The 71853-nt window shown below is 45.3% G+C and overlaps 1 long non-coding RNA gene across 1 annotated transcript; it reads right to left on the bottom strand.

The window, feature by feature from the left end:
• Positions 1–30436: 30436 nt before the first annotated feature.
• LOC116518568 lies at positions 30437–33145 on the bottom strand. The gene is made up of 3 exons (XR_004256567.1): positions 32868–33145; positions 31094–31250; positions 30437–30532 (listed from the first exon to the last, which is right to left on the bottom strand). It is a non-coding gene; the product is annotated as an uncharacterized LOC116518568 (long non-coding RNA).
• Between the last annotated feature and the right edge of the window lie 38708 nt (positions 33146–71853).

Below are 71853 nucleotides of genomic sequence, written 5' to 3' on the forward strand. Positions count from 1 at the left end.
AGGTCTCTAGTTGTTCGGGTTTTCTCCCGCGTAGAATTGGAGATGTCTTGGCGACGTTTCGACGAAGTCTCATTCGTCATCTTCAGCCGGCTTCAGACTACTTCAGGTTTGGTGTTTCCAGGAGTAGTGTGAGATCTCGGCTGTGAGATCTCACACTACTCCTGGAAACACCAAACCTGAAGTAGTCTGAAGCCGCCTGAAGATGACGAATGAGACTTCGTTGAAACGTCGCCAAGACATCTCCAATTCTACGCGGGAGAAAACCCGAACAACTAGAGACCTACATACTAACACCCGCGAAAACCTCAGAAAATATATATATATATATGTATGTATGTATATGTATATATATATATATATATACACACACACACACACACACACACACACACACACACACACACACATATATACACACACACACATCCATCTATCTATCTATCTATCTATCTATCTATCTATCTATCTATCTATCTATCTATCTATCTATCTATCTATCTATCTATCTATACACACACATATATAGACACTATTCTGTTGTGGGGGTTATTTCTTTATTTGCTTCATACAACATGAATAAATGTGACGATAACTCCCGCCTACCAGACATCTGGAAACCAGCCCTAATCAACAAACGAGCCTAACCCACCACCCAGGCCGTTACAACATGAAACAACAACGGACCCACAGCCAGCACCAATCAGCACCCATCTACCAATCATGATACAGCCACACATCCAATCAATCATACTTATTGAAACAAAGCTAGCACTCCATACACTCTATTTCAAACTATTTAGCTCTCATCAGCTAGCCATACCCTTACTGGGATTCGAACCTGGGATGTTTTTACATATTCGGCAGTTATATCAACCTCTAAGCCACAAGCTCTCCTCTCTTATCAGTTGAGCCGTGTGTGTGTGTGTATTCAGCTAGGTCTCACTCACCATCTTTCTTTCTATCAATCAATCATATGTAATCAGAGCTGGAAGGGACCTTGGAGGTCATCTATCCCAACCCCCTGCTCAAGTGAGAAGCCTTATACAATTTGAGACCAATTGCTGCCCAGCCTCTTCTTAATCTTCTCTGCAAAACTTTCCTCTACATTTTTCATCCTGAAGACTTTGTCTATTTCCATCTTAATTTCCACCCCAGTTCCATCCTGAAGACCTTGTCTACTTTCATCCAACCACAACTTCTCAATCTTCTCCTCTCCACTCCTTCCCTCTTAAATCCTCCCCCCCAATTCCATCCTTGTCTACTTCCATCGAACTATAACCTTCTCAATCTCCTTCTGTCCACCACTTCGCTCTCAATTTTCCCCTCCGTTCCATCCTGAAGACCTTGTCTACTTCCATCCAACCATAACCTTCTCAATCATCTTCTCTCCATCCTTTCCCACTTCATTTCCCCCATTCTGAGATCTTGTCTACTTCCATACAACTACAGCCTTCTCAATCTTCTCTCCAACCTTTCCCTCTTCATTTCCCCCCCAGTTCCATCCTGAAGACCTTGTCTACTTCCAACTCAACCTTCTCAATCTTCTCTCCATATTTTTCCTCTTATTTTCACCCACCCTGAGATCTTGTCTACTTCCACCCAGCCACAACTTCTCAATCTCCATTTTTCCTCTCCATTTTTCATCCTGAAGACTTTGTCTATTTCCCTCTTAATTTCCACCCCAGTTCCATCCTGAAGACCTTGTCTACTTCCATCCAACCACAACTTCTCAATCTTCTCCTCTCCTCTCCTTCCCTCTTAAATCCCCCTAGTTCCATCCTTGTCTACTTCCATCCAACCATAATCTTCTCAATCATCTTCTCTCCGTGCTTTCCCACTTCATTTTTCCCCATTCTGAGATCTTGTCTACTTCCATCCAACCACAGCCTTCTCAATCTTCTCTCCAACCCTTCTCTCTTCATTTTTCATCCTGAAGACCTTGTCTACTTCCATCCAACTCAACCTTCTCAATCTTCTTCTCTCCACTCCTTCCCTCTTAATTCCCTCCCCCGGTTCCACCCTGAGATCTTGTCTACTTCCATCCAACCACAACCTTTTCAATCTTCTCCTTCTGCCCACCCTTGTCATGTTAAATTTCCCTCTCAGTTCCATCCTCATGCCTTCTTTCTGTGGGACAATAGCATCCTTCTTCACACCCACCTGCCTCAAATCCTGTTTAAGGCCAACACTGTGCATCAGTGGTGGGTTTCAAAAAATTTTCGAACCTACTCTGTGGGTGTGGCCTCCTTTGTGGGAGTGGCTTGCCAGCCATGTGACCTGGTGGGAGTGGCTTGCCAGCCACGTGTTTTCTCTCTCTCTCTCTCTCCTTCCTTTTGTCTCTCTGTCCCTTTTTCCATGTTTTCTTTCATCTCTCTCTCACTTTTTCTTTCTTTTTTTCTTTAATTCTTTCTTCCTTTCTTTCTCTTTCTCTTTCTCTCTCTGTGTGAGTCTGTCTGTCTGTGTCTGTGTGTCTGTGTGTGTGTGTGTGTGTGTGTGTGTGTGTATGTGTGTGTGTGTGTGTGTCAGTGGTGGGTTTCAAAAATTTTTGGAACCTCTTCTGTAGATGTGGCCTGCTTTCCCGGTCCACTGGTGGAACCTCTTCTAACCGGTTCGGTAGATTTGACGAACCGGTTCTACCGAACTGGTGCAAACTGGTAGGAACCCACCTCTGCTGTGCATGCTCTTGAATGCAAGCCAGGATATCATGAATCTGGAGATGGCTAATATGCCTCAGAGACCCCCTGAAGTACAATGCAAATCCAGGATGTTATTCAATATTCTTTTTCCTCCAAATCCTTCCTATCAAAAGATCCCCCTCCCCCTTGCCTACTGATCTTTCTAACACCACCTTCCTTGGACTGAGAGTAAGACAGTGAGTAATTTAACAACTCAACATCAAGGAAAGCAAGAATAAGCGGGAGGTATAATATGGATTTCGGCTGGTCCACGAAGCAACACATTACGTTGCCCGAGTTTATTATTTTTTTGCATTTTTTTTTTCCAGCTGGGACTCAAATTTAGTGGTTAAGGAGCATGTTTAATTCTCACGGTGTCGTTTTTTCTGCAGCCTGCAGGCCAAAACATCTTGAAATAAGAGGTTTTCGGTTTCTGCAACCTGCGAGTCCCTGAGCTTTCCCCTCCCTGCTCCATTATCCAATTTCTCTTCATTGAAGGCAGCCCTTGCCGACGGAATTGGTGATCTTTCCATCGGTTAGTGAGGCCTTTCCGTTAGCCGAGTTGATCCCCCGTTTAACACCGTTGCCCGCTTTTCTCATAACATTATCAGGAGATTTGAGGTTGGTGGCATCTTCGGTTGATATGGATTTCATTCCAATTGGGAAGGAGAGGGAGGAGGAGGAGAAGGAAGGAAGGAAGGAAGGAAGGAAGGAAGGAAGGAAGGAAGGAAGGAAGGAAGGAAGGAAGGAAGGAGAGAGAGACAGAAGGAAAAAGACAGAGAGAGGGAGGAGAGAAAGAAGATAAGGAGAAGGAGGAGAAGGAGCATGGATAACAGAAGGGATGGGATCTTGGAGGTCTTCTAGTCCAACCCCTCTACTTGAACAGGAGACGATGCCATTTCAGACAAATGGTTATCCAACATCCTCTTAAAAACGTCCAGTGTTGGAGCACTCAGAGAGCCGAGGTGGCGCAGTGGTTAGAGTGCAGTACTGCAGGCCACTTCAGCTGACTGCTATCTGCAGTTCAGCGGTTCAAATCTCACCTGCTCAAGGTTGACTCAGCCTTCCATCCTTCCAAGGTGGGTGAAATGAGGACCCAGACTGTGGGGGCGATATGCTGACTCTGTATACCGCTTAGAGTGGGCTGAAAGCCCTATGAAGCGGTATATAAGTCTAACTGCTATTGCTATTGCTATCACAACTTCTGGAGGCAGGTAGTTCCACTGGTTGGTTAATTCAGTGTTTTTCAACCTTTTTTGTGCAAAGGCACACTTTTTTCATGAAAAAAATCACGAGGCACACCACCATTAGAAAATGTTAAATTTTTTTAACTCTGTGCCTATATTGACTATAGGTGGGTGTTTTTCCCACGGCACACCTTATACTATGTCACGGCACACTAGTGTGCCGCGGCACAGTGGTTGAAAAACACTGGGTTAATTGTTCTCATGGTCAGAAAATTTCTCCTTAGTTCTAAGTTGCTTCTCTCCTTGATTAATTTCCACCCATTGCTTCTTGTTCTACCCTCAAGTGCCTTGGAGAATAGTTTGACTCCCTCTTCTTTGTGGCAACCCCTGAGATATCGGAAGGCTGCTATCATGTCTCCCCTGGTCCTTCTTCTCATTAAACTAGTCATACCCAGTTCCTGCAACAGTTCCTCATATGTTTCAGCCTCCAATTGCCCTAATCATCTCTGCTGCTCTTCTCTGCACTCTTTCCAGAGTCTCCACATCTTTTCTACATCGTGGTGACCAAAACTGAATGCAAGTATTCCAAGTGTGGCCTTACCAAGGCCTTATAAAGTGGTATTAACCCTTCACGTGATCTTGATTCTCTCCTTCTGTTGATGCAGCCTAGAACTGTGTTGGCTTTTTTGGCAGCTGCTGCCCACGGCTGGCTCCTATTTAAATGGTTGTCCACTAGGACTCCAAGATCCCCTCTCACGGTTACTACTGTTGAGCAAGGTACCACGGGAGGACCGGGAGGAGGAAAAGAAGAAGAAGAAGGAGAATGAGGGAGAGGAGAAAGAGAAGAAAGGAAGGGGGGAGGAGGAGGAGAAGGAGCTTACATTCTTGAACAATGTAAGTCAGCCACCAATTACTGAGGGTTTTTTTGTGTGTGTGTGTGATTCTCCACTCGGCCTTTGTGAAGTTTCCTGTCATGTCAGCGTACCAAGTGGTGGGTTTTGATTGCACAGTTGTGGCTGCCGACACCGAACAGCCAGATCACATTCGGAAGCAGCTCAGACAACACCGCCCTGATTCACCGGAGTATAAGGCGGGAGGGCAGGTAAAGCTTCATTTCGTTATGAAGCAAATCACAATCGAAGGAGTTTTAGCTTCCCTGGAGAGCTAATTTTGTCCTATTTTATGGGGCTGAGACCTATGCAATAGGACCCCCATTCCTATTTATAAAGCCTTTCCCCCTCTCTTCCTCTTCCTCTCCCTTTCTCTCCCTCTCTGTCTCTTTATCTCTGTCTCTCTCTCTTTCCCCCTCTCTCTCTTTCTCTCTTTCTCTCTCCCTCCCTCTCCCCATCTCTCTCCCATTTTCTCCCCCCACCTCTCAGTCGCTGTCTCTCTCACTATTTCTCACTCTGGCTCTGTCTGTCTTTCTTCTCTCTCTGTCTTTCCCTCTCTGTCTCTTTACCTCTGTCTCTCTCTCTTTCTGTCTGCCTCCCTCTTTCTTTTTCTCTGTCTCTTTCTCTCTCCCTCCCCCTCCCTCTCTGTCTCTCTCTTTTTATTTTCTCTCTTTCTCCCTCCCTTTCCCTTTTTCCCTTTTTCCCTTTCGCTCTTCCTCTGTCTCTCTCTTTCTCTCTCTTTCTTGTTCTCGGTCTGTCTTTCTCCCCCTTTCCCTCTCTCAGTCTCTTTCTCCCTTCCCCCTCTCTTAGTCTCTCTCTTTATTTTTCTCTCTTTTTCCCTCCCCCTCTCTTTTTCCCTTTCGCTCTTCCTCTGTCTCTCTCTTTCTCTCTCTTTCTTGTTCTCTGTCTGTCTTTCTCTCCCTTTCCCTCTCTCAGTCTCTTTCTCTCTCCACCCTCCTCTCTTAGTCTCTCTCTTTATTTTTCTCTCTTTTTCCCTCCCCCTCTCTTTTTCCCTTTCGCTCTTCCTCTGTCTCTCTCTCTCTTTCTTGTTCTCTGTCTGTCTTTCTCTCCCTTTCCCTCTCTCAGTCTCTTTCTCTCTCCACCCTCCTCTCTTAGTCTCTCTCTTTATTTTTCTCTCTCTTTCCCTCCCCCTCTCTTTTTCCCTTTCGCTCTTCCTCTGTCTCTCTCTCTCTTTCTTGTTCTCTGTCTGTCTTTCTCTCCCTTTCCCTCTCTCAGTCTCTTTCTCTCTCCCTTCCCTCTCTCTTAGTCTCTCTCTTTATTTTTCTCTCTTTTTCCCTCCCCCTCTCTTTTTCCCTTTCGCTCTTCCTCTGTCTCTCTCTTTCTCTCTCTGTCTCTTTGTCTCTTTCTCTCTCCTTCCTCCCTCCCTCCCTCTCTCTCTGTCTCTCTTTACTTTTCTCTTTTTCTCCTCCCCTCATCCTTTTTCCCCTTCGCTCTTCCTCTTTCTCTCTCTTTCTCTCTCTGTCTCTCTCCTTCTTGTTTTCTGTCTGTCTCTCTCCCTTTCCCTCCCTCTGTCTCTTTCTCTCTGTCTCTCTCCATCTCTTTCTCTCTTCCTCTTTCTCTCTCTTTCTCTCTCTGTCTCTCTCTTTCTTGTTCTCTGTCTGTCTCTCTCCCTTTCTCTCTCTCTCTTTCTTTCTGTCTCTCTCCATCTCTTTCTCTCTTCCTCTTTCTCTCTCTCCTCTCTCTCTCTTTCTTTTTCTGTCTGTCTCTTTCTCTCTTCCTTTGTCTCTCTCTTTCTCTCTCTCTTTCTTGTTCTCTCTCTTTCTCTCTTTCTCTTTCTGTCTGTCTCTTTCTTTTTCTCTCTGTCTCTCTCCCTCTCTCACCAATTCCTCATTCATTTCTTGTAATCCCTTTAAGAGAGAGAGAGAGAGAAAAAAACCTCCACCAGATTTCCCCATTACTAATTTATAGCAAACACGAGAAGAAATAAACCAGGGCCATAAAACAATGAAATGAGATTGTGTGTTTAGAGGGCATGCAATAAGAATATCAAGCACATTTTTTATATTTGGCAATCATAAAAGTCTTGGCCCTAATGCGGAGCTTCCCAGGTCAATCGATCAGCGAGATGCAATTTAAATGACGCCCTCTCCTGTGGCTCTCTTCACACCACCCACTAGTGCGAAGCCACAGGTAGTCCTCGACTTACGACCACAATGGAGCTCAAAGTTTCTGTGGCTATGAGAGACAACTATTAAGTGAGTTTCACCCCCGCCCCATTTTACAGCCTTCCTTGCCACAGTTGTTAAGTGAATCCCTGCAGTTGTTAAGTGAGTGACACAGTCGTTAAGCGAATCCGGCTTCCCCGTTGACTTTGCTTGTCAGGTGGTCGCAAAACGGGATCACGTGACCCCCGCCGGGACACTGCGACCGTCATAAATATGATTCAGTTGCCAACTGTCTGAACTTCGGTCACTTAACCATGGGATGTTGCCACGGTCACCCGTGGGAAAAGGGGCCAGAATAAGCCACTTTTTTTCAGTGGCTTTGGACCGTCACTAAAGGAATGGTTGTAAATTGAGGACTAACCGTATTCCATTTTGTCCGCCTTTCGAGACCCCCAAACCTACCTCATGGCTGGTTTCCCTCTTCATCCTATGGTTTATACGGGCAAAGCTCAGCTTAATATCGTGTTCAAACGATTTGTGGGTTCTTTTCCTGACCTGGGTAAACGTGTCTTGTGAATGCGGCCCGACTTTCAAGATTTTCACAGACTTGAAATTGTTAATTATAATTAATATGGGGGGGGGGGTGATAGGTACCCACCATTTTTCTTCAAGCTCTTGTAGGAAGTCAGCACCCACCCCTCTCCTAAGGAAATGAGATGTTTTAGGAAATATTAAAAGGGCAGAATATTTCCCCCTAAAAGGGAGGCAGAAACTCAGCCTCCCATCCCGCTTTGTCAATGGGCCTTTAAGGCCTGAGCCAGTTACTCTACATAACAAAGATCTGCCTCCTTCAGGCAGAACCATAGGAGGAATTCCCTAAAGCCCCTTCATTGCATCATCACCCAGAAAGAGTCAACCAAGCCTGGGACCCAGGATAGCCTGCAGAGGTGCCCCTGCATGGCCCCCATGGGAGTCTAACAACCAATCAAAATACAAGCTCAAAGCCCAGAGAGGGCATAAAACCCAGGCACTCTCAGCATCTCTTCCAGTGGTGGGTTGCAGGGGTGGGTTCCTGCCAGTTCTAGCCTCTTCTATAGAAGAGGTTCCACAAAGCTATCATGCCGTTTAGAACCGGTTGCAGCTCCCTCCCCCCGCCCATCCGCACCATACTTGCCCCGCCCACCGCTCACTGATTGGCTGGCTCACCAATCGCCCTGCCCACCTGTAAGAGTCCTATCTAAACCTTAAAGTCTTAAAGCTGCCAAGTTTGAACACCCCTGGGTTTTTTTTTCTAAAGGGTTAGGGGTGCAAGGGTCTTGTAATTTGACAGCTTTAAGACTTGCACACTTCAATGCCAGAGTTCCTGAGCCAACATGACTGGAGGAGGAATTCTGGGAGCTGAAGTCCACAAGTCTTAAAGCTGTCAAGTTTGAACACCCCTGGGTTTTGTTTTTTCTAAAGGGTTAGGGGTGCAAGGGTCTTGTAACTTGACAGCTTTAAGATTTGCGTGCTTCAATGCCAGAGTTCCTGAGCCAACATTTTGGTTGCTAAGCAAGAGCCTTGTTAAGTGAGTTTCACAACATTTTACGTTGGCCACACCCACCCAATCACTTGACTGCCAAGCCACTCCCACTCAGTCACATGTCTGGCAAGCCACTCCCACTCGGTCACATGGCTGGCAAGCCACTCCCACTTGGTCATATGACTGCCAAGCCACTCCCACCCGGTCACATGGCCGGCAAGCCACTCCCACAAAGCAGGCCACACCTACAGAAGAGGTTCTAAAAAAATTTGAAACTCACCACTGGTGGGTTGACAATTTTTTCACTCCTGGTTCGAGTGCGCTCACGTGTAACGCATGTGCAGAAGCGTCCAGGCGGGTGGGTGGAGCCTCCCAACGCCCCTACTACTGGTTTGCCCGATCTGGGCCAAACCAGGAGCAACACACCTCTGATCAATTCCTTTTTTTGCCCAGGACTTCAAACCATGTGGTCCTGTCCATCATCAATAAAACCTTCTTTCCAAGCAACTTCCATGAATCCAGAGTCTTTTTCCCCACTTGGAACTGAACCCAGAGGGACATTTCTTCTAACACTCCAGCGGTGGGTTGCTCCCAGTTCGGCTGAACCGGTAGTGGTGATTTGGCCTGGGTTGCAGGACCCACAGGCTGGCCACGCCCCTGAACCGGTTACCCGGTCTCTTCTGCCATTGCTGGCATGTTTCTGCGCATGCTCAGAACAATTTACAGTCAACTGCGCATGAGCAAGGAATGTTCAGCCGCCGTGCATGCAGTGAACCGGTACCAACCGGTACAGGAACCCACTCCTGTAACACTCGGAGGGAAATTCATCAAGGAGAGAAGCAACCTGGAATTGAGAAACAATTGGGGACAATTTACCAGTGGAACAGCTTGCCACCAGAAGCTGTGGATGCTACAACACTGGAAGTCTTTAAGAAGAGAGTGGACAACCACATGTTTGAAATGGTATAGAGTCTCTGTTTGAGCAGGGGGTTGGACTAGAAGACCTCCAAGGTCCCTTCCAGCTCTATTCTGATTGTATTGTATGTATTGTATATAAAAGGTCTCTTATCTTGAGCAGGGGTTGGACTAGAAGACCTCTGAGGTGCCTTCCACCCCTATGATTCTATATTCTGTATTTTTGTATTATTATTATTATTATAGCTGGCGAGAAGATTGTTCGTGGGGGGTGGGGGGGAAGAGAGAAATGGCTGTTTATTTACATGTTTACACCTTCCTTTCTGAAAAGCACTCTGCCGGTTTATTTTTGCTCTGTTCTTTTTTATTCCATTTATATCCGCGGCTCCCCCAAGTGCCGCTGAGGCCGGCTCGCAGCAATTAAAAGCCCATGGAAAATACTATAAAAATTTCAAATGAATAAATTCAATGCTATAAAAATGGAAACAGGTGCAGCGGGAGAAGAGAGAGGCAGGAGATCAAAGCGAAGCCTTCCAATAAAATAAAAACCAGCTTAAATAGGAAGGTGGAGTTTTCTTTGTGATAGAGAGAGAGACAAAAAAAATTCTCCAAGGTTTCTTCCTTCAGGATGATAAACTGGGTCAGTTGCCACTCCGGGCCTAAGGAAAATTAGATCCTGGTTTGTTTCGTCGCAGCTCGGATGCTTTGATTGATCCTGGTTGTTGCTAACAACTGCTTTTAATGACCCCAGTGGGAAAACATGACATGTTCTGATGTCCTAAATTTTAAATCTATCGAATTGCTTCTCAAACTTGGTGGACTGGTTAAGATGGGCGGACCACAATTCCCATAATTCCTCAGCAAGCTTGCTTTAAGATGTGAGGACTTCAATTTCCAGAATTCTTCACATCACATAGCATCTTTTAAGGTGTGTGGACTCCAGTTCCCAAAATTTTCCAGCTAGCATGTTTGAAGATATGTAGACTTTAGTTCCCAGAATTTCCCAGTCAGCATGCTTTAAGATGGGTGGACTTCAACTCCCAGAATTCCCCAGCCAGCAGGCTTTAAGATGGGTGGACTTCAGTTCCCAGAATTCCCCAGCCAGCAGGCTTTAAACCATTTGGAGTTCAACTCCCAGAATTCCCCAGTCAGCATGCTTTAAGATGGGTGGACTTCAACTCCCAGAATTCCCCAGCCAGCATGCTTTAAGATGGGTGGACTTCAGTTCCCAGAATTCCCCAGCCAGCATGCTTTAAGATGGGTGGACTTCAGTTCCCAGAATTCCCCAGCCAGCATGCTTTAAGATGGGTGGACTTCAAATCCCAGAATTCCCCAGCCAGCATGCTTTAAGATGGGTGGACTTCAGTTCCCAGAATTCCCCAGCCAGCATGCTTTAAGATGGGTGGACTTCAGTTCCCAGAATTCCCCAGCCAGCATGCTTTAAGATGGGTGGACTTCAAATCCCAGAATTCCCCAGCCAGCATGCTTTAAGATGGGTGGACTTCAATTCCAAGAATTCCCCAGACAGCGGGCTTTAAACCATTTGGAGTTCAACTCCCAGAATTCCCCAATCAGCATGCTTTAAAATGGGTGGACTTCAACTCCCACAATTCCCCAGCCAGCATGTTTTAAGACCTGTTTACTTCAAATCCCAGAATTCCCCAGCCAGATGCTTAAAAACCCGTGGAGTTGATTGAGGGAATTCTGGGATTTGAAGTCCAAGCCCCTTAAAGCTGCCAATGTTGAGAAATACTGATCTATAATTGCTGTGATATTCATACAGCTTTTTTTATAGAGTCAATATCTTTCTTTTTCCATGTTCTAGGCCCAAGATTGATTTAATTTTTTTTGATATTTTTTGGCACCAACAACAGTCTTGTGAGGTGTGTTAGGAACGGCACACAATCCTACAAGGGGCTCCCATGGCTCAGGAGGATTTGAACCCAGGTCCCCCTCATCCAAAAGCAGCCAGTCCTTGAATTACGACCACCACGGAGGGCAAAATTTCCGTTTCCATTACGCAAGACTGCCGAATTTCGCCCCATTTTGCCACCTTTCTGGTAACTGTGGCGAAGAGAATCCCCGCGGTCGTTCAGTCAGTAACACGGTCGTTAAGTGAATCTGGCTTCCCCATTGACTTTGCACATCAGAAGGTCGCAAAAGGGGTTTGTGTCGGCCCCCCGGACACTGCGACCGTCGTAAACACGAGTCGGTTGCCAGGCACCTGAATTTTGATCATGTGACCACGAGAAGGCCGCAACGGTTGTTAAGTGTGAAAAACAACCATACGACACTTTTTTCAATGCCGTTCTAACTTTAAACGGTCACTAAATGAACTGTTATAAGTCGAGGACTACTTGTATTTTTGGAGCACTCCCTGAGATGGGGTGACGGTCCTTCCAGTACTGGATTGAAGCAGCAGAAATCTGCAGAAAATGCTTTTTTCTTCTCTCTCTTTTTTTTTTAAAGGAAAGTAGATATTTGGGCTGAAAGAGAGGTGGGGGAGAGAGAGAGAGAGAGAGAAAGTCAAAAGCTCAGACTTTTTCTCCATTTCCATATCCCCCCACCCTCCCTTCCTCAAGGCGAGCTGCAAATTTATGCCTTGATATTTTATTAAAACTTGAGTCATAACTCTTTCCGGGAGGAAATATCTCTGCGAATTGGAAAGTAAAACAGGTAAGATTTATTCCGACGCACACATCCCTAATAAATGGAAGAAAACGCCTTGTCTCAGTTCGTGTGTGTCTGTTCGTGTGTGTCTGTGTGTGTGTTTCTCTCTTTCTCCCCTTCCCAAAAATTAAGTCATGTCCCCACCACGGAAAATAAAATTTTAGAATGGAATGGAATAGAGAAGGAATAGAATAGAGAAGGAATGGAATGAAATGGAATGGAATAGAATAGAATAGAATAGAGAATAAAGAAGGAATAGAATGGAACAGAACAGAACAACAGAACAGAATAGAGAATAAAGAATGAATGGAACTGAACAAAACAGAACAGAACAACAGAACAGAACAGAGAATAAAGAAGGAATGGAATGGAACGGAATGGAACAGCACAGAATAGAGAATAAAGAAGGAATGGAATGGAATGGAACAGAACAAAACAGAATAGAGAATAAAGAAGGAATGAAATGGAACGGAATGGAAGGAACAGAACAGAACAGAGAATAAAGAAGAAATGGAATGGAACAGAACAGAACAGAACAGAGAATAAAGAAGGAATGGAACAGAACAGAATAGAGAATAAAGAAGAAATTGAATGGAACAGAGCAGAATAGAAAATAAAGAAGCAATGGAATGGAATGAAACGGAACAGAACAGAACAGAAAATAAGGAATAAGGAAGGAAGGAATATCCTCCTCCTCCTCCTCCTCCTCCTCCTCCTCCTCCTCCTCCTCCTCCTCTTACAAGACTGAAAGGACCGTTCTCCAACTCGACAGCCTTTTCCGTTCCTTATACATCTGAGGGCTAGGCGGCCTCTTATCTGACCATTCCACAGGCAGCATCTATTCGTCTGGTCTCCCAAGGTCACTGGAGGCTTTCAAGAACAGACTGGACAAACCTTTGACCAGCTTTGAGCAGGGGGTGAGGCTAGAAGACCTCCGAGGTCCCTTCCAGCCCTAGGATTCTATGTTGGATTCTATGCTCAGTTTTGGAGAGCAAATAAGAAGCAATCTGGACATTTCTTGGCTCCCTCCTGGTCTGCTGATTCTCTTCCTTCTGTGGCATGTTGATTCCAATTGCATATAACCAGAACACAGCTGGATGAAGAACAGATCCCACCTGCATAGATAGTCCTCAACGTACCACCAAAATGGAGCCCAACATTCCTGTTGTTAAGTGAAACATTAGCAAAGTGAGTTTCCCCCCATTTTTTTGACTTTTCTTGCCACCATCGTTAGTTGTTTAGTGAGTAACCCGGTTGTTAAACGAATCTGGCTCCCCCCCCCCCCGACTTTGCTCATCAGAAGGTCGCAAAAGGGGGTCCCGTGACCCCGGGACACTGCAACCATCGTAAATATGAGTCAGTTCCCTACTGTCTGAATTTTGATCACGGGACTGCAGCGATGTTGCAATGGTCATTAAGTGTGAAAAACAGTCACGTCTCTTTTTTCAAACCTGCTGTCACTTCAAACAGTCACTAAATGAACTGTTGTAAGTTGAAGACTACCTTTACTGTAATTTTAAAAAAATAAATAAAATAAAGTAAATTAAAGTGAGATGAGATGAAATAAAATAAAATGTAAAGTAAAGTAAAATAAAGTAAAATAAAATAAAAGTAAAATAAAGTAAAATAAAATATAAAATAAAGTAAAGTAAAATAAAATAAATAAAATAAAAGTAAAATAAAGTAAAATAAAGTAAAATAAAATATATAATGAAAAAAGTAAAGTAAAGTAAAATAAAGTAAAGTAAATTCAAATAAATAAAATAAAATAAAAGTAAAGTAAAATAAAATAAAATATAAAATAAAGTAAAGTAAAGTAAAATAAAATATATAATAAAGTAAAGTAAAATAAAGTAAAGTAAATTCAAATAAATAAAATAAAATAAAAGTAAAATAAAGTAAAATAAAATAAAAGTAAAATAAAGTAAAATAAAATATAAAATAAAGTAAAGTAAAATAAAATAAATAAAATAAAAGTAAAATAAAGTAAAATAAAGTAAAGTAAATTCAAATAAATAAAATAAAATAAAAGTAAAGTAAAATAAAATAAAATATAAAATAAAGTAAAGTAAAGTAAAATAAAATATATAATAAAGTAAAGTAAAGTAAATTCAAATAAATAAAATAAAATAAAAGTAAAATAAAGTAAAATAAAATAAAATATAAAATAAAGTAAAGTAAAGTAAAATAAAATATATAATAAAATAAAAGTAAAATAAAGTAAAGTAAATTCAAATAAATAAAATAAAAGTAAAATGAAGTAAAATAAAATAAAATATAAAATAAAGTAAAGTAAAATAAAATAAAATGTAAAGTAAATAAAGTAAAATATATAAAATAAAATAAAATCTCCAGATGTATTTCGGGATCCTTTGTAGGGGCATCTGATCCTTCCAGGAAACGCTACAGATTTAATGAGAGCCTCGACATTTTTCGGATGAATCCATACATATGAATGAAGTTTGGAGGCTGTTTAGACTTTGTGAAACAAACACGGCAAAATCACTTATTTAAATGCAAATGTGCAGCAAAAATACATTTACCCGTTTTTATTTTTAATAGGAGGATACGCTTTCAACAGGGATCGAAAGATTATTTAAAAGCCACGTTTGATCTGATTCGTAGCACAAAGGCAAAAGATCAAATGGATGCCAAGGGGAAAGAGAGCATCATTTATTTACGGATAGTGCAGCCTCCGAGAGCACCTGCTTACTAGCATTCTCTACGAAACTAAATATCGAACGGGCCTGGTCCTCGTTATACGGTATAGGAAGACTGCGTCCAGCTATGCCGACATCATCTGGGGTCTAAAAGCGGGAATCGCGAGCTTCCTAGAAATGCTTTGCAAACAGGAAACAGAGAGGAGGGAGTATTTGTAGCTCTGGGTTGAACCGTGATGTCCTTGGTGCCCTCTGAGCTTGGTGGTTTTCTTCCAGGCGTTTCATGACCCAACCAGGTAATGTCATCAGTGTTCAAAGGGGGTGGGGTGTGCAGGGAAGAGGCAGAAGAGGCAGAGGAGGAGGTGGAGGAGAAACCTTGGTGCTCTTTGAGTTTGGCTGTTTTCTTGCAGACATTTCATGATCTTATCATCTATTATCATCTATGTCTCTACCTACCTACTTATATAATCAATCAAAATATCTATCATCTATCTATCTATCTATCTGTCTGCCTGCCTGCCTGCCTGCCTGCCTACCTACCTACCTACCTACCTACCTACCTATCTCTATCTATCATCTATCATCTATCATCATTTGTCTCTACCTATCTACATATCAGTGACGTGCGGTGAGGTTTATGGTTGGTGAGGCAAGCGGGCAAAAGCCACCCTGCCGCCCCGGCGCTGTGTCTGCCATAGAGGCAGGGCGGCTTTTGCCTCTAGCGCCGGGGCAGCGGGGCAGCTTTTGCCTTCCGCCTCTATGGCAGACACAGCGCCGGGGTGTCCAAAAGCCTTGCCGCTGTGTCCGACATAGAGACGGGATGCTTTTGGATGCCCTGGCGCTGTGTCCGCCATAGAGGTGAGATGCCTCTATAGTGGACACAGCGGCAGGGCGTCCAAAAGCCCTTCCGCTATGTCCGACATAAAAAAAGTGCCAGCCCACACGCCAGCAGAGGCGGGTAAAACACACACACACACACACACACACACACACACACACACACACACACACTCTACTTACAATAATGCAATTACTTACAAATTGCATTAATTTTGAATCCCTCCCCCCCCTCCGACCCACATACCTTTTCCAGCTCTTTCACAGAAGATTTCAACTCTGCTCTCGCCTGCCATGATGAAAATGTAAAAATGTAAAAGGAAAAAGGCAAGAGCTGCTGAGGTCAGGCTGGGTTAGCTGCTGCCAGAGCCTCCAATGGATGACTCTGCTTAACTGTTTAAAAAAGCCTCTAAAAAAAGCGCCCTCTACAGGAGGAGGCAAGAGAACCAAGTGCCTCATCTACATAAGGAATTTTTCGGTTTTTAACCCTTGCTTAACTTTGCTCGAGTGATCATAAAGATAGACTAAATGAGGCAAGTGGTTCTCCCGCCTCCTCCTGTAGGGGGCACTTTTTTAGAGACTTTTTTAAACAGTTAAGCACTAAGCAGAGTCATCCATTGTGACTCTGGCAGCAACTACCTCAGTCTATCTATCTATCTATCTATCTATCTATCTATCTATCTATCTATCTATTATCTATCTATCTATCTATCTATCTATCTATCTATCTATCTATCTATCTATCTATCATCTATCAATCTACCATCTCTCTCATTATCTATCTATCTATCTATCTATCTATCTATCTATCTATCTATCTATCTATCTATCATCGATCTATCTATCTATCATCTATCTATCTATCTATCTATCTATCTATCATCTATCTATCTATCTATCTATCTATCTATCTATCTATCTATCTATCATCTATCAATCTACCATCTCTCTCATTATCTATCTATCTATCCATCCATCCATCCATCATCTATCTATCTATCTATCTATCTATCTATCTATCTATCTATCTATCTATCTATCTATCTATCATCTATATCCTAATTATCAAATTATATATTAAGACTGAATTACTATTATTATTCTCTTCCTTCCTAGTACCTATCTCTTTCCACTTATGACTATAACCATGTTGCTTGTATCTACTCTATGTCTCTGTCTGTCTATTTGCCTATCTCTATCAATCAATTTATCTCTCATCTATCTCTCATCTATTATCATTTATGTGTGTATCTATTTCTGTCTGTCTTTCTGTCTGTCTATCTTAGTCTGTCTGTCTGTCTGTCTGTCTGTCTGTCTATCTATCTATCTATCTATCTATCTATCTATCTATCTATCTATCATCTATCTATCATCTATCTATATCGATCATCTATCTATCTCTCATCCATCATCTACCTACTGTATCTTAGTCTCTCCATCTTAATCCATTCAAATATTCTAGCTCAAGGAATATGTTTGTGATAGGCATTCTTTGGATAAAATTCAAAATGGATGTTAGCAAATTAAAGCCAGAAAGGATACGAAATACAGAACCACTGGGAATTCTCCCTCTTCCCCCTCCCTCCCCAAATACACCTTTCCCCAAGAGATCTGCCAGAGTTTTATTTTATTCCATTTTGTAAGTATCAAGATTTGGTTCCCTTACAGGCTGCTTCCTTCTTGTCTGCTTTTCTAACAAGCCACATATGATGTTAACATTGTTACGGGCCCAGTTGTTGAGAATCAACGTTATCTCTTTTCCTGCCTTTGGAGTCTCGGAGATAAGGAAGAAGTCCCGATGCTGACTCATCCTTACGGCATCCACAGCTTCGATTCCTGGAGGGAGCCAGGAGCATCCCTGCAAAGGTTGGTGCTTACGGAATAGAGTCCTTGACCAGCGGCGGGATACACATAAGTTTACCACCGGTTCGCAAATGCCTTCCGCACATGCACTTTGCTCACACACATGGCATACACATCTGCCTACATGACTGTTTCCACAGCACTGGAAAAAAGTGATTTACGACCGGTTTCTACACATTTCTACATTTAAGCATCCTCAGGGTCATGCACTCAAAATTCAGGCGCTTTGGCAACTGGCTCGTATTTACGACCATCGTTTCAGTGTCCCAGGATCACGTCATCTCCTTTCCAGATCGGGCGAATCAGTAGTGGCGGTGGTGGGACACTCTGTCCACCCGCCAGGATGCTTCTGTGCATGTGCAGAAGCGTTATGCGCATGCACGAGTGTGCATGGCACATGAGCAAACTGGTTGTCAAAATAATGGTGACCCACCACTGCTCCTTTCACAACCTTCTAACCAGCAAAGTTGATGGGGAAGCCAGATTCGCTTAACAACTGGGTTACTAACTTCTGGGAGTTGAGGTCCACAAACTGCTGGCTGGGGAATTCTGGGAGTTGAAGTCCATAAACTGCTGGCTGAGGAATTATGGGAGTTGAAGTCCTCATCATGCTGGCTGGGGAATTATGGGAGTTGAAGTCCACAAACGGCTGGCTGAGGAATTATGGGAGTTGAAGTCCTCATCATGCTGGCTGGGGAATTATGGGAGTTGAAGTCCACAAACGGCTGGCTGAGGAATTCTGGGAGTTGAAGTCCTCAAACTGCTGGCTGGGGGATTCTGGGAGTTGAAATCCTCATCATGCTAGCTGAGGAGTTCTGGGAGTTGAAGTCAAAATCTGCTGGCTGCGAATTCTGGGAATTGAAGTCCACGAATCGTTGCCTGGCGAATTCTGGGAGTTGAAGTCCAAAATCTGCTGGTTGGGGAATTCTGGCAGTTAAAATTCTCAACATGCTAGCTGAGGAATTCTGGGAGTTGAAATCCTCATAATGCTGACTGAGGAATTCTGGGAGCTGAAATTCTCATCATGCTGGCTGGGGAATTCTGGGATTTGAAGTCCACAAACTGCTGGCTGAGGAATTATGGGATTTGAAGTCCACAAACTGCTGGCTGGGGAATTCTGGGAGTTTAAGTCCACAAACTGCTGGCTGAGGAATTATGGGAGTTGAAGTCCACAAACTGCTGGCTGAGGAATTATGGGATTTGAAGTCCACAAACTGCTGGCTGAGGAATTATGGGATTTGAAGTCCACAAACTGCTGGCTGAGGAATTATGGGAGTTGAAGTCCACAAACTGCTGGCTGGGGAATTCTGGGAGTAGAAATCCTCATCATGCTGGCTGAGGAATTCTGGGAGTTGAAGTCCAAAATCTGCTGGTTGGGGAATTCTGGCAGTTAAAATTCTCAACATGCTAGCTGAGGAATTCTGGGAGTTGAAATCCTCATAATGCTATCTGAGGAATTCTGGGAGTTGAAGTCCACAAACTGCTGGCTGAGGAATTCTGGGAGTTGAAATCCTCATAATGCTAGCTGAGGAATTCTGGGAGTTGAAGTCCAAAATCTGCTGGCTGGGGAATTCTGGGAGTTAAAATTCTCAACATGCTAGCTGAGGAATTCTGGGAGTTGAAGTCCACACACAACTTGCTAAGGTTGAGAAACATTGCTATCAGGAGCAAGTTTGGAACCGCAATTCCCAGGGTAGAGAAAATGGTGGTGAGTGTCACCAAGACCAGGTGCCTCCCGAGGCCCTGAAAGATCTGGCCCATCGAAAGGCAGAATATAGACTCAGCTCAATTTTTTTTTTCTGTCCTTGTCAAGGATTGATCTTTGGCAAGGAAAACGGCCTCTTTCTGGCTTCGATCAAGGCATTAATCTATCTGACTCACGTCCAAAAGACGCCTGCCAAATAAGCCAATTTGTAAAATAAAATTTTATTGTAAGCTGCCCAGAGACACTTAGGTGAGATGGATGGGGTGGAAATATGATGAACGGATGAACGGACGGATGAATTAAAGAATGAAAATGAGATATCCAGCTCGGGAGTCCTGTGTGAGTTGCCTTTTTCTAAGCTCCTCCTCCTTTTTCCCTGTCCCCGCCTCTACCCCATCCATCCATCACGCAAAACAAGGTTGGACTAGATCAGTGGTCTCCAACCTTGGCAACTTTAAGACATGTGGACTTCAACTCCCAGAGTTCCTCAGCCAGCTTTGCTGGCTGAGGAACTCTGGGAGTTGAAGTCCACAGGTCTTAAAGTTGCCAAGGTTGGAAACCATTGGACTAGATGATCTACAAGGTCCCTTCCAGAGGTGGTTGTTAGATCAGGGGAACAGATGAGACAGACTCTGGGTTCCGTGACAAACAACAGCTCTTCACATTACACGACTATTTGCAAATCCAGGGCTGGCGTGTCTGAAAGCTAGCCCTTTTATAGGGAGCTGTCAAATAGCTCGGCCAATCGGAGTATTTTCCCACTGGATCGGAGGACCTTGGGGGAGCCTATCCTTGGGCTGTCAGTATGTAGCAGTGGTATTCGGCTGGTTTGGATTGCTCTGCCCGAACCGATAGCAGAAATCGTGGGTGAGCCTGCCCATTCGCCCCGGCCCAATGCCGTCCAATTTAGGCACATTTTTGACGATGGGTGCATGCCAGTGGTGGGGATTCAAGTAATTTAACAACCAGTTCTCTGCCCTAATGACCAGCTGGGTAGGCGGGGGCTCGTTAGTCATGTGACTGGGTGGGTGTGGCCAACTCAACGTCATTCACGTCAATGGGCGCTTCGCCTTAGCTGTTACAATGGTAATAAGGGTTAACCAGAGAGGCAGTTTCTGTAAGCAGGGCAACAAAGATTAGGCTAGAAACAGCACCAATAGCAATAGCAATAGCAGTTAGACTTATATACCGCTTCATGGGGCTTTCAGCCCTCTCTAAGCGGTTTACAGAATCAGCATATGGCCCCCACACAGTCTGGGTCCTCATTTCACTCACCTCGGAAGGATGGAAGGCTGAGTCAACCTTGAGCCGGTGAGATTTGAACCGCTGAACTGCAGATAACACTCAGCTGAAGTGGCCTGCAGTACTGCACCCTAACCACTGCGCTACCTCAGCACAGGAATGTTTCCTTCCTGCCTTCCTTACAGGATTAGCCCTGCAAAGTGGAAAAAAACAAAAGGAGATTTCTTCTAACAGCCGGTTCTCCGAACTGCTTAGAAAGTTAACAACTGGTTCTCCCGAATAGGTGCGAACTGGCTGAATCCCACAACTGTTGCATGCGCGGAAGGCCGGGCACATACGCAGAAGGGGGCACATGTGTGGAACGAGCCCGAAGCGGGCGGGTGTGTGGGTGCCCAGGAAACTGATGGTTACAAAATATGAAACCCACCGCTGGTCCTTTCCAACTCTATTATTCTGTTATAAAATGGCCAGAGGTCCCTTTTCCTAAAACTATGAAAGATATACGTGGTAGCGCTCAACCTCCGACCATGATTGAGCCCAAAATTTCCATCGCAAAGCGAGACAGTTGTTAAGTGGAGTTTGCCCCATTTTGCCACCTTTCTTGCCATGGTTGTTAAGTGAATCAGTGCAGAGGTTAAATTAATTCCATGGTTGCTAAGTGAATCTGACTTCCCCATTGACTTTGCTGGCCAGATGGTTGCCAGAGAGGATCAGGTGACTCCGGGAAACTGGAATTGTCATGAATACGAGTCAGTGGCCAAGCGGATGACTTCTGATCGTGATCCTAAGTCTCTTTTTTCAGTGCTAATTTTGGTCACTAAATGAACCTTCGCAAGTCAACAGTTCTTCTCTTGCCTTCTCTTGTTCTTCTTCTTCCAAAATTCTTCCTTCCGCTAGGAATCCACCTTCTTCTCACCTTCAAAACATTTTGGATGAGATGAAAATTCATTAGCCCAAGAATGTTAAATTTTAGGAAACAATTTCTCTAGGCCTGGGGTCTCCAAAATGGCAATTTTGAGACATGGACTTCAACTCCCAGAATTCCCCAGCCAGCCACGTATCTGCGGCCTAGAGAAAGAGAATTGGCTAACTCGGCAACGTTGAGGCTTGCGGACTTCAACTCCCAGAATTCCCCAGCCAGCCACGTATCTGCGGCCTAGAGAAAGAGAATTGGCTAACTTGGCAACGTTGAGGCTTGCAGACTTCAACTCCCAGAATTCCCCAGCCAGCCACGTATCTGCGGCCTAGAGAAAGAGAATTGGCTAACTCGGCAACGTTGAGGCTTGCGGACTTCAACTCCCAGAATTCCCCAGCCAGCCACGTATCTGCGGCCTAGAGAAAGAGAATTGGCTAACTCGGCAACGTTGAGGCTTGTGGACTTCAACTCCCAGAATTCCCCAGCCAGCCATGTATCTGTGGTCTAGAGAAAGAGAATTGGCTAATTCGGCAACGTTGAGGCTTGTGGACTTCAACTCCCAGAATTCCCCAGCCAGCCACGTATCTGCGGCCTAGAGAAAGAGAATTGGCTAACTCGGCAACGTTGAGGCTTGTGGACTTCAACTCCCAGAATTCCCCAGCCAGCCACATATCTGTGGCCTAGAGAAAGAGAATTGGCTAACTCGGCAACTTTGAGGCTTGTGGACTTCAATTCCCAGAATTCCCCAGCCAGCCACGTATCTGCGGCCTAGAGAAAGAGAATTGGCTAACTCGGCAACGTTGAGGCTTGCGGACTTCAACTCCCAGAATTCCCCAGCCAGCCACGTATCTGCGGCCTAGAGAAAGAGAATTGGCTAACTCGGCAACGTTGAGGCTTGTGGACTTCAACTCCCAGAATTCCCCAGCCAGCCATGTATCTGTGGTCTAGAGAAAGAGAATTGGCTAATTCGGCAACGTTGAGGCTTGTGGACTTCAACTCCCAGAATTCCCCAGCCAGCCAGGTATCCGCGGCCTAGAGAAAGAGAATTGGCTAACTTGGTAACTTTGAGACTTGTGGACTTCAACTCCCAGAATTCCCTGGCTGGCTGGGGGATTCTGGGAGTTGAAGTCCACAAGTCTCAAAGTTGCCAATTTTGGAGACTCCCGCTCTGTGAGATGGCAAACTTTGAATGGTAGCTATATTTCTTCTTCCCTGCCCCCGTGACCATCACAAAAAAGGGTTTATTTTGTATTCCATTTGGCTCCAAGGTTATTTTTTTAAGGCAAATCCATGTCAGGGAGAACTGGAAGCCGTTTGTAATCCTGTGTCTTAGAAGAAACCGACAATGTATATAAAGAAATCAATTTTTGCTCCTAGTTCTTGATGGCTTTGTATTCATTTGACAAATAAGAAGCAGAATTGTCCTCTGCAAAGCCAAAGGATTCAGCCCTATCCTCACCCCCAATCTGTGGGTCCTGAGCTCCTCAGTGGCCCTCAAAGCTCAATTTAGAAGAGGGGCTGGTGGGCGGGTGGTGGTGGGGGGATAGGAGGGCATCGTCTGGGCGTTAGCTGAAATGGTTATAATGAGGGTTGAAAGACAGGGAAGCTGCATCGGTTCTTCTGTGAGAGATTTTCTGCCCCCTCCCTCCCCTCATTTCAAAGGGGAGCTGAAGAGGAAGGATTTGATGGGGCTGAAGGAGAAAGCTAGAGAGGAGTCCAGGAGATGTGGTTAAGGTTGCAACAGTCAACAGCTTTGAATTCCTTGGACTCTCTCCGTCCATTCCTCCACCCACCCATCCATGCATTCATCCTTCCATCTATTCATCCATCCTTCTAGCCATCCTTCCTCTGCCCCTTCCATCCCTCCATCCATCCACCCATTGTTCCTCTGTCCATCCATCCATCCATCCATCCATCCTTCTACCCATCCTTCCTCTGCCTCTTCCATCCCTCCATCCATCCTTCCACCTATCGTTCCTCTATCCATCCATCCATTCATCCATCCATCCATCCATCCATCCATCCTTCCATTCATTCATCCATTTATCCTTCTACCCACCTTTCCTCTGTCCCTTCCTCTACCTGTCATTCCCTCCCTCCCTCCCTCATCTCTCCCTCTATCTATTTATCCTGTTCAGTATCCATATTATCCATCCATCCACCCATCCATCTACCCATCCTTCCTCTGTCCATCCATCCATCCATCCATCCATCCATCCATCCATCCATCCATCCATCTATCTATCTTATTCAGTATCCATCTTATCCATCTATCAACTCATCCATCCTTCTCCCCATCCTTCCTCTGTCCCTTCTTCCATCTATCCACGCAGCCACTCAATCACCCATCCATCCTCTCACCCGTCCCTTCTGTTCCTTCCCCATCCATTCATCACCCATCCACTCATCCATCCTCTCATCCATCCTCTCATCCATCCACCCATCCTTCCTCTGCCCCTTCCATCCCTTCACCCATCCTTCCACCTATCGTTCCTCTGTCCATCCATCCTTCCATTCATGCATCTGTTCATTCTTCTACCCATCTTTCCTCTGTCCCTCCCTCCCTCCCTCCGTCCTTCCTTCCCTCCCTCCCTCATCCCTCCTTCCCTCTATCTATTTATCCTGCTGCAGCTGCCACAGGGAGGAGAGGGTCAAGCTGTTTTCCAAGGCACCTGAAGGCCAGACAAGGAATAATGGATGGAAACTGATCCAGGAGAGATTCAACCTAGAAATAAGGAAGAATTTTCTGACAGTGAGAACAATCAACCAATGAAATAGAAGTTGCCTTTGGAAGTTGTGGGAGCTTCATCCCTGGAGGCTTTCAAGAAGAGACTGGGCTGTCAACTGTCAGAAATGATGTAGGGTCTCCTGCTTGAGCAGAGGGTTGGACTAGATGACCTCCAGGGTCCCTTCCAACTCTGTTAGTCTGTTATTTTTCATATCATCGTCAATATCATTTTGTTGTCGTTATTACACCCCAATCTCCATCCCTGCAATTATATTCCTTTTAGAATTTTTGGCCTGCCACACTTTCTCTTATTTCATTATGCTGTTTCATTAGTATAGTCGATGGGAGGGTGGAATAGAAAGGAGTAGGATTGTGGAATGTATTGTTTTCATTCTTTTCTAGAAGGCCAAGGTCATCTTTTGTCTCCGTACTTTTACACCTGACCGGAACCAGCTGGGTGGAGATGCCAGCGTGGAAGAAGAAGATTGGACCATGTGATGGATTTGTGGGTTTGGGGACAAGATCATGAACTTTTAACTGGGTGGAATTCTTTTTTTTTTTTTTGAAATATTTTTTATTTCCATTTTCATAACATACACTCGCATGTATACTATACATAGCCAGTATCATATAGTATTAAATAATAATTACATCAGTTCCTCTTCTGCTCTCCATACACCTCTTTCTTCTACCTCTCTCCAACTTTCTATCTTCCCTCCATCCTCCTTTCCTACTCTACTTCCCCTTCCTTTCTCCTTCTCCTCTCTCTACACTCCACTCCTCCTTATCCTCATCCTCCTCATCTTCCCCCCCTTACCCTCTCTCCTATCCCTCTCTTCCCATCTTTCTTCTCACTTCTGTTTCCCACTCCTCCTCTCATTGGTGTATTTCCGCAGAATAACTGGGTGGGATTCTGATGTCATTTCCAGAATTGGGATTTACACAAATGTACTAAGACGCCTGCTTTATTAAATTGGAACTTTAAGGATCGTTTTGCCTTGGACTCTGATTTAATTCTACATGACACTTGGAACGCTGACACTTGGATTACGGAGGAAGGCCAGGCCAATTTTAGATTTAAATTTAACTTAATAATGCCCCACCTAAGGCCTGGTGGTATCGATGATGGGGTTAATCTGTGGGGCAACTTTTCCGCGGGGTGTTTTACAGACACTAGAATCGCCTGGCTATTTTAACTGTATCTGCTTTGATGGGTGCGTGGGATTGGGTGTGTTTGAGTTGCCCGCGCAGGGCGTTTAATTGAAATGCTGGTTTGTGCTGCCAATTATTGCAAACCTCCGAGAGTCGGGGGATGGTGGCGGGTAGAAATATTATAAATAGAATCGAAAAATAATAAGGAAACTCTTCGGGATTGACACCGTTCCTAATAGGTTTGGCAAAAGGGAATGAGAAGCAAGAAAGAAAGCCAAGAGAAGGAAGGGGGAGGGGAGGGAGGAAGAAAAAAAAGAAGAAGAGGGAGGAGATGGAAGGGAAGGAGGGAGAGACGGAGAGGGGAGGGGAGAAGAGAAGATGGAAGGGAAGAAGGGAGGGAGGGAGGGAAGATGAGGGGAGCAGGGAGGGGAAGGTGGGAGGAGAAGGAAGGGAGAGGAGAAGAGGGGAGAGATGGAAGAAAGGGGAAGAAGGGAGGGAGGAGGACAGGAGGAGAGGGGAGCAGGGGGAGGAAGAAAGAAGAAAGGGAGGGAGGAGGAAGAGGGAAGGAAGAAGAGATGGGAAGGAAGGAAGGAAGGAAGGAAGGAAAGGAGGAAGTGCTAGAGGTAGGATCTCCTGCCTGAGCAAGAAGTTGGACTAGAGAATCTCCAAGGTCCCTTCCAACTCTGTTATTGTGTTATTTCTGCTGCTAAGCAAGACATTTGTTAAGTGAGTTTTCCTCCATTTTACGGCCTTCCTTGCCACTGTGGCCAACTCCGAACCGGTGGCAGAAATTTTGCCCAGTTCGGTGAACCGGTAGTGATGGCTGGCTGGCCACGCCCCTGAATCAGTTCTCTTGTTGCTGGTTGCTCACCCCGCCCACCTGGTCGCTGCTCGCTTGCACCAATGCTTTGCATACTGACTCTCAAAGAGGTGGCGGCTGGCCGCAGGCCGCTGAAAAGTTCTCCAGTCAGTGAAAAAGCTGCTGCCGTCGCCACCATTTTCTTCACTCATGTGCATCCCATTGCCCTGCAAGTCTTTGCCAGCCAGCCTCTTCTAACGGCAGCGGCTGGCTAGGGTCTGCCAAAAACTCCAGTCAGCTTCCCTTCTGGACTCTGGACCAGCCGCCACGGAAGGTAAACAACCAAAGAGGCGGGGGGGGAAGGAAGTCGGGCTAAGGACGGGGTTTAGGAGGGGTAATGGGGGCGACTAGCAAAGGGAGGGCGGGGTAGATAGGGAGAAATCCTAAAACCTTTTCCTGTGGGTGTGGCTTAGTGGGGGGGTCATGTGACTGAGTGGGTGTGGGCGTGAATGACATCAGGTTGGCCATACCCACTCAGTCCAATGCCTCCCTCGCCATCTAGCCATGCCTACCGAACCGGTAGCGAAAATTTTTGAATCCCATCACTGGTTCGGACCAGTGGTGGGTTTCAGCCGGTACGGCCTGGTATGACCATACCAGTAGCAGTCGGAAGCATCAGCCATCCTACTTTAGATCGCACAGGGTTGGCCTCCTCCGGGTTCCGTCTACCAGCCAATGCCATCTGGCTACCACCCGCGGGAGGGCCTTCTCTGTAGCAGCTCCGGCCCTTTGGAATGAACTCCCCACGGAGATTCGGACCCTCACCTCTCTCCAGGCCTCTCCAGGCCTTCCGGAAAGCCATCAAAACCTGGCTGCGCCGGCAGGCCTGGGGTTGATAAGTTCCCCTCCCCTCTCGACTTGTATGGCTGTATGACTCTTGTGTATTTTAATTACGTGCATTGTGTTTGTATCCCCTTTTCCCCTTTGGAGTTGTTCGCCGCCCTGAGTCCCTCCCGGAGAAAGGCGGCATACAAATAAACTAAATCTTAAATCTTAAATCTTACTGCTGCCGGCCTGCCAGAGTTCCTTACCTGTTTTTGAAGCAACCGGGCAAATTGTGCCTGAGCGCACAGCGTGCGGCGCCTGCGCGATCTCCGGCGAGCCGCTGGGTGTCGCACAGGCAGTGGAGTGCGCATGTGTGTGCAGCCCATGTCCGGCGCATGCACGAACAGACCATGAGCAGTGTACTGGTAGTGACAGTAAGAGCAACCCACCACATGTTTGGACGCCCCTTCTTTGGCGGAAAATAAGATTGATAGTTTGCCAGAAAGAGGAAGAGAGAAAAAAAACAGCTTTTAAGCCCGGTAATATTTGGAGATTAGCATAAAGGAGACACTTCCCTTCTTGTCAAAACTGATTGACTTTCAATCCATCAAGCGCTGTCAGGTATTGGCTGGTTGCCTTTTTATAGGTTAATCCATTCGGAAGGAAACAGCTGGAGGCTTTGCGGAAAGGACACCTCTAATTTTCCACGTAGGAAAGAGGGGGGGCAGTGGGGGAAGGTGGGCTCACCTCCGTGGTTCCCACCTGGCACAGGTAAAGGCCAGTGATGCAGCTGGGGTTCTCCTTCGGCCTGCGATCCCCAGGAAGAGGCAACCGAGTTCAGCCATTTGCGGTGTCTCATCTGGGCGTGGCGGGGAAGTGATTTCCCCAGGGAGGAAAACTGATGGAAGGTAGGAATGGAAGAGTCACTCAGAGACAGAGACAGACAGACAGACAGACAGACAGAGATGGAAAGGAAGGAAGGAAGGAAGGAAGGAAGGAAGGAAAGAAAGAAAGAAAGAGATGTTCCACCGAACGCTTTTGTTTTGGGGGTTGAGAGAAAGAAGGAGAGAGAGAGAGAGAGAAAGGTAAAAAAAGAAAGAGAAAGAAAGAAAGAAAGAAAGAAAGAGATGTTCCACCGAACGCTTTTGTTTCGGGGGTTGAGAGAAAGAAGGAGAGAGAGAGAGAGAGAAAGGTAAAAAAAGAAAGAGAAAGAAAGAAAGAAAGAAAGAAAGAAAGAAAGAGATGTTCCACCAAATGCTTTTGTTTCGGGGGTTGAGAGAAAGAAGGAGAGAGAGAGAGAGAGAAAGGTAAAAAAAGAAAGAGAAAGAAAGAAAGAAAGAAAGAGATGTTCCACCGAACGCTTTTGTTTCGGGGGTTGAGAGAAAGAAGGAGAGAGAGAGAGAGAGAAAGGTAAAAAAGAAAGAGAAAGAAAGAAGAAAGAAAGAAAGAAAGAAAGAAAGAGATGTTCCACCAAATGCTTTTGTTTCGGGGGTTGAGAGAAAGAAGGAGAGAGAGAGAGAGAAAGGTAAAAAAAGAAAGAGAAAGAAAGAAAGAAAGAAAGAAAGAGATGTTCCACCGAACGCTTTTGTTTCGGGGGTTGAGAGAAAGAAGGAGAGAGAGAGAGAGAGAAAGGTAAAAAAAGAAAGAGAAAGAAAGAAAGAAAGAAAGAAAGAAAGAAAGAGATGTTCCACCGAACGCTTTTGTTTTGGGGGTTGAGAGAAAGAAGGAGAGAGAGAGAGAGAGAAAGGTAAAAAAAGAAAGAGAAAGAAAGAAAGAAAGAAAGAAAGAGATGTTCCACCGAACGCTTTTGTTTCGGGGGTTGAGAGAAAGAAGGAGAGAGAGAGAGAGAGAAAGGTAAAAAAAGAAAGAGAAAGAAAGAAAGAAAGAAAGAAAGAAAGAAAGAGATGTTCCACCAAATGCTTTTGTTTCGGGGGTTGAGAGAAAGAAGGAGAGAGAGAGAGAGAGAAAGGTAAAAAAAGAAAGAGAAAGAAAGAAAGAAAGAAAGAGATGTTCCACCGAACGCTTTTGTTTCGGGGGTTGAGAGAAAGAAGGAGAGAGAGAGAGAGAGAAAGGTAAAAAAAGAAAGAGAAAGAAAGAAAGAAAGAAAGAAAGAAAGAAAGAAAGAGATGTTCCACCAAATGCTTTTGTTTCGGGGGTTGAGAGAAAGAAGGAGAGAGAGAGAGAGAGAAAGGTAAAAAAAGAAAGAGAAAGAAAGAAAGAAAGAAAGAAAGAGATGTTCCACCGAACGCTTTTGTTTCGGGGGTTGAGAGAAAGAAGGAGAGAGAGAGAGAGAGAAAGGTAAAAAAAGAAAGAGAAAGAAAGAAAGAAAGAAAGAAAGAAAGAAAGAGATGTTCCACCGAACGCTTTTGTTTTGGGGGTTGAGAGAAAGAAGGAGAGAGAGAGAGAGAGAAAGGTAAAGAAAGAAAGAAAGAAGGAAAGAAAGAAAGAAAGAAAGAGATGTTCCACCGAACGCTTTTGTTTTGGGGGTTGAGAGAAAGAAGGAGAGAGAGAGAGAGAGAAAGGTAAAAAAAGAAAGAGAAAGAAAGAAAGAAAGAAAGAAAGAAAGAAAGAGATGTTCCACCAAATGCTTTTGTTTCGGGGGTTGAGAGAAAGAAGGAGAGAGAGAGAGAGAGAAAGGTAAAAAAAGAAAGAGAAAGAAAGAAAGAAAGAAAGAAAGAAAGAAAGAAAGAAAGAAAGAAAGAGATGTTCCACCGAACGCTTTTGTTTTGGGGGTTGAGAGAAAGAAGGAGAGAGAGAGAGAGAGAAAGGTAAAGAAAGAAAGAAAGAAGGAAAGAAAGAAAGAAAGAAAGAAAGAAAGAAAGAAAGGGAAAAACAGAGAGAGAGAAAAGAAAAAATGAAAGGCAAAGAAAGAAAAGGCAGGCAGGAAGGAAGAAAAAGAAAGAGACAATGAAAGACAGAGAAAGAGACAGTGAAAGTGAAAGGAAGGAAGAAAAAGAAAGAAACAGTGAAAGAGAGAAAGAAAGAAAGACAATGAAAAAGAGAGAAAGAAAGGAAAGAAAGAAAAAAGAGACTGACAGAGAGATAGAGGCAGTCCTCGACTTATGACCCCACCTGAGGCCAAAACTTCTTTTGTTAAGTGACACAGCTGTTCAGTGAATTTTGCCTCATTTTACAGCCTTCCTGGCCACCGTTGTTAAGTGAATCCCTGCAGCTGTTAAGTTGGCAACATGGGTTGTTTAGTAAATCCAGCTTCCCGCTTGACTTTGCTCATCAGAAGGTCTCCAAAGGGGGATAATGTGACCCCAGGACATTCTCGACCATTGTAAATACGAGTCAGTCGCCACGCCACTGAATTTTGATCACGTGACTGCGGAGCTGCAGCGACCGTCGTAAGTGTGAGAAACGGTCCTTTTTTCACTCCTGTTGTAACATAAACAAAATGTCGTAAGTTGAAAACGACTCGGACGCCATCAGATTGAGGTTGATCAGACAGGCTCTGTACCTTCACCCAGCATGCTGACAAACTGTTGGAGACTGAGGAATGGAGTATTTGGCAAAAGGGTACAGCCACCAGGAGGAACATGGCCGCCTCTTCAGTTGTTCCCTGTTCTGACCAAGGCTTCCCCAAAAAACACAAAGCAGATTCCTGGTCCCGACAAACCCCTTTTATTGAACGAATGTGAATTCCTCCCATTCACATTCAGCCAAGGCCTGGCAAACAGTCTTTCAAAGGAATATTTATGACCACAGGCCTTATCTATCTTGGAAAGCTGCCATGTAAATATTTTCCAAATGAGGTGCTGTGCAAGAAAAGACTGGGAACAGAGTCTCGGATATTCACGGACAGATCTTCACACTCCTGAAATAAACAAACGGACTAACAAACAAACGGATTGTTTCCTGAAAAAAACACCTCCCCTTTGGCTTCTCTTTTATTCCCTTTGGGAGGGGCCATTCACCGTCCACCTGTGGCCTTACTCCCAAGTCGACCCTTGTTCCTTAGTTGGTCCCTTCATCTAGCAACTCTGCGCATGCAGAGAACAGGCTCCAGCTGTTCTTCTGCCTCGCTGATGTCTGACTCTGAAGGCAGCTGATAACTGTCAGAGGGCCCTGGCCCCCTCTCTGCCTCCAACACAGAGCCCTCATCAGAGCCTTCCCCAGACTCCAGGACTGGCCCAGGTTCCTCCCCAACCTCCCCACTCTCCAAATCTGCTGCCAGCTCTGCTGGCCACTGGTGGCCCACAACACTCCCCCTCAATGGGTTTACACACACCGTTTGGCGAAAATGACAAGTTTTTCAGCCAAGAAGAGGGAAGCCAAAGGTACCGGCAATCCTCTACCTACAACCGTTCATTTAGTGACTGTTCAAAGGGACAACAATGTTGAAAAACAGAGAATTATGACCAGTCTTCCTACTCACAGTTGTCGCAACATCCACCGCAGTGCCTTGATCGAAAAATGTGCACTGACAATCTTTTGCGACGGGGGCAAATGTCTCTCGCTCGGGTGGCAGATGAGGCTCGGCGGTTCGTTCTCGGAAATGTTGGACTCCCTTGTGGTCGTACGTTGAGGACTACCTGTAATTCACTGAATCGTTAAACCAGATTCACTTAAGAACTCCGACAAAAAAAGGGGAGGTGTGAATCCAGGCCCAAGAAGTGCGTCGTTTAACCACAGAAATTGTGGTTGGCGATTAAGTGCCCCATCTGGATTCCTGGCAATGAACCAGAGGGTTAGACCAGGAATGAAATGCTACCGGTTCGGACCTGTTCACCCCAACCAATAGTAAAAAAACAATGCTACCAGTTGAAATGCTACCGGTTCGGTTAGGTTAGCTAGAAAGCAGGAAATCCGACGATTCTAGCTAATATAAATCACCCGTCACAGCTGATCGTCGGAAATAGCTGTTCGCCCGAACAGCTATTTCCGACAATCAGCTGTGACGGGTGATTTATATTAGTTAGAATCGTTGGATTTCCTGCTTTCTAGCTAACCTAAATCGGGTGGCACAACGGATTCCTAACTCTACTCACTGTTTTACTTACCTTTGCAGCAGTGATGGGATTCAGCTGGTTCACGCCTATTCAAGAGAACCGGTTCTTAACTTTCTAAGCAGTTCGGACAACCGGTTGTTGGAAGAAATCTCATTTTGTCCCGTCCCCCCCACTTTACAGAGCTAATCCTGTAAAGAAGGCAGGAAGGAAACATTCTGGTGTTGTTTCTAGCCTAATCTTTGTTGACCTGCTTACAGAAACTGCCTCTCCGGTAAACCCTTGTTACATTGTAACAGCTAAGTCGAGGCGCCCATTGACATGAGTAATGTTGAGTTGGCCACGCCCACCCAGTCACATGACCACTGATCCCTGCCTACCCAGCTGGTCATCAGGGCAGAGAACCGGTTGTTAAATTATTTGAATCCCACCACTGCTTTGCAGACTCGGAAGGCATCTTCTACTATTGGTTCATTCAGGGACGTGTTTCGGGCGCGCACAGGCTTGATACGTGCTACTCGCACATGCGCAGTAGGTTTAAAAAATGCTTCCGTGCATGTGCAAAAGCAAAAAAACAAGATGGTGGCAGCTACAGCGCCGCCGCCAGCCGAGTTACTACCTATTCGGCCAAACCGGTCCGAACCTCTGGCACACATGCATGCAAACCGCGTCCTCGGTAGCCGACTCACCGAAACGGTAGTAGACTCCAGAGGATTTCTGGGTTGGACTAAATGCCCTCATGGGAGCCTTCCCTCTCCAGGATTCTACACAGGGTAGAATTTGTGTAGGCTAGGAATCGGACACAAAAGGGCTGTGATTTGTTTTTCTTTTGCAACCCACGCGGATTGGGACTTTGTTTTAAAGCAGACTGCTTTATTTTTGCCCTCCCCAAAATAGAATTTAAATAAAAGCACATTTTCCTGAATGAACTTCCCACGAAAGAGAAGCCGTTGTTGTTGTTCCTTTAGAAAATGCCAGTTTGCTTGCCCTTTTTCCCCCCCTGTAAGGGGCTAAGCTTTGAGAAAGACCCCGGGCAGGGAATGGAGGAGAGAATCCAGACAAAACTCCCCTTCTTCAAGCCTGCAAAAAGAATTCCATCTTTGCTCACACAGAGACACAAACAACACAGCAAAGTCCTTTCTCTCTTTCCACCCCCCCTTCCCCTTAAAGTCAGAAAAGAAATTTGACGGATGGGAGACTCACCCTTTCCATCACAATCACAAAGCTCTCCAGAGTTGAGATGTTGACTTCTCGCCCGCCCTTCCCTCCTCTCTTCCCCCCCACCATCTTTTTACACATTCTCTCCGTCACTTCAGACTTGGTGTGTGACATTCGTGGCACAGTCCTTCGGGGTGCCTTTTTTGTTGTTGTTGTTGTTGTTGTTGTTGTTGAAATTCCCGTGCCAGGTCCCTTTGGGCCAAAAGTGAGGTGACCCCTTGCGAACCGAGTCTCGGTTGGCATCAGCCGCTGGGAGAGGATGCTGTGACGGTGACAGGGGTGGGTGGGAGGGAGGAGGGCATTGTGTGATCGGAGCGGGTGTCACTGGCATTGAGAAGTTTTCCAAAGGAAAGGCGCACAAGGCCGTGGGTTTTGCTAACATCAGCCAACGAATGAGAAGGCAGAACGCAGAGGTGTCCGTAGACAGTGTCATAACGGTTGGCCACAACTGTGTGAGCCTTTCTGGTGCTTGATGTTGGGGGTATCCCCCCGAGAAGCCAAACCAAAAACTAAGGGAAAATAATCTTTAATCCAAAGTTAAATATTAGCATTAGTACTAATATTTAACTTTGAACTGACTATCGTGTCAGGGTAATGATTTACCCTGCTACAATGATGTAGTGTGAGGAATGAGTCGGCAAAGTTTTTTGGGCTGATATCACTTTAAGAGCCTGTAATAAGAAGAGGCCCTGTTGGGGTGTATCCCACTCTCCGTGTGTGCTTCTGTGCTGTAATTGCTGATTGCTGTTTGTTTGACGTCTGACTAAAGTATGTGTATGTATATATTCTTTGTAGATAAAACCACTATTTACATATAAACCTCTGTTTACTGTATTTGCTCCTGGGTTGTCTCACACAATTACACTCTGACACTCTGACATATTATTCTCTTTTGATTTATTTATTACTTCTATCCATCTTACGATCAAATAATTAACCTCTTGTTCTTTCCCCTCCCTCTTGTGAGTCTGACCACCTTGTTAAATCACAATAGGGTTCATTTGGGGCAGTGGTGGGTTTCAAAAATTGTTCGAACCTACTCTGTGGGTGTGGCCTCCTTTGTGGGAGTGGCTTGACGCCCATGTGACCAGATGGGAGTGGCTTGCCACCCATGTGATCGGATATGAAGATGCTGACGACACTTGTCAGAACCACCTTAAATTACCTCTCACACAGCACTGGGATGCATAAGAATATGATGTAAACTTGTTTTTTAAAAGGCATCTTTGGTTTGCGTTAAAACAACTTCAACACACGCAATGTTCTGATTGCACCACAAACGCAGTAGTCATCCCTACCTTTCACAGAGGCACTGAGTTTTATAAATAGGAGCATGATAGTGTAGAATAATCATATCCAAGGACCAGTGGTGGGTTTCAAAAAATTTTGGAAGCTCTTCTGTAGGTGTGGCCTGCTTTCCGGGTCCACTGGTGGAACCTCTTCTAACCGGTTCGGTAGATTTGACGAAACGGTTCTACCGAAGAGGTGCGAACTGATAGGAACCCACCTCTGATTTGGGGGATCCTGCAGATGACGTGAATTGTTGGATCCAACCTGCAGTACCTTGTGTGATCACTAGATGGCGAGAAAAAAGGCACTGAATCTCTAAATCTTTGATACCCTCTACTGGTCATCAAGATATTTGCAGCCCAAAAAAAGTAATCCGAACAAAGAAATTGTTTTCTTATTTTGGGCCGAGGTGCCCAGGAGGGGGACGCTGTCAAAAAAGTCAAGATGGCCACTACAACTATGCGATTGAAGCCCCGTACACTTTTGTGACATGCACAACAGTTGGAGCTTTGATTACTCCGCCGTGGCTCCCATCTCAATTTTCCCGACTTACCTCTTTTAGTTACTCAGGAAGTCTATAAATTGCTTTCACCGTTTTCATTTATGAACCACCTCTGATCCCATTTCCCAGCGAAGGGGAAGAATTTCAACCGGAGGCTTTCTGGTCAAAACAATTATTTTATAATGAGAAGAAATTTTTAGACCTCCTTTAACTCCGTAACTGAATTGAGTTGACCTATCGACAAAGAACGCCTCTGTTTTGGCTGCAATCATTTCTGCCCCAGATGTTTTCCAACATTTTGTCGTCTTTTTTCCCCCCTCTTTAATGCGCACCTTCCAATATGCAGCTAGGCTGCAATTGTGGCAGAATGAAAACCTGAAAAATAAGGCGATCGAATTTGGCCTGCAGATGTCCAGATTGCCATTAGATGGTGGCAGAGCTAAGGTTTGGGGCATAGCTTTGCCGCCACCTGGAGGCCACCTAGATGATTGCAGGGAAGGGATGGCCCTTTATCAATTAGTCTCATTTTTGTGTTCCACTTCCTTCAATTGTACAATTTTTTTTAAAAAAAGAAATGAATTATAAAATTGCCAGTAAGGAAAAAAAAACTACGTTCTGGGCTGTATATGTTGCAGAGTTGGCGGCAGATTCAAACAATGCGGAGGTTGGGGAGGAATTTGGGCCAGTCTTGGAGCCTGGGGAAGGCTCTGATCGATGCTCTGGGTCGGAAGCAGAGATAGAGCCAGGGCCGTCTGGCATTTCCCAGCTGCCTTCGGAGTCAGAAATAAGTAGGGAAGAAGAACAGCTGGGGCCTGTTCCAGATGCGCATATGAGCAGAGCTGTCGGGAGAGGAGAACAACTGAGGACAAGGTGCCGACTCAGGAAGAAAGGCACACATGGATGCTGAATGGCCTCACTCTGGCTGGGGAATAAATAGAAGCTAAAGAATGGTGGTGGTTGCAGGAGACAACAGTTCGTATTTCTTTCGGAAGATTTGCTTATCGTGGTTCATGCCTCAGAGACTGTTTACCAGAACTTAATTTACAGTTTTGCGATGAGGTCTGCTATAGACACGCACACATGCGCAGGGGTCAGGGTGTGGGTCCCCCCCGCACTCCGCAGCTTGTTTTGGCTTCCAGGAGGCTGCAGGGAGGCCTACTAGGCCCAAACTGGTGCACGGGATTTGTGGCGGGACCTCCACCCACAGCCCGATTTTGCTCCCAGGAGCAAAAAGGCTGCAGGGCGGCCTACTAGGCCCAAAACGGGGTACGGGGGGTGGTGTGCCCCCCATGACCCATTTCTGCTCCCAGGAGGCTGCAGGGAGGCCTAATAGGCCCAAAACAGATGTAGGGTGGGTGGGGAAGCACAGGGGGACTGCACGAGCCTGCGCAGGGGGGCAGGGTACATGAGGGGTATCATGCACTCCTTGTATTATGGATGCAGGTGTGCGCATGCTCTGTTGCACACATGCTTTCGGCCTGCAATGACAAAAAGATTAGCCATCGCTGTTCTAGGGCATTAAGGAGAAAAAAAATGGGGATCACTCAAGGAGGAGGGGGGACTGTTATCCCAGAATGCCCTGGTGTGGATGTCCGTCTCAGGGAATTGTGGTGGTAGTGGGGAAAATGTTGGCCTCCAGGAGCAACTGATACAATCCGTTCTTTTCACAAGGCACTGTACAGCGAAACGCAGCCGTACCTATGAAGGACATGCGGACGTTTTGATTTGCAAAGAATTATCCACGGACCGTTGCCGATGCAAATTAAATTTTTTCAAACGGAAGAAAATGGCAGAGTTCAAAAATTGCAACAAGCCCATTGCTACTCTCTTAGCAACATCTGCAAAAAAGGGGTAAAGAAATGAGGACGATACAGGCATTCCTTGACTTACAACGATTTGTTTAGCGACCGAAGTTACGACTGCACTGAAAAAAAGTGACTTATGACCGCTTTTCACACTTACAACCGTTGCAGCATCCCCAGATTCACCCAATCAAAATTCAGACGCTTGGCAACCGAGCAACTCATATTTACGACGGTCACAGCATCCCGGGGTCACATAATCCACTTTGGCGAACTTCAAGCCACATCCATGGGGAAGCCAGATTCACTGAACGACCGTGTGACTAACTTAACAACTGCAGTGAGGTCGTAAAACAGGGCAAGATTCCCTTAACAGCTGTCTCACTTAGCAACAGAAATGTTGTGCTCAACAACGGTCATACTTCAAGCTTCAAAAGAAATCCAGTTATTTATTAGGAGTTTCATGTCCCCACATACCGAAGTGAAGCCAACTCTGACCCCAGGTAATTTACGGCCCAATTATGACCCTGTTTCCCTTCCCCTCCCCCCCCAGGGTGTGTCATAAATAACATTCTTAACGAGCAATTTTGTGGGTTGTAGCGATCACTCCAGTGGTGGGTTTCAAAAATTTGTTAGAACCGCTTCTGTAGGTGTGGCCTGCTTTGTGGGAGTGGCTTGCCAGCCATGTGACTGGGTGGGAGTGGCTTGGCAGTCATGTGACTTGGTGGGCATGGCCAACTTGTAAAATGTGGTGAAACTCACTTAACAACGCTCTTGCTTAGCAACCAAAATGTTGGCACAGAAACTCTGGCATTTGAAGCACAGAAGTCTTAAAGCTGTCAAGTTTCAAGACCCTCGCACCCCTAACCCTTTAGAAAAAAAAACAGGGGTGTTCAAACTTGACAGCTTTAAGACTTGTGGACTTCAACTCCCAGAATTCCTCCTCCAGTCATGTTGGCTCAGGAACTCTGGCATTGAAGTATGCAAGTCTTAAAGCTGTCAAGTTACAAGACCCTCGCACCCCTAACCCTTTAGAAAAAAAAACAGGGGTGTTCAAACTTGACAGCTTTAAGACTTGTGGACTTCAACTCCCAGAATTCCTCCTCCAGTCATGTTGGCTCAGGAACTCTGGCATTGAAGTATGCAAGTCTTAAAGCTGTCAAGTTACAAGACCCTCGCACCCCTAACCCTTTAGAAAAAAAAACCCCAGAGGTGTTCAAACTTGACAGCTTTAAGACTTGTGGACTTCAACTCCCAGAATTCCTCCTCCAGTCATGTTGGCTCAGGAACTCTGGCATTGAAGTATGCAAGTCTTAAAGCTGTCAAGTTACAAGACCCTCGCACCCCTAACCCTTTAGAAAAAAAAAACCCAGAGGTGTTCAAACTTGACAGCTTTAAGACTTGTGGACTTCAACTCCCAGAATTCCTCCTCCAGTCATGTTGGCTCAGGAACTCTGGCACTGAAGTGTGCAAAAGCTTTAAGATTTAAAGCTGTCAAGTTTCAAGACCCTTGCACCCCTAACCCTTTAGAAAAAAAACCCCAAGGGGTGTTCAAACTTGACAGCTTTAAGACTTGTGGACTTCAACTCCCAGAATTCCTCCTCTTGCTTTTTATCTTGATGATGTGCGGATGGGGAGGGGGGGGGAGCTGGAACCGGTTCTAAACGGCACTGTAGATTTGTGGAACCTCTTCTATAGAAGAGGTTAGAACTGGCAGGAACCCACCCTGGATCACTCCCTTCTGGCTGCTGTGGGTAACCCTGGGAGACAGTCTTGAGAAAGATATGCCTGGAATGTGCTTCTGTTTGTGGCTGCCGTGCTGCTTCATCAGCTTCCCATCCCCCTTGCCTACTCGTGAGCAGGACAGGAAAGCTTTGCCAGTTGACATGCCCACTACCACGTGAGCAAAATCCCGCCCTTCTTTTGTGCATGGGTCAAAAATAGTTGAGTTTGAATCGCACAGCGATTGACTTTTTTGACCGTCCCCGGGGCATTCCGCACCCCAATATTTCTTCCTAATGAAATGACCTTTCCGTGGGCATCAAATGTAAGAACACAATAAAATAAAAAAAACCTAGGAAATTTGTCCACAGATAATACATATCAATTCAGTGTCTTCCCCTAAGAACAAGGAAGGATGATCTGGCGTTTCTTCTAATTTATGAATATAATGAATCTCTCCGATTCGCGGGGATTTTCCCCCTTCGGAAAAAGTGAGATCGTAAAAAGACAACGGGCCAATTGCAAACATTTCTAGAAGTGTAATAAAGCCACACTCCTATTTAAGTGGTCCTTGGAGGATAAGAAGGATAAAGAGACGGGAAAACGAAGGATGGGCCGATAACGTCAATTTCGTTTTTTCTCATTTCTGGCTCTTTGGCAAACTGTTCGAGTGTAGCTCATCAAATTCGAGATTAATTCTTAAGCCCTCTTTGGGGCTACGACGTTCTACCCGCCACAAACATGCATAATGTTCTCAGCCATTTTTTTTCCCCCAAAACGCGTCCCTGTTTTGCAACTACAGAGCTAAGGAGAAACCTCCTAACAGTCAGGACAATTAACCAGTGGAACAGCTTGCCACCAGGAGTTGTGGGTGCTTCATCACTGGAGGTTTCCAAGAAGAAATTGGACAGTCATTGTCTGAAATGAGATAGGGTCTCCTGCTCAGCTGACTGTTATCTGCAGTTCAGTGATTCAAATCTCACCGGCTCAAGGTTGACTCAGCCTTCCATCCTTCCGAGGTGGGTGAAATGAGGACCCGGATTGTTGTTGTGGGCGATATGCTGACTCTGCAAACAGCTTAGAGAGGGCTGAAAGCCCTATGAAGCAGTATATAAGTCTAATTGCTATTGCTATTGCTTGAACAGGGGGATGGACTACATGACCACCAAGGTCCCTTCCAGCTCTGTTATTCTGATAGCAGTCTTCCAATATTTGAGGGGCTGCCCCAAAGAAGAGGGGGTCAATTTATTCTCCAAAGCACCTGAGGGCAGGATAAGAAGCAACCGGTGGAAACTCATCCAGGAGAGAAGCAACTTGGAATTAAGGAGAAACTTCCTAACCCTGAGGACAATTAACCAGTGGAACAGCTGGCCACCAGAAGTTGTGGTTGCCTCATCGCTGGAGGTTTTCAAAAAGAGATGGGATAGGCAGGCAGCTGGCTTTCATGCCTAAGGCAGAACTAGAACTCACATTGGCACAGTCTCCTGGTGATTGGCCCAAAGTCACCCAGCTGGCTTTTATGCCCAAGGCGGGACTAGAACTCACCATCTCCCGGTGACTGGCCCAAAATCACCCAGTCAGTTTTCATGCCTAAAGCGGAACTACAATCACCGTCTCCTGGTGATTGGTCCAAAGTCACCCAGCTGGCTTTTATGCCCAAGGCGGGACTAGAACTCACCATCTCCTGGCAATTAGTCCAAAGCCACCCACCTACTTTGTATGCCTAAAGCAGAACTAGAACTCCCAGTCTCCTGGTGATTGGCCCAAAGTCACCCAGCCTGCTTTCATGCCTAAGCCAGGACTGGAACTCACTATCTCCTAGCTACAAGCCAACCAGCTGGCTTTCATGCCTGGGGCGGGACTAGAACTCACTGTCTCCTGGTCAGTGGCCCAAAGTCATCTCCCGCTCACCTCCCTTTTCCCACCTTCCCCCAGGCGCCTAGTCCTCAAGAGAAGGCTGCAAGGGCCCACCCTCCCTTCCCGCTTTCTTTCCTACCGATATTTTCCTTCCTCCCACCGTCCCCCAAGCCTGCCGTTCCTTCTCTCCCGCATGGAGACGGCCCTTGGAGAATGCATTTGCTGTAAGAGGATAAATAACGGATTGAAGAGGAAAGTGATTTACTGTTGGCATCACAGTTCCGCTGAATTGCCTTCTCTACGCCCGCCCTGAGCACTTCCTTCTCCCCAGCAGGCAGGCCAAAACCTCCTGGGAATCACCAACCCAACCCCCCCATTACAGATGGCACCATATGCCAACCCTCTTCTCTTTTTCCATACGGGACAAGCGCCTGCAAGAACCGAAGCCGTGCCGTTGCGAATGGCAAAGATGGCTTCCGGAGAGTCCCAGAGGTGACGGCAAGACCTCTGTTGTGTTGCTGCGTTACAACGCTCTCTGCAAAATGCTGGTGGAGTGCTTAACACAGAAGCGGTATATTCCCCGGATGCTGATTTCGGGGGGCACCTTCAGTTCTGCTTCTCTTTGCCGCACGATTAAGGGATGTAGGGGGAGCGCTCGCGTTTCGCTGTTTTCTCGCAAGGTTGGCTATTCCCAAAAGGAAAGATGCTCCCAAGAGGCACCTCAATTGGAGCCAAAATGTCTATGTTCTTTTTGGTTTCCTAAGGATCTGAGCCATTTTTCTTCTCTTACCTTTCCATCTGGTTTCACCAAAGCCTGTCTTCCTTTCTAAAGGCAAAGGTTCCCCCTGGCGCATATGTGCTAGTCGTTCCTGACTCCAGGGGGTGGTGTTCATCTCCGTTTCAAAGCCGAAGAGCCAGCGCTGTCCGAAGACTTCTCCGTGGTCACGTGGCCGGCATGACTCAACGCCAAAGGAGCACGGAACGCTGTTCCCTTCCCACCAAAGGCGGTCCCTATTTTTCTACTTGCATTTTTTACCTGCTTTCGAACTGCTAGGTTGGCAGAAGCTGGGACAAGTCACGAGAGCTCACTCTGTAAAGTGGCGCTAGGGATTCGAACCCCCGAACTGCCGACCTTTCTGATCGACAAGCTCAGCGTCTTAGCCACTCAGCCACTGCGCCCCTTTAGTTTCTTAGGCCTCGTTAAAATAACAAGCTGAAGAAAAGCGTACAATGCATCACAATGTTCTGGTTTGGGGGTCTCAACTAGGTCTCCCGGGAGAGTTATAATGATGACACGGGCTTCCAGAAAACCTCGTGCAATTGATGCGAGTTTTCTCATGACGGAATTGACCGCCGGGGTGAAATTTTGCAATCCGGGAACGTGCTTTGGTGGAGAACGTTGTAATTACCGCATTGACATTATTTGCAGATTTTTTTTCTTTGGGGCCCAGGGGGAATTTGCCTCGTTAGGGAATGTTGTAATTACAGCGTCGTTCCTGAATTGCCGATGGGAGAAAAAAAAGTTGCACAAATTTGGTATAAAGAAAGAATTCACGCAATTTGCACACTGACGGCCATATAATAATAACAAGCCAGGAATAATGTATGTGAGGGTTGGACCATAAACTATTTGCCAAGGCACCCAAAGGCCAGGCAAGGAATAATGGATGGAAATTGATCCAGGAGGGTTTCAACCTGGAAATAAGGAGACGTTTTTCTGACAGTGAGAACAATCAAACGAGAGAACAGCCGTTGCCTTCGGAAGTTGTGGGAGCTTCATCACTGGAAGCTTTCAAGAAGAGACTGGACTGCCACCTGCCAGAAATGGCGTAGAGTCTCCTGCTAGGGCAGGATGGGGGGTTGGACTAGATGACCTGCAAGGTCCCTCTTCCAACTCTGTTAATCTGTTAATAAGGAAGGCGGAACGCCGGAGAATGGGTGCGTTCAAATTGTGGCATTGGAGAAGACGTTTGATAGTCTCTTCAACTGCAAGGAGATCAGTCAATTAGGAAATCAGAGTAGCAGAATAACAGAGTTGGAGGGGACCTTGGAGGTCTTCTAGTCCAACCCCCTGCTCAAGCAGGAGACCCTACACCATTTCAGATAAATGGCTGTCTGGTTTCTTCTTAAAAACCTCCAGTGTTTGAAGTTAAATTTAGATTTACCGACAAAGAACTAGAGGGTAAATATAAATTCAACACAAAAATAGTTTGTCGCGAAAGGAACTGACTGCGAAGACTCCTGGATCGGGGCTGAAAGGCAAAAGGGAAGCAGTACAATCCTTCTCATATTTGGATAGACCAGGTTGCCCTGATAGAAAAAAACACTTCAGTGTTGAAGCACCTACAATTTCTGGTGGCTAGCAGTTCCACTGGTTAATTTCTCTCATTGTCAGGAAGTTTCTCCTTAATTCCAGGTTGCTTCCCTCCTTGATTAGTTTCCATCTGTTGCTTCTTGTCCTGCCTTCTGATGCTTTGGAAAAGAAGTTCACCTCCCTTCTCTTTGTGGTAGCACCTTAGATATCAGAACACTGCTGTCATGTCATCTGTCCATGTTCCGGTGTCCTGCGTAAGAAAAGCCAGCAACACAAGTTGATGCTAGACTTGTTTATCTGGAAACGCGGACCCGGCATGAAGCAACCATCCAAAAGGAATCAAGGTTTGTTCTACCGTGGTTAGTTCAACCGCCCCTTATATCCACCTCCATTGTGTGTACATCCTGCCTCTCTCACTGGATGCCTGCTGCTAATACAGCCACTGCAGTCCGGCCACGCCCCTAGCCATCCAGTCAGAGGTCTATTTCCTGCTCCCTCCCATGCTCCGAAGATCAGCTGTTTCTATGATTTGACGATCAGCTGTTTCTATGATTTGACAATCAGCTGTTTCTATGATCAAATGATCAGCTGTTTTTATGATCCGATGATCAGCTGTTTCTATGATCCGACGATCAGCTGTTTCTATGATCCAATGATCAGCTGTTTCTATGATCAGACGATCGGCTGTTTCTATGATCTGATGATCAGCTGTTTCTATGATCAGACGATCGGCTGATTCTATGATCCAATGATCAACTGTTTCTATGAACAGACGATCAGCTGTTTCTATGATCCAATGATCAGCTGTCTCTATGATCAGACGATCAGCTGTTTCTATGATCCAATGATCAGCTGTTTCTATGATCAGACGATCAGCTGTTTCTATGATTCGATGATCAGCTGTTTCTATGATCCAATGATCAGCTGTTTTGCAATTAGCTGGTTGCAGCCAGGGCTCTGCTAGTCAGGCGGCAGCCCCGCACATGTTGGAGCAATCAGTCAGGTAAAGCCCGGGCCCCTCCAACCAGATAGCAGCCTCATGGACAAAGGAGCGAGGCAGTGAGGGCCATAGGAGTGTGTCTCAGGAGGCGGCACCTCCCCATCAGGACGCCATTGTGGTGTGGCCATTGATGCACGTGCATGTGTGTCCACTCCTCCTTCACCCGAATGGCAGCCCTGGGCCAACTGGCAGTCTGGGGCTGATATCATCTTTCTTTAAAAGGTTCCTGTTGCTAACAACAGCAATTTGGGGTTCATTTGTGGTCCTAACTCAGGGGTGTCAAAGTTGATTTCATTGAGGGCCACATCAGGGCTGTTTTTGACCTTGGGGACGGGGGAGGTGGAGTTGGCATGACCAGGGTGGTCGTGGCCAACTCGACATCACTCATGTCGGGGGCACCTGTGGTGGCCTGAGCCCTCTGTCAGTAAAAATGGGTTCCTGAGCTCTGTTTTTAGCTGTGACAGCCTCCTGCAAACCTCTGCCAGCAAAAACAGAGCTCGGGAGAGTCACACATGGCCCGCACGAGCTCAATTTTCATTGGCAGAGGCATCGCAAGCTGGTCCTTCACTGTTTCCAGGTCGGCCCCATGGGCCAGATCTAAGCACCCTGCAGGCCCAATCTGGCCCCCGGGCCTTGAGTTTATTGTGTCCCATCAGCAGAGCTGGCAGCAGATTCGGACAGTGAGGAGGTTGGGGTGGAACATGGGCCAGTCCTGGAGTCTGGGGGAGGCTCGAACGAGGGCTCTGTGTTGGAGGCAGAGAGGGGGCCAAGGCCGTCTGACAGTTATCAGCTGCCTTCAGAGTCAGACATCAGTGAGGCAGAAGAAAAGCTGGAGCCTGTTCCCATGCCAAGAGTGGCCAGACGAAGGGAACAGCTAAGGAAGAAGGGTCGACTTGGGAGTAAGGCCACAGATGGACGGTGAATGGCCCCTCCCAGAGGAAATAAAAGAGGAGCAAAAGGGGAGTGGAGTTTGCAGGAGACCATTAGTTCCCTTAATTGGTTCACGACTCTCCGAGGCTCCTGGCCAAGTTCTGCAGATCTCAGCCTGGCAGCTCTCCAAGCCAGATAAGGTCTGTGACTATAAATCCTCCCTTGAAAGATTTTTCTGGATGTGAATGAGCAGAATTCACAGGAAATGAATAAAAGAGTGTTGTTGTTTTTTGTCAGGACAAGAAGTTTGCTTCATGCTTTCGGGAAGCCTCAGTCAGAACACCCCTATGCTAACTCAAGGACTCCTTGTACCTGCATTCAGCTCCTGGGCACCCATAATAGACCCCCTTGGGATCTTCTTCACATATATATATATATATATATTTAAGGAGCTTCCTCCCCCTCTTGTTCTTCCCCTCCCTCCCCCCGCTCCAATTAATTGTTTTAATTAAGGAAACATGTCTTCCACTGTCGGTTGCCAGCTGAAACATTGCTAATTATAGGGAGAGGAGAGAATGGTGGCTTGTTAGATCTCCAGCTTCGGCCGAGATGGGGAAAGTCGGTGGGGGTGGGGGAGAAATTAGGAGATACTTTTAAATATTGGTGCAATTGCTCGGAATGGATGAAAGCGATAAACAGAGCAGAAATAATCGGACCCCAGAGACAGGAGGGGGTCCCTCGTCTTTGCCCCAGGCTCACTCAGCACAAAATGTAGACTCTCGGGGGGGGGGGGGGACAGGAATGCAGGGAGTTCTTGACTTACGATAAAAATTCAGCCCAAGATTTGTGTTGCTCAGCAAGACATTTGTTAAGTGAGTTTTGCCCCGTTTTACGATCTTTTTTGCTGCGGTTGTTAAGTGAATCACTGTAGTTGTTAAGTTAGTAACACGGTGGTTGAGTGAATCTGACTTTGATTGTCAGAAGCTCTATTGTCTGTCTATCTATCTATCCATCCAACCATCCATCCATCCATCCATCCATCTATCATCTATCTATCTATCTATCTATCTATCTATCTATCTATCTATCTATCTCTATCTATCTCTATCTATCTATCTATCTATCAATCATCTATCTATCTATCTATCATCTATCTATCTATCTATCTATCTATCTATCTATCTATCTATCTATCTATCTATCTATCTATCCAATCATCCATCATCCATCATCCATCATCTATCTATCTATCTATCTATCTATCTATCTATCTATCCATCCATCTATCCATCTATCCGTCCGTCCATCCATCCATCCATCCATCCATCCATCCATCCATCCATCCATCCATCCATCCATCCATCCATCTATCTATCTATCTATCTATCTATCTATCTATCTATCTATCTATATCTATCTCTATCTATCTATCTATCAATCATCTATCTATCTATCTATCTATCTATCTATCTATCTATCTATCTATCTATCTATCCAATCATCCATCATCCATCATCCATCATCTATCTATCTATCTATCTATCTATCTATCTATCTATCTATCTATCTATCTATCTATCTATCTATCTATCCATCTATCCATCCATCCATCCATCCATCCATCCATCCATCCATCCATCCATCCATCCATCCATCCATCCATCCATCCATCTATCTATCTATCTATCTATCTATCTATCTATCTATCTATCTATCCATCTATCCATCCATCCATCCATCCATCCATCCATCCATCCATCCATCCATCCATCTATCTATCTATCTATCTATCTATCTATCTATCTATTTAGTATTGAGGCAAACTCTGCCAACTGCCAGGAGTTTGATCTCGACTGGCTCAAAGTTGATTCAGCTTTCGCTCCTTCCAAGGTCAGTAAAAGGAGGACGGGACGGGACCAGGAATCTGCTTCGTGCTTTTTGGGGAAGCCTCATTCAGAACATTTCCATCAAACATTCACTTTTTCTCACTTCTTTCTGGTTAGGGGTTTTATTTTATTTTTTGGCCTTCGCCCCTTGCAAGAAAAAAAAAAAAACGGGCTCCATTTATCGGGCCAGGTGCTCTGCGAACCATGAGAATTAGGTTTATGCAGGAACATGTTATGTGGTTCCAGGCAGTAAATCATGATAAACGAGGATGCTTATGGACAAAGGCAGGAGGCTTCCACCACCCAGCAGCCCAGGGGGGTTAGGAGATTAGCAATAGCAGTTAGACTTATCTACCGCTTCATAGGGCTTTCAGCCCTCTCTAAGCGGTTTACAGAGTCAGCATATCGCCCCCAACAACAATCTGGGTCCTCATTTCACCCACCTCGGAAGGATGGAAGGCTGAGTCAACCCTGAGCCGGTGAGATTTGAACCGCCGAACTGCAGAACTGCAGTGCTGCATTTAACCACTGCGCCACCTCGGCTGTGATTAAAGGTTGAAGTGGAACTCCCACGTTTGTTAATGTATTGAGAGGTCGTTAAGCGAATTGGACTTCTCCCGTTGATTTTGCTTGTCAGAAACAGGTTGAGAAAGTCTATGGAGATTCTCCATCATCCCAAAGCTGCTTTTTTTTTCAAGAGGCAACTGGACTTTCTGGTTTTCGTTTTGAAGATATTTTGCTTTTTATCCAAGAAGCTTCTTCAGCTCTGACTGGATGGTGGGGAAATGGAAGGATGATTTATACACTTTGCAGACAAAGCTGGTCATTTGCATCCTTTGAGAGGGTCCTTGAGGCCACCTGGAGGTTTGTCTGTGTCCTCGGGGTCGTCTGAGTGGTGCAAATGAGTGTGGAGCCTTCTTGGAACTGCTGAAAGGACTGTGTTGTAGAAGGTTTCACACCTACTTGCACTACTATAGAGCCGAGGTGGCGCAGTGGTTAGGGTGCAGTACTGCAGGCCACTTCAGCTGACTGTTATCTGCAGTTCAGCGGTTCTAATCTCACCGGCTCAAAGGTTGACTCAGCCTTCCAGCCTTCCGAGGTGGGTGAAATGAGGACCCAGACTGTGGGGGCGATATGCTGACTCTGTAAACTGCTTAGAGAGGGCTGAAAGCCCTATGAAGCGGTATATAAGTCTAACTGCTATTGCTAACTGCTATTGCTACTCAGATGACCCTGAGAACAAAGATAACCCCCCCCAAATTCTATTCTATTATATTCTTTGTTCCAATATTCTCTTCTCTTCTCTATTCTATTCTATTTTATTTTGTTCCAATATTCTCTTCTCTTTTCTATTTTGTTCTATTCTGTTTTTTCATTCTAATATTCTCTTCTCTTCTCTCTTCTATTTTTCATTCCAATATTCTCTTCTTTTCTTCATTCCAATATTCTATTCTCTATTTCATTCCAATATTCTCTTCTCTTCTATTCTACAGTGTATTCTTCATTCCAATATTGTCTTCTCTTCTTCATTCCAATATTCTATTCTATTCTATTCTATTCTATTCTATTCTACAGTATCTTCTATTCTTCATTCCAATGGTCTCTTCTCTTCTTTTCTCTTCTATTCTGAATTCCAATATTCTCTTCTATTCTATTCATTCCAATATTATCTTCACTTTTATTTGTCATTGCAATAGTCTCTTCTCTTCTTCATTCCAATATTCTCTCCTCTTCTTCATTCCAATATCCTATCCTATCCTATCCTATCTATCCTGTTCTATTTTGTGGAACAGCTTGGCTCCAGAAATTGTCAATGCTCCAACACTGGAGGTTCTCAAGAAAAGATTGGACCATGATTTGTCTCTAAATGTCATAGGGTTTCTTGTCCCCATAGGGAGTCAGACTAGAAGACCTTTAAGGTCCCTCCAACTTTGTTTTTCTATGATTCTATAAGCGGTCACTTGACCATTCATTCAGGTGGACATGTTCAGTCCAGCAGGACTCAGCATTAAACTGCTTGAAGGGGGCGAGGCCAGCCGGCGATGGCACGGAGGCGACGTATACATCTTTTCGGATAATTTAATCTTTCTCCCATCATGCATCCTATCTCCTTTAAGTAGCATCTTCTGCTTCCAATTATTGGTTGTGTTTTCATTCTGTTTTTATCTTGTTCTGACTGTCAGCTACCCAGCTGGATGAGACGGGCAGTCAAATACATTTAGCAAACACAGGCTGTCTTCCACTTACATCCATAATTGGGAAGGAACCCCTTCCCCCTGGAGCCCCTCTTCTTTGTGGCAGCCCCTGAGACACAGATAGTCCTCCACTTATGACGACAATGGAGCTCGGAATCCAGGTGGATCGGGGACAAATTTGTTCAGTGAGAGTTTTGTCCACTTTACACTTGTTCAGTGAATCCCTGCAATGGCTAAGTTAGTAACACGGTTGTTAAGTAAATCCGGCTTGATTGACTTTGCTTGCTGGAAGGTCGCAAAAGGGGATCACGTGACCCTGAGACTCTGCAACCGTCATAAATATGAACCTTTTATCAAGTGCCTGAATGTAAATCATGTGATGGTGAGTGTCATGTCCCAACATATAAGTTTATATACTGTTGTTGCTCTCTACCCCCATCTAGTGGCCGGAGAGACAAATACCAATTATATTGTTTTGAAGCTGACCCAACTCATTTTACCCATCATCCGGCACTCTCAAACCAAGTGCACACTGGGAAGCCAGACTCCATTCCCTTTAGAATTTGGAGAAGGTAGACGCACAAAGAAGAATCCATCTTAATCTGTGGCACAGATTAAGGACAAACTCACATCCTGCATGCAGAGCCTTACTGGTGAGATTTAAATTGCTTGTATTTATTAATTGCTATATTCAGAAAGGCTGAGCACTAAGGAACGGAGTCCTTTGAACTCTGGTGCTGGAGAAGACTCCTGTGAGTCCCTTGGACTGCAAGGCCATCCAACCAGTCAGTCCTAGAGGAGATCAATCCTGACTGGTCTTTAGAAGGCCAGATCCTGAAGAGGAGACTCAAATTCTTTTTCCACCTAGTGAGAAGGAAGGACTCCCTGGAGAAGAGCCTCATGCTGGGAACGATGGAGGGCAGAAGAAAAAGGGGACGACAGAGAATGAGGTGGCTGGATGGAGTAAATGAAGCAGTCAACGTGAATTTAAATGGACTCTGCGGGATGGTAGTGGACAGGAAGGCCTGAAGGAACGTTGTCCATGGGGTTGTGATGGATCGGACACAACTTCGCAACTAGAAACAACAAATGTTCAGCAGTAACTCAACACTGTCTATCTTGCATTTGATTCTCATTGTATGTATCCCTATTTTCCCCAGTTTCACCCTATCCTGTTCTTCCAATAAAGCCTTCAGATCTACACACATGGTCCGTTTTATTGGAGGATAGGTGGGTTTAGCTGCCTGTCAAGCTGCACACAGACTAACATGTAGTGAGGACAGAACAGTGGGGATGAACGGTCATAAGGATGAAACTTGGTCATAAGTTGCTTTTTTTAGTGCCGTTGTAACTTCGAACAGTCACTAAATGAACTGTTGTAAGTTGAGCACTACCTGTACTACATATATAGCCGTTAGACTTATATACCGCTTCATAGGACTTTCAGCCTTCTCTAAGCGGTTTACAGAGTCAGCATATCGCCCCCCACAGTCTGGGTCCTCATTTCACCCACCTCGGAAGGACGGAAGGCTGAGTCAACCTTGAGCCGGTGAGATTTGAACCGCTGAACTGCAGATAACAGTCAGCTGAAGTGGCCTTCAGTACTGCACCCTAACCACTGCGCCACCTCGGCTCCTACATATATCACTTTGCTCAGATTGTGTCTGGGTGTTTTATCCTTGGGGTGGACAAGCTTTTGCCTTAGCGTGTTCTTGGGTTTAAAGTCTACACATATGTTGTGTTGGTTGATGTTACCCCAAATCCTTCTTTTCATTAAACTAGTCATTCCGTTTTTCGTATGTTTTAGCCTCCAGTCCCCTATTCCTCTTTGTTCCTCTTCTCTGCACTCTTTCCAGAGACTCCACATCTTTTTTCTACATCCCCGGGATGCAAAAAAAAAATCTGCATCCCCGGGATGCAGAAATTAATTACACTGATCAATGGATTTGGGGTGAAATGACTTCAGAGCTGGCTCTTTAAAAATGTATCAGTTTGAATATATTGACGGACAGAAGAGAGGGAGGGAGGGAGGGGGAAGAGAGGGGAGAAGAGGGTGGAAAAAGAAGAAGAGGGAAGGGAGGGTGGGAGGAAAGAAAAAGGAAGGGAGGGGAGAGGGAAGAGAGAGAGAAAGAATGTGTATGTGTGTGAGAGAGAAAAAGATGGAATGAGGGAGGGGAGAGGAGAGGGTGGAAGAGAGAGAGAGAGAGAAAGAAAAAAAGAAAGAGGATGGAAGGAAGGAAAGAAAAAGTCAAGAGGGAGGGGGAGAGAGAGAGAAAGAAAAAAAGAAAAAAGGGAGGGAGGGGATAGGAGAAGGGAGAGAGGGAGGAAGAAGGGAGGGGAGGAGAGAGAGCAAGAGAAAGAAAGAGTATGATTTTGTGTGTGTGTGTGAGAGAGAGAGAGAGACAGAGAGAAAATGATGGGAGTGAGGGAGGGGAGAGGAGAGAAGAAGAGAAGAGAGGAGAGGATGGAAAAGAGAGACAGAGAAAGAAAGAAAGGAAGGAAGAAAGAAAGAAAGAAAGAAAGAAAGAAAGGGAGGGAGGGAGGGAGGGAGGGAGGGAGGAAGGAAGGAAGGAAGGAAGGGGAGGGAGTGAAGTGAGGGAGAGAGAGAGAGAGAAAGGAAAAAGAAAGAAAGTCAATAAGGAGAGAGAGGGAGGGAGGAAGAAAGGAAGGAAGGAAGGAAGGGGAGGGAGTGAAGGGAGGGAGCGAGAGAGAGAGAGAAAGGAAAAAGAAGTCAATAAGGAGAGAGGGAGGGAGGAAGGAAGGAAGGAAGGAAAGGAAAAAGAAAATCAATAAGGAGAGAGAGAGGGAGGGAGGGAGGAAGAAAGGAAGGAAGGAAGGAAGGAAGGAAGGAAGGAAGGAAGGAAAGTTGAAGTATATTTTTGTATAGCAAAGCGCTCTGATCTGAACCAGCCAAGGAAATCTTGATCACACATCGTAGCATAGATGAAATGTTTCCGGACCTCCATAGGACGCCACTTCTCCTGTAGCACCCCCCCCCCAGAAGCCTTCCCCGCAGGGGTGTCAGTGAGATCAAGCAGCTCCTTCCCCTGAGTATCTGGATGTTTCAATAGGCTCCCAGTTTTCTGAGAAGAGGAGAATTCAACACCACCTCCACCCTGATGGTTCTCCCCACCAAAACCCCCATTAACAACTCTATGAATCTTAAACCAAATCAGAAACGGCCCAGAACAGGTCCAACGGATAGGATAATATCCTCACCCAAAGCTTTAATTTCCAGCATACGGACGGAGCCTGGCTCAGCCTCGGGGCTGTCCGATAAACATGAAAAAGAATATTTCACTCTATTAATTATAACTGAAGATCATAGACTATCGATTTAACATTCTTTAACATTCTAGTCCATTGATTTCTTCAGATATTCCAAGTCCTTTTTTCCCCTAAATTACTGACAGGTTTCCAATATCAACCCTAGGAAAACTTTTTAATTATCCAGACCAATTTGGGAGTTTTCAAAAGATTCCCCCCCCCCCCAATAATATTAATAGTTCAGGAGTTTGGAACATTGCTAATGAAGCAAGCCCAGGTTGCTAAATTGCAAAATATTAATAATAGGAAAAGGCGGGAGGGAGAGGGGAGAGAAGAAGGAGGGAAGGAAGGAAGGAAGGAAGGAAGGAAGGAAGGAAGGAAGGAAGGAAGGAAGGAGATGATGGGAGAAGAAATGAGAAGGGAGAGAGGGAAGGAGGAGAGAAGAAGGAAGGAAAGAAGATAATGTAAATGAGAGAAGAAATAAGGAAGGAAGGAGGGAAGGAAGGAAGGAAGTTGTAGACAAACTGGCTTATGTATTGCAAAGTATCAAATATTTTAAAAGTCTAATTAATAATGAACTGATAAATTGCAAAAATTGTCCTCAGTCAACAAATAAATTTTTCTTGGCCTGGTGATTCAAAGATTCAAAGTCCTTGACTGACGGCCACAATTCCGTCCCAAATTTCCGTCACTAAGTGAAACATCCGTGAAGTGAGGTTTGCCTCCCTTTACGACTTTTCTTGCCACGGCGGTTAAGCGAATCGCTGTGGTTGCTGAGCAAATCGTCCAATCCTTAAACAAATCTGGCTTTCCCATTGTCAGAAGGTCGCAAAAAATACAATAATACAATAGCGGAGTTAGAAGGGACCTTGGAGGTCTTCTAGTCCAACCCACTGCCTAGGCAGGAAACCCTATACCATATATAATAACCACAAGTTTAAGTTTAAGTTTTATTTTATTTATATGCCGCCCTATTTCTTGAAAGGGACTCAGGGCGGCGAACAACTTAAACGTGAAGATACAAGTACAAAATAAACATATTAAAATGACCAACAACCACACCCGTCGAGAGGGGAGGGGAACTCATCGACCCCAGGCCTGCCGACACAGCCAGGTTTTAACGGCTTTTCGGAAGGCCTGGAGAGAGGTGAGGGTCCGAATCTCTGTGGGGAGTTTGTTCCAAAGGGCCGGAGCTGCCACAGAGAAGGCCCTCCCCCGGGTCGTAGCCAGATGGCATTGGCTAGTGGATGGAACCCGGAGGAGGCCAGCCCTGTGTGATCTAATGGGTCTTTGGGAGGTAATTGGCAGCAGGCGGTCTCTCAAGTACCCAGGTCCAATACCATGAAGGGCTTTATAAGTAATAACTAGCACCTTGAAGCGTATCTGGAGACTGATTGGAAGCCAGTGCAGCTCGCGGAGGATAGGTGTAACGTGGGTGTATCGAGGTACATCCACAATCGCTCGCGCAGCCGCGTTCTGGACCAGTTGAAGTCTCCGAATGCTCTTCAAGGGCTGCCCCATGTAGAGCGCATTGCAGTAGTCCAGTCTGGAGGTCACAAGGGCGTGACCCTCGAGGGCACAAGACTCTGCAACCGTCAGTTGGCTGAGGGAAAGCCATTTTTTTATGTTGTCTTGTTACATTTGTGTTGCATTTGTGCTGATAAATAAATAAAGGGAGACTAGTATAGATCTATTTCAAGCTATTTAGCTCTCATCAGCGATTCCCAGTAAGGGTAATATACTGGTTCGATTCCCAGTAAGGGTATGGCTAGCTGATGAGAGCTAAATAGCTTGAAATAGATCTATACTAGTCTCCCTTTATTTATTTATCAGCACAAATGCATCATACATACATACATACATACATACATACATATATACACACATACACACACATACAAACATATATATATACACATAGATACACACACACACACACAAACACACAGACACGATCAGTTAACCGTTTTTGAATCGCGTGCCAAAAGCAGGCGGAGCTCAGGAGGGTCATGCGCGGGCGTGCCCACACCCACAATGCTATGCGCATGATCCTTCCCCTCCACGCACATGCACATGTGACCAGCACTCCCCCCTCCCCGCTTTTGGCACAGTTTTTTCACCCTCCCCAGGCTCCAGAGGCTTTCTAGGAGCCTGGGGAGGCCGAAAACACCCTCCCTCCCCGGAGGCCCTCCAGAGGAATCAGGAGTTTCCCTGAAGCCTCCGGAGGGCAAATAACGATCCTAGGGGCAACCCGGAAGTTATTCTCCCTCCGGAGACTTCGTGAGGCTTCCCTGAAGGCTCTGGAGGGCAAAAAACGGCCTTAAAAGTAGACCAAAGTCAGCTGGCCAGAGCGCGCATGCGCAGTCTGGAGTTGACAGGGCAACACCTCGCGTGCCCTAACAAATGGCTCCGTGTGCCACCTGTGGCATGCGTGCCATAGGTTTGCCATTATGGCACTACATGGATACCGATGAAACTATTTAATCAGGCAATGCAGGAGAAATCCAGTTCACTCCGGTTCAATCCATTGACTCAGAGGTTGTCGGTGATTGAAACACATAAGGGCATATCGCTCCCGCTGCCTTGAGTCCGGAAGCAGTTCCATGGGTGGAAGGCATAGACATTTAGGTGCTACTGACGTTTAGTACTATAAAGAGCCCCAGAACACTCCTGAGTGAAGGAATGGAACGTCTGCCAGGTTGAACTGAGGTAACGGAATGTGAGGCAACTGGCAGTTGGAACAGAGTTCTTTTCAGGTGGGGAGGGGGAGTAGAACTCCTCAGCATCAGAGCGTGTTAATTACTGTATAGGAAATGCAAATGATCTGATGGTCATTTCGACAAATCCTTTCTCAGTGAGCACCTAGAAGCCAAGAGGAACATACATGCCAAATTTCAAGTTTGAAGGCTTTACGGTTCTGGAGATTTGGTGTTGAGTGAATAGTATTTGCCTTTTATATATAGACTAGCTGGATATCTGTGCTTCGCTATGAAACTATGTGATCGGGCTTGATACAGTGACACTTAAAATTAATGTAGACTGTGTAGCACCTTAGCATCAGAGCGTGTTAATATTCAGCAACTGGCATTTGGAACAGAGTTCCTTTCAGGTGGGGAGAGGGAGTAGAAAGCATCAGAGTGTGTTAATATAAGGCAACTGGCAGTTGGAACAGAATTCTTTTCAGGTGGGGCGGGGGAGTAGAACTCCTTAGCATCAGAGTTTGTTAATTACTGTAATTACTTTGATGGTCATTTCGACAAATCCTTTCTTAGCGAACCAAGAGGAACATACATGCCAAATTTCAAGTTTGTAGGCTTTATGGCTCTGGAGGTTTGGTGTTGAGTGAGTGATATTTGCCTTTTATATATAGACTAGCTGGATATCCATAGTTCGCTATGAAACTATGTGACCGGGCTTGATACAGTGACACAAAGCTTGAAAATTAATGTATACTGTGTAGCACCTTAGCATCAGAGCGTGTTAATATAAGGCAACTGGCAGTTGGAACAGAGTTCCTTTCTGGTGGGGAGGGGGAGTAGAACGTCTAACTCCTTAGCATCGACGCGTGTTAATATAAGATGATCTGATTGTCTGATGATCTGATAGTCATTTTGAAAAATCCTTTCTTAGCGAGCACCTAGAAGCCAAGAGGAATATATGTGCCATATTTCAAGTTTGTAGGCTTTACCGTTCTGGAGATTTTGTGATAATGCGTGAGTGTTACTTCGCTTTTATATAGAGAGATATAGCCCTAGAAATTGAGGACCAATAGAAAAATATGTCTAATTCATTCCATTTAATAGCCTACGCCAGTTTAAATGGTGTCTCTCCATTTCTGGTAAGCACGTTGGTTTATTATCAATGAAGCAAGGAACGTTGTTGGCAATACAATAAGTTGTGTTCCACTTCAGACAGTTTGAAAGCCAAAATGTCCTTCGATTGCTAATAAAACAGTCCATTAGCTCCCACGTCAAATTAAATAAAAGCAGAGAAATAACCTTAACAACAGAAGGATTACAGATGGCCGAGGTTTTCAAACGAGAGAGATGAAATGTGCACGACTCCGGGCATGGGGTTGTGATCAAAATACTGCCCTACATTTTTAGAGGGGTGTATCTATTAAAAAGAGGACGTGGGTTGATCAGGGTTGCAGGGTTTTGACCCTCTTTGCAAATGGGAAAGGGCTCAGTGGCTAAGACGCTGAACTTGTCGATCTGAAAGGTCGGCAGTTTGGCGGTTCGAATCCCTAGCGCCACATAACGGAGTGAGCTCCCGTTACTTGTCCCAGCTTCTGCCAACCTAGCCGTTCGAAAGCACGTAAAAATGCAAGTAGAAAAATAGGGACCACCTTTGGTGGGAAGGTCACAGTATCTCGTGTGCCTTCGGTGTTTAGCCATGCCGGCCACATGACCACGAAGACATCTTCGGACAGTGCTGGCTCTTTGGCTTTGAAACGGAGATGAGCGCCGCCCCCTAGAGTCAGGAACGACTAGCACATATGTGCGAGGGGAATCTTTGCCTTTATTTGGAAAATGGATGAGGACTACCAGCTTGAAGTGATGATTAGAACAGAACAGAATGGAAGAATAGAGTTGGAAGGGATCTTGGAGGTCTTCTAGTCCAACCCCCTGCTTAGCCAGGAAACCCTATACCCATGATGGAAAACCTATGGTATATGTGCCATAGGTGGCACATAGAGCCCTCTCTCTGGGCTCACCCCAGCTCAGTCAGTGCTTGTCAGGTTTCCGAGGCGCATATGCGCACTGGCCAGTTGGTTGTCGAATTTCGGTGCTCTGGTGTGCGCACACAGAAATGTTCTGCTTTGGGCATTCTGTGCCTAAAAGGTTTGGCATTACTGCCCTATACCATTTCAGACAAATGGTTTTCCAATCAGGGGAAGGAAAAGGAGGAGAAAAAAGAAGGAGAAGGAGAAAGAAAAGGAGGAGTGGTGTAGAAGGAGAAGGGGAAGAGAAAGAAAGAGGAGAAAAAAGGAGAAAGAGAAGGAGAAAGAAATAGAGAAGGACTGGTGTAGAAGGAGGAGGAGCAGGAGAAAGAAAATGAGGAGTGGTATAGAAGGAGAAGGGGAAGAGAAAGAAGGAGGAGGAGGAGAAAAAAGGAGAAGGAGAAAGAAATAGAGAAGGTCTGGTATAGAAGGAGGAGGAGCAGGAGAAAGAAAAGGAGGAGTGGTGTAGAAGGAGAAGGGGAAGAGAAAGGAGGAGGAGGAGGAGAAAAAAGGAGAAGGAGAAGGAGGAAGAAATAGAGAAGGACTGGTGTAGAAGGAGGAGCAGGAGGAGCAGGAGAAAGAAAAGAGGAGTGGTATAGAAGGAGAAGGAGGAGAAAGAAGGAGAAAGAGAAGGAGAAAGGGAGAAAGAGAAGAAGTGGTGTAGAAGGAGGAGGAGGAGAGAAAGAAGGAGGAGGAAGAGAAAGAGAAGGAGAAAGTAGAAAGAGTAGTGTAGAAGAAGGAGGAGGAGAAAGAAGGAGGAGGAGAAAGAGAAGGAGAAAAGAGAAAGAGTAGTGTAGAAGAAGGAGGAGGAGAAAGAAGGAGGAGGAGAAAGAGAAGGAGAAAGAGTAGTGTAGAAGAAGGAGGAGGAGAAAGAAGGAGCAGGAGGAGAAGGAGAAAGAGAAGGAGAAAGAGGAGTAGCGTAGAAGAAGGAGGAGAAAGGAGAAAGAAGTGGAGGAGGAGAAAGAGAAGGAGGAGAAGGAGAAGAGGTGGTAGAGAAGGGGAAAGAAAAGAAGAAATAAAAGGAGAAGGAGTGATGTAGAAGGGCAAGAGAAAGGAGGAAGAGAAGGAGGAGGAGGAGAAAAAAGGAGAAAGAGAAGGAGAAAGAAATAGAGAAGAACTGGTGTAGAAGGAGGAGGAGCAGGAGCAGGAGAAAGAGAAGGGGGAGAAAGAAGGAGAAAGAGAAGGAGAAAGGGAGAAAGAGAAGAAGTGGTGTAGAAGAAGGAGGAGGAGCAGAAAGGAGGAGGAGGAGGAGGAGAAAGAGAAGGAGAAAGTAGAAACAGTAGTGTAGAAGGAGGAGGAGGAGGAGGAGGAGAAAGTGAAGGAGAAAGAGGAGTAGTGTAGAAGGAGGAGGAGGAGAAAGGAGAAAGAAGTGGAGGAGAAAGAGAAGGAGGAGAAGGAGAAGAAGTGGTAGAGAAGGGGAAAGAAAAGAAGAAAGAAAAGGAGGAGGAGTGGTGGAGGAGAAGGAGGAGAAGGAGGAGAAGGAGAAGAATTTGGTCTTGGGCTGAGTTGTTACATTACAAAATAACAAAAGGAACTCCAATGTTGAGATGAGGAGCAGATCTGAATGTTCCATCCCAGTGGAATCTCACAACCTGTGATTAGACAACGTCCTTCTAAATTCAACGTAAGGCCAGACATTAGCTGTAGTAACCATACAAGATGATTGGCAGGTCTTCTTCTCCTTTTATATTCCTTCTCAACCTCTTCCTCCTCCATTTTCTTTCTTCTCTTCCTCCTCCTCCTCCTCCTCCTCCTCCTCCTCCTCCTCCTCCTCCTCCTCCTCCTCCTCCTCCTCCTCCTTTTGACATTCATCTCAGGCAAGGAAGCTGTTCAGGTTTTTGTCAAAAAACAGTAAAACAAAAAATATCCCGAACAGCTGGGAGGTTGCTAAGTGGGTTGCTAAGCAGAAAGCGAGCAGATTCACACAATTGGATTCCTTAGCAATCAGCAGTCAGACCTAACAACTCCACCCCCCTCCCCTCCAATGTTGGAACTGCCCCTTAACTCACCCAAGGGGCCTTGTAGGTAGCAGGGCCAAAAAAGGTCACAGTGGTGAATCTCCCAAAAGGTGCTTTTTTTCAAGAGGCAACTGCACTTTCTGGTTTTTCCTTGAAGGCATTTCACTTCTCGTCCAAGAAGCTTCTTCGGTTCTAGCTGAACGGTGGAAGATGGGAGGACTGGCATTCCTTGCAGTCCTCTGGTTGTTAGTATTCTCTCTGAGAGTCACTGAGGCCACCTGCTTGTTTGTCTCTGCCCTCGGGATCATCTGAGTAGTACAAATGGATGTGGGGCCTTCTTGGATCTGTTGAAAGGAGCTGTTGTGGCCCCGACAGCATACAGCAGAGCTGGCAGCAGATTCGGACAGTGAGGAGGTTGGGGAGGATCCTGGGCCAGTCCTGGAGTCTGGGGAAGGCTCTGATGAGGGCTCTACATCGAAGGCAGAGAAGGGGCCAGGGCCGTCTGACAGTTATCAGCTGCCTTCGGAGTCAGAGATCAGTGAGGCAGAAGAACAGCTGGAGCCTGTTCCCAGTCTGCTCATGCCAGACCAAGGGAACAGCTAAAGAACAGGGACTTGGGAGTAAGGCCACAGGTGGACGGTGAATGGCCCCTCCCAGAGGAAATAAAAGAGGACCAAAAGGGAAGTGGAGTTTGCAGGAGACAATTAGTTCGCTTAATTGGTTCCTGGCTCTCCGAGGCTCCTTGCCAAGTTCTGCAGATCTCAGCCTGGCAGCTCTCCAAGCCAGAGAAGGTCTGTGACCGTAAATCCTCCCTTGAAAGACTTGGCTGGATGTGAAGGAGCAGAATTCACAGTCAATTAATAAAAGGGTGGTTTTTTTGTTGGGACAAGGAGTTTGACTCATGCCCTCGGGACGCCTCGGTCAGAACAGGACCATGTCACAGACTGGAGATAGGTAATGTCGTATCCCTCCCCCTCCATTGAGATGGCCTCTAGGACCCCCTCTTTCAAACCAGCGGTTCTCTCAGACACAATGTGCACTTTGCTGCCTTCAGAAGAGTGGGCTGTGTCTTCTAAATGCAGATGGACTGCTGAATCAAGCCCTGATGAGTTTGTTCTCCTATGTCCATGATGGCAAACCTATGGCACACGGAGAGCCACCAGCTCCACCACCCATGTGTGTTCTGACCACCTGATTTTCGGCCTTCTGGAGAGCCGGGGGAGGCCATTTTTGCCCTCTCCAGGCTTCAGGAAAGCATCCAGAGCATGGGGAGGGTGAAAATTCCCCTCCATGGGCATGCGGGAGGGAGGGTCGTGCATGCATACATGTGGGGGTGTTGCAGCAGATTGAGGTTTGTAATCTACTTACGAAAGACCAGGACTTGAGACCATGAAGGTGAGAGAAACAGGTTTATTTGATGCATCGAGTTCAGCGTGTCCACACACCAAAATCTGAACTGCCTGGGCTCTGCCCAGGATCCTACTTTTATGCCGTGTTCCACACTGTGCATTCTGAAGGCGTTTCCATACACGAGACAAACATGACATTTCAAAAAGGGGAAGTTCACTTTGGAAAGTTACAGCAAAGTACATAGGAAAAATACAAAAAAGAGAAGTTCCTATAATGTCTTAAGCTGTCGGCAGTTTTACCTCTGTTCTATTTCTCACCCACGCCTGGCTTCCTGTGCCCCTCCTTTACAGGGTCTTGCCACACTGTTCAGCCCTATTTTTAATACTTATGAGGAAGTTGGAGAGAAAGTTCACTCCAGCTAAAAGTCAACTTTGGAACTCCAGGGCACTAGAATGAAAAGCCAAGCTAATATGAATTTATAAGGTCCATTCAATTTTTTAAAATTTTTTTATTTTATTTTATCAATTTCATATATACATTCACAATTATATGATCTCATAACTGTTATTAATAATATGTATTTATAACAATTTTTCCCTACTGTTTACAATATACTTGAAGATTGCTTTTTTAACATCCCATAGATCCATCTTATCTTACAACGGTCCTACTTCTTCTTCCCTCCCTCCCTCTTTCCTTCCCTTGTTTCTTCTCTCCTACTCCCCTTCCTTCCCTCCCTCCTTCCCCTTCCCTCCTTCTCTCCTTCCCTCCTTCCTTCCTTCCCTCCTTTCTTTTCTCCTTCTCTCCTTCCTTTCCCCCTTCCTTTCCTCCTTCCTTCTCCCTTCCTTCTCTCCTTCTCTTCTTCCTTCCCTCCTTCCTTCCCTCCTTTCTTCTCTCCTTCCTTCCCTCCTTCCTTCCCTCCTTGCTTCCCTCCCTCCTTCCCTCCTTCCTACCCCCCTTTCTTCTCTTTCTTCTCTCCTTCCTTCCTCCTCTCTTTTCCCTTCTCTCCTTCCCCTTCCTCCCCTTTACCCTTCCCCTCTTCTTCCCATTCCTCCCCTCTTTCCTACTCTTACATTCCCTCCCATTCTTCCTCTGCCTTTCCCTTTCTCCTATTCCTCTCCTTTCTCCTCTCCTTCCTATCTTTCCTTCTACTCCTCGCTCCATCCACTCTATCCGTTGTTGTGTTTACATATTCTCCTCTTCAGGGGATGACCATATAAGGTCCATTCTAGTAAGACCACCTAACCTGGCCAGCCACTGGTGGGTTTACCTGTGCACCCCCTCCTGCATCAGGGGAACACACATACGCACAGGGGCATGTGCATGCGTAGGTAGGTGGGGTGCATTGAATTGTGGGGTTTGGGCACGCCTTTACAAAAAGGTTCGCCATGACTATGCTCCTATGTTGGGGCCATGGGTTGGCGAAGCGGCTGTTTTGTTTCCCCAATGTAGAGATCCGTACCTGTCTCACTGCATTGCACTGCATGTAGTGCTCTGTTTGTGTCTGGGTGTTTTATCTTTGCGGTGGACAAGCTTCTGCCTTAATGTATGCTTGGGTTTGAAGGGTGCACCCATGTTTTACAATACAATAATACAATAATACAATAGCAGAGTGGGAAGGGACCTTGGAGGTCTTCTAGTCCAACCCCCTGCCTAGGCAGGAAACCCTATACCGTTCCAGACAAATGGTTCTCCAACATCTTCTTAAAGACTTGCAGTGTTGGGGCATCCACAACTTCTGGAGGCAACTTCTGTTCCACTGATTAATTGTCCTCACTGTCAGGAAATTCCTCCTCAGTTCTAAGTTGCTTCTCTCCTTGATGAGTTTCCACCCATTGCTTCTTGTTCTACCCTTGGAGAATAGCTTGACTCTCTCTTCTTTGGGGCAACCACTGAGATATTGGAAGACTGCTATCATGTTTCCCCTGGTCCTTCTTTTCATTAAACTAGACGTACCCAGACAAAGCATAAGGCATTTTAAAATCAATATCCCCAGTATGCTAATGGCGTAACTTTTTGAAGCTAACAAATGTTCCTAAAGTTTAATGCTTGTAGTAGAAAATATGACTGCTTGCTCATGCAGATTTCTACTTCACTGATGTTTATGTCTCAATATTTATGTCCGTACATCTTTTCTCTTCTCTTATCTATGTCTTTTTTGTGGATTCATACAGTGGTTTGGCTAGAAGGGCAACATTCGGTATCCATATTCTACAATACCCTGCTATAACCAAAAAAAACCTCCTAATTGTCTCCTGTTGGTTTTGTCGTTAAATCAAATCATTAAATCTTTCAACACCACTGCTGTGTGGGGAATAGACAGCATGGCGTTTCCACTTAATTCCAAGATACTAGGAAACAGTTTGTGTCACCCGAGCTGTGAAGTATGGGTTCACATGCTTCAGGAATGAAATGAACAGGTAAAATCATTTAAACACACAAGAACTACAAGGATGAAACTTTTCTCGTGTCCTTTTGGATTGGAGACATCTTAGTTTCAATTACCTTGAGGGTGCACAAAGACTTAGACACACCTAAGAATTTCAACAGACATTACATCAAATTAATCAAGTACAATTACCTAGGTCTTCCCATTCAATAGGCTTTACCTTCTTATTACCTGCTAAATTTCTTACTTTTGCTCAAAGTTATGCCCGATCTTCTATCTCCTTAAGCACTAGATTGTTAATACCTGTCTCTGCCCTGGGGTGTTCCGTTTCTAATTTGACTCTCCCAGCCCGCGCTGGCATATTTTTAAAGATCAAGATGTATGGAGACTTTCATTAACACATCATTTGCACCTGGGCGGGGCTCTTTGATTCATCTGATGGTGGCCAGAATCTGAGGCCCTACAGAAAGGCACCCCAAATCTTGGCACAATGTCTTTTGGTACACACAAAACCAAGAGATCCTTAAATCCCAATTTCTGGGGAAATTGTGGGGAAATCTATTTGCCACACAGCACCTGGGAGCCCTGCAGAAGGATTTCCAAAGGAAGTTTCCATCCTGTCTTTGGGTTGTTTAGTCACAACAGAGACAGGCTGCCGCAACCTGATTAACAACAGCATATGTGCCTCTAACTACCGATCCCCGCAAACAACCTCCTCGACAATTCTTTCAGCAGCTCCCCTCTCCTCCCACTCGGTCTAAGAGCCTTGGCGAGAAAAAAATGTGTTTCCTCTTGCCTTTTGAAGTTCCTCCTTCTCTGAGGTTTTGAGCCCTAATTAATCTATGCTTTGTATGCTCATTCCACAAGTTCAGAGATGCCTTTCCTGGCCCCCCTTTTTGTCTTCTGTAATTTCTTTTTGCCCTAATGTCTTCTGCAGAGTGGCCAATGAAAATCATATTGACCATTCTCTTATTTTCTTCAACCTCAGGATCTAATGTGGTATATTGCCTAAAGGTTTGATAAATGCATCCTAAGAATTCCCCTGAATGTTCCTCCTTTTTCTATTGAATTTGATAGACCTTCCCTAAGTTTTTTTTAAAATATATTTTTTTATTTTTAAAACCAACAAAAACAAAACAACACATAGAAAAAACTTTCCTCAATTTCGTCAAGCATGTCGTTTGGTTACAAACTTTTGTGCATCAGTTTTTACAATTAAAAATAAGATCACTAGTTATCCATCAAACATAACTAAATACATCCTTATCACTGAGCATTATGTGTTCAAGTTACCGCTAATATTGGTCATCCATAGAGTATACAATACTTATAATGTAATATTTCAACTCCAGAAATAGTTTCCCATTGCTAATCCAAGTAGTTATTGAACATTTCAATTCATATATGTGTCAATTATTCATTACATCATCACTAGTCCATTTAACATATAAAAATCTTACCAGTATTACATGGTCAATGCTTACAATTATACATAGCAATAGCAATAGCAGTTAGACTTATATACCGCTTCATAGGGCTTTCAGCCCTCTCTAAGCAGTTTACAGAGTCAGCATATTGCCCCCAACAACAATCCGGGTCCTCATTTCACCCACCTCGGAAGGATGGAAGGCTGAGTCAACCCTGAGCTGGTGAGATTTGAACAGCCGAACTGCAGATAACAGTCAGCTGAAGTGGCTGTAGTACAGCACTCTAACCACTGCGCCACCTCGGCTCTTAGGGATGATTCAAATCATCCCATTCTTGTACATTGAATACATTATTGCCTTTGTATATCATATGATCAAACACTCTATTTCATAGCAAAAAAGGGGGGGGAAAGACTTTCATAACAATGACTATAACTTTCTAGTAGTACATTAATAAACAATTTCATTTCCAGGTTGTTTTTTTTATCCAACCATTGGTAAAACAAATCCCATACCTTATAAAATTGCTCATCCTCCTTTTCTCTAATTTCAAATGTAAGTCTACTCATTTCGGCACATTCCATTATCTTCCGAATAGTTTCCTCCTATGTTGGTGTTTTCTCATTTTTCCAGTTTTTTTGCAAATACAATTCTAGCAGCTGTTAAAACATTTACAATCAAATATTTCAAGTCTTTATTGTATGTTTCTGGTATGATTCCCAGTAAAAAAAGTTCTGGTTTTAAGTCTATGTATGTATCATTTTCTCCAGCCATATGTGAATTTTAGTCCAATATCTTTTAGCTTCAGTACAAGTCCACCACATGTGGTAGTATGAACCCGGCTTCTGATGACCTTCCCTAAGTTCTTAACTTTTTGTTTGAGTCCTAACAAAACTAAAGTCCAATAGTTTTGCAGCTGAATGGATTGAGGTTCCTAATCTGGTTCTTCCCCTTAATGTGGCCATGCCCTGGGGTGGTGTATAAGGTGGTGGATGGGGGAGTTGTTGTCATTTCTAGCCTAATCTTTATTGCCCTGCTTACAGAAACTGCCTCTCCGGTTAAACCTGATTACATTGTAACAGCTGAGACGAAGGGCCCATCGACGTGAGTGACGTTGAGTTGACCACGCCCACACAGTCACATGACCCCCCCGAGCCTTGCCTACCCATCTGGTCATCAGGGCAGAGAATTGGTTGTTAAATTATTTGAATCCCACAACTGATTAACACAAACTGAGTAAATAAAATCCAACTTAATAAAAGTACAGATTAAGTATGTATCAATGCTCAGAAGCTAGTAAGAATTTAGAGCCTGGGGGCTTATATACCCAGGCGTGACCCGTCAAAACCGTGCTCGACTAAGCCGCGCCCGATTAAACCGCGTCGCTGACGTCATCAACAGGGCGACAACAGCCAGCGCGGAGAAAGAAGGGTGCTTTAAATAGCGCTTTGAAAGCAAGCCGATTCAACTTAAGGTAAGGGTTAGGTTTAGGGTTAGCTTTAGGGCTAGCTTTAGGGTTAGGTTAAGGGTTAGGGTTAGGTTTAGGGTTAGGTTAAGGGTTAGGATTAGGTTTAGGGTTAGGTTAAGGGTTAGGTTTAGAGTTAGGTTAAAGGTTAGGGTTAGGGTTAGGTTTAGGATTAGGTTTAGGGGGGTTATGTTTAGATTTAGGGGTTAATTTTAGGTTTAGGGTTTACAGCGTGCTTCGGTCTCCGCGCTGCTGTCGCCCTGTTGATGACGTCAGCGACGCGTTTTAGTCGAGCGTGGTTTAGTTGAGCGCGGTTTTGTGGTGGAACCATACCCAGGTGATATTTTGGTTCATCTTCTCCCACCTGCCTCAATTTTCCAGCATGCGCATCCCCCCCCCCCAGGCAGCTCCTCTTCCTGGTCGCGGCCCAGATGAGCTCAAAGTGCTCCCTTTAAGACACTTGGTGCCGAAAAGGTTCTACATCACTGGTATAGGGTCTCCTCCTTGGGGGGGGTTGGACTAGATGACCTACAAGGTCCCTTCTAACTCTGTTCATCTGATCACCTAAGCATAATTGCTGGATTCTTCTTCTAGGCAGTGCAAACATCTAGATCTGATTTCCAAGTTTGGTTCTGTGCCATTGGGGATCCCAGTGTGTTTTCCGCACACAGGAGAACTTGGTCAGTGTGTTGCTTCTGGCGCCATGCATAAAACAAGACCCGTCTTCCCACGTGAGGAAATACGTAGCAAGGTAAGAGGGGCCCAGCCTTCCAGTTGGCTGAGCAAGCCGTGAACGATCTTTCCAAGCTTTCAGGGTTGGGTGGTCCGTAGCTGGGTCTATCTCTTCATATTTGGGGCATTCTTAGTCTTGGTTGGTCCTCAAGAGGAGAATGGGATGAGACCTATTGCCATAGCTAGGATGGGCAGGCGATTTCAGCACCCCGGACAGCTCTTATGGCCTGGAAGGGATGGGGGAAGCCGTCCTGAGGGAGCGAGCCCAACGCAGACCAGAATAACGGAGTTGGAAGGGACTTTGAAGGTCTCCTGCTCAAGCAGGGGGTTGGACTAGAAGACCTCCAAGGTCCCTTCCAACTCCGTTATTCTATCTGCCTGCCTGTCTGTCTATCTATGGCTATTCTATTCTATCTATTTTAGCTATCTATCATCTCTCTATCTCTCTATCTTCTATTTCTGTATCTACCTACCTCTCTCATACACACACACACACACACACACACAAACGTATATATAAACATACACATACATATACATACATACATCTTTCTCTCTCGCTCTCTGTCTCTCTTTTTCTCTCTTTCTCTGTGTATCTATCCACCTACCTATCATTTATCTTTCTATTCCTCTCGTTCTCACTCTCTCTCTTTTTCTCTTTCTGTGTGTGCATCTATCTACCTATTTACTTATCTACCTATCTACCGTATTTTTCAGAGCATATGACGCACCTTTTTCCCTCAAAAAAGAGGGTGAACATCTGAGTGCATCTGATACACTAAATACAGAATTTTTGGCCCCGCGAAACCCCTCCCCCTTCACCAAAATGGCCGTGCAGAGCCTTTAGGAGTGCTGCTGGAGACTGGGGAGGGTGGAAATGAGCGAAAAATGGGCTGTTTTTTGCCTTTAGGAGGCTTGCAGAGTGCTCCTGGGGACTGCCCCCCCCAAGTCCCCAGGAGCACCGTGCAAGCCTCCTAAAGGCCCTTCATGCCTTTTATTTGACAAAAAATGGGTCTGTTTTCCTAAAACACGGGCTGTTTTTCGAAGGTCTGCAGAGTGCAAAAACTTTTTTTTAATTTGCCTCTTCAAAATCTTGGTGCGTCTTATACTTTGGTGCATCTTATACTCCAAAAAAATGTAGTACCTATCTACCTATCTACCTATCTACCTATCTACCTAACTACCTATCTTCTATCTATCTATCTATCTATCTATCTATCTATCTATCTATCTATCCATCCATCCATCCATCCATCCATCCATCCATCCATCCATCTTCCTCTCTCTTTCTCTCTCTCTGTTTCTATCTATCTTCTATCTTTCATCTTTCTCTCACTCTCTCTTTTTTTCTCTGTCTTTATATCTATCTATCTATCTATCATCTATCTATCTATCTATCTATCTATCTATCTATCTATCTATCTATCTCTACTTCTCAATGGACTTTTGCTTATTAAAACTGAATTATGAGGGTTTATTATAACTTGTCCTTAAGTTACGACCACAATTGTGCCCAAGTTTTGTTCCTAAGCAAGACAGTCATTACATGAGGTTTCTCCCATTTAATGACCTTTCCTGCCACTGTTGTTAAGTGAATCACTCCAATCATTAAGTTAGCCACACAGTCGTTGAGCGAATGTGGCTTCCCCATTGCCTTTGCTTGTCAGAAGGTCTCAAAAGGGAATCCCGTGACACTGCACACCGTCGTAAATACGAGCCAGCGGCCAAGCGTCTGAATTTTGATCACATGACTGTGATCATGGCCGAAAGTGTGAAAAACAGTCATAGGTCACTTTTTTCTGCACCGTTGTTCACTCTGAGTGGTCGCTAAATGGACAGTTGCAAGCCGAGACCCCCTGTAACACTTAAGAAAGGTAGGAAGCAGTGGTGGGATTCAAAAAAATTTTTTTAATAAATATTTTTATTGAACAGCTTTTTTTAAAGACAAAAAAATATTTTTTTTGCCATTTCCTTCTGTACAACAGTTCCACCTCGGTATACATCCATTGAAAATGTACTTCTCCCCCCATTATTTCTCTTTCTCTTTGATACTATTATATGCATTCCTTAATTTACAATCCTTCATTCCATTTATACATGTTTGTTCATCTCCACAAGGGGTGGGTTCCTGCCAGTTCTAAGCACTTCTATAGAAGAGGTTCCACAAATCTACCGTGCCATTTAGAACCGGTTCCTGCTCCCTCCCCCCGCCCATCCCCACATCATCAAGATGAAGAGCGAGAGGAGGAATTCTGGGAGTTGAAGTCCACAAGTCTTAAAGCTGTCAAGTTTGAACACCCCGGGGGGGAGGGTTTCTAAAGGGTTAGGGGTGCAAGGGTCTTGTAACTTGACAGCTTTAAGACTTGCACACTTCAATGCCAGAGTTCCTGAGCCAACATGACTGGAGGAGGAATTCTGGGAGTTGAAGTCCACAAGTCTTAAAGCTGTCAACTTTGAACACCCCGGGGGGGGGGTTTAAAGGGTTAGGGGTAGCAAACTTGTAACTTGACAGCTTTAAGACTTGCATGCTTCAAATGCCAGAGTTTCTGAGCCAACATTTTGGTTGCTAAGCAAGAGCGTTGTTAAGTGAGTTTCACCACATTTTACAAGTTGGCCATGCCCACCCAGTCACATGACTGCCAAGGCACTCCCATCCAGTCACATGGCTGGCAAGCCACTCCCACAAAGCAGGCCACACCTACAGAAGAGGTTCTAAAAAAAATTGAAACCCACCACTGATTTCCACCTATACATTGCTAATTTCTAACTCCTGTGTTTTCTTCGTTTAGTCTTTCCTTAAGCTTTACACCTGGTCCTCTTGCCATTTGATTGGACCACTCGTTCCATACCATATAATATTCTCTTTCCTCCTTTTCTTTTATTCCTTTTGTAAATTGGTCCATCCCTGCACACTCTTAACCCTTTCATTGTAGCATTCCCCTCTGTTTGGTATATTATTTTTCTTCCAATTCTGTGCATATGTTATTCTCGCTGCCGTTATGGTATGTATAATTAAATAATTAAATATTGTGGGTTTTTTTAAAATCATATTTCCTTGTGGGCATTCCCAATAGAAATCATTCCGGTTTCATATCCATTTGCTGTTTAGTAATTTCTTTGAGCCGTTTTCTTATTCTATTCCAATATTGTTCAGCCTTTGCGCATAACCACCACATGTGGTAATACGTTCCTTGATTTTGCCTACATTTCCAACAGTCCAGTGATAATTTTTTTTACTACTGGTTCTGTGGGCGTGGCTTATTGGGTGTGGCTTGGTGGGCGTGGCAGGGGAAGGATACTATAAACTCTCCATTCCCTCCCCACTTCAGAGGAAGGTTACTGAAAAATCCCATTCCCTCCCCACTCCAGGGGAAGGATACTGTAAAATCTCCATTTCCTCCCCACTCCAGAGGAAGGTTATTGCAAAATCCCCCTTCCCTCCCCACTCCAGCGGAAGGATCCTGCAAAATCCCCATTTCCTCCCCACTCCAGAGGAAGGTTATTGCAAAATCCCCCTTCCCTCCCCACTCCAGGGGAAGGATCCTGTAAAATCCCCATTTCTTCCCCACTCCAGGGAAAGGATACTGCAAAATCCCCATTCCCTCCCCACTCCAGGGGAAGGATACTGCAAAATCCCCATTCCCTCCCCACTCCAGGGGAAGGATCCTGTAAAATCCCCATTCCCTCCCCACTCCAGGGGAAGGATCCTGTAAAATCCCCATTCCCTCCCCACTCCAGGGGAAGGATACTGTAAAATCTCCATTTCTTCCACACTCCAGGGAAAGGATCCTGTAAAATCCCCATTCCCTCCCCACTCCAGGGGAAGGATACTGTAAAATCTCCATTCCCTCCCCACTCCAGAGGAAGGTTACTGCAAAATTCCCATTCCCTCCCCACTCCAGGGAAAGGATACTGTAAAATCCTTTTGAGTCAGAACCTGCTGAATACCACCTCGGGTAGGAAGAGAGAAAACTAGGAAGGATGAAGCCCCATTCTTTCTTTTTTTAAAAAAAAATCAGGATTGTTGCTGAGCCCTTTGAAAACTTTTGATCCATTTCGACTTATAAAACAGACATGTTGCTAAAGATATTTTGAACTGCCTTGGTGAGGCATTCAAAGAATTTGATGCAAGAGGGGGAAGCAATTCTCAGGCCCTTCTGTCTATTTCTCCCAAAATGGATTATTTCTCTTCTTCGGTCCCTGATTCCAGCTGGAGGTCCAGAAAATGAATCTTTCCATTCCCAGATGTATTTTTTCCCCTTCTTCTGCTGGGTCTGGTGGTTTTCACTCTTTGGGGTTTTTCCATAAATTAGGGCATTAAAAAAAAATGGCATTCCAAAATGAGGCCAGCTGGCCTTTTTAAATGTATTCTGTCTACTTTTGATGAATTTAGAATAACAGAATTGGAAGGGCCCTTGGAGGTCTTCTAGTCCAACCCCCTGCTTAGGCAGGAAACCCTACACCACTTCCGACAAATGGTTATCCAATCTCTTTAAAAAACTTCCAGTGTTGGGGCATTCACAACTTCTGGAGGCAACTTCTGTTCCACTGATTGATTGTTCTCACTGTCAGGAAATTTATCCTCAGTTCTAAGTTGCTTCTCTCCTTGATTAGTTTCCACCCATTGCTTCATGTTCTACCCTCAGGTGCTTTAGAGAATAGCTTGACTTCCTCTTCTTTGGGGCAACCCCTGAGATATTAAAAAACTGCTATCATGTCATCCCTGGTCCTTCTTTTCATTAAACTAGACATACCCAGTTCCTGCAACCGTTCTTCCTATGTTTTAGTCTCCAGTTCCGTAATCCTCTTTGTTGCTCTTCTCTGCACTCTTTCTAGAGTCTCCACATCTTTTCTACATCGTGGAGACCAAAACTGAATGCAGTACTCCAAGTGTGGCCTTACCAAGGCATTATAAAATGGTATTAAGACTTAACGTGATCTTGATTCTCTCCCTCTGTTGATGTAGCCTAGAACTGTGTTGGCTTTTTTGGCAGCTGCTGCACACGGCTGGCTCCTATTTAAATGGTTGTCCACTAGGACTCCAAGATCCCTCTCACAGTTACTGCTGTTGAGCAAGGTACCACCTATACTGTACCTGTGCATTTCGTTTTTCTTGCCTAAATGTAGAACCTTACTCTTTTCACAGTTGAATTTCATTTTATTAGATAGCGCCCAATGTTCAAGTTTGTCAAGATCCTTCTGTATCTTAAGCCTGTCTTCTGGAGTGTGGGCTATTCCTGCCAGCTTGGTGTCCTCTGCAAATTTAATGAGTTCCCCATCTATCCCCTCGTCCAAGTCATTGAAATCCAAATTTTGCCTAGTCGGGATCCTCATTGTAACTGGGTTAACCCTCAATAGCTTTTTGGAAAGTGGAGACACAACGGCAGCTTTTGAAAAGGCCTGGGATTCCACAGGCCACTTTACAACAGAATCCTAGAGGTGGAAGGATATCCCGAAGTCATCAGGTCCAAACCCCCCCCCCCCAATGCAGCATCCATTGCTAGATGACTGTTGGCCTTGGTTGGCACTCATCCAGCAAAGGGAAGCCCAGCACTTTCCTAGGACATTAATAGCTTGGATTTTGGAGATTTTTTTTTTCTGGTAATTTTCTTCTTTCCCATTCTTTCTTCCTATAATTAAATCCAGTGTTGCATGTTGTGAACTCAAAATTAAAAAAGCAGCTCTGAATTTTGTTCTAAATTTCCCTTCCTTCCTTCCTTCCTCTCTCTCTCCTTCGTTCCTTTCTCTCCCTCTTTCTTTTCATCCTTTCCTTTCCTCTCTCCTGCCTTCCTTCTTTCTCTCTCCTTCCTTTCTTCTTTCTCACTCCTTCCTTTCTTCTTTCTCACTCCTTCCTTCTTTTCTTCCCTCCCTCTCCTTCCCTCTTTTCCTTTCTTCCTTTCTTCCTTCTCTCCTTCCTTCCTTTCTTACCACTCTCTCTCCATCCTTCCTTCTTTCTCACTCCTTTGTTTCTTTCTTCCCTCCCTCTCCTTCCTTCTTTTCATTTCTTCCTATTCCTTGCTTCCTTCCCTCTCTCTCCTTTCTTACTTCCCCCTCTCTCTTTCCTGTCCTCTGTATTTCCTTCCCTCTCTCTCCTTCTTTCATTTCTTCCCCCTCTCTCCCCTTCCTTCTCCCTTTCCTTCTCTCTTTCCTTCCTCCCCCTTCCTGCCATTTCCTGTCTCTCCCATTTCCTTCCTTATCTCCTCCCTTCCCCCTTCCTCCTGC

This window comes from Thamnophis elegans, chromosome 1, assembly GCF_009769535.1.
Source record: "Thamnophis elegans isolate rThaEle1 chromosome 1, rThaEle1.pri, whole genome shotgun sequence".
Lineage (NCBI taxonomy): Eukaryota > Metazoa > Chordata > Lepidosauria > Squamata > Colubridae > Thamnophis > Thamnophis elegans.